The 72,089-nt window shown below is 37.9% G+C and overlaps 2 protein-coding genes across 2 annotated transcripts; both read right to left on the bottom strand.

The window, feature by feature from the left end:
* Positions 1-19,901: 19,901 nt before the first annotated feature.
* On the bottom strand, positions 19,902-20,840 carry LOC142450892 (olfactory receptor 6C2-like). Its single transcript, XM_075552828.1, has one exon. The coding sequence runs from the start codon at positions 20,838-20,840 to the stop codon at positions 19,902-19,904; it is 939 nt and encodes a 312-aa protein (XP_075408943.1).
* Positions 20,841-47,266: 26,426 nt separating this feature from the next.
* On the bottom strand, positions 47,267-48,205 carry LOC142451456 (olfactory receptor 6C2-like). The gene has a single exon (XM_075553248.1). It carries the CDS (start codon positions 48,203-48,205, stop codon positions 47,267-47,269), a length of 939 nt encoding a protein of 312 aa, XP_075409363.1.
* Positions 48,206-72,089: the final 23,884 nt, after the last annotated feature.

Below are 72,089 nucleotides of genomic sequence, written 5' to 3'. Positions count from 1 at the left end.
CAATGTTCCTATGGGAACCATTGAACCCCACTTCATTTCCCTCGACTCTCTTTACTCTGGTTTTCAGAATGGCCTTCATGTAAAATATTCATCTGAAGTGGGATTTCATCCCTAGTTACAGGACCAATCTGTAAGTGGATAGAACACAGGAAATAGTCTCACAGTCACTGAGAATAAAGGAGTCATCATGGAACCTCTGAAGGTGCTCTGTAAAAAAAGAAGAAGAAGAAGAAGAAAAAAGATATTCTGTATAAATATTTAAAGTAGACATTAAGGACAGTACATTGAGTCATTCTCATAAACTATGGTAATGTAATGCCACCCGTGTCTTAGCTGTAGTATTTTCCATGTTTTGCGATCCTAACTCCCTCAAACCCTTACTTACTGTGTAACCTAATCTGTATCCTAGTAACCTTTCCTGTTTGACTGACCTGTGCCAGCGCTCCAGAATCACCATGAAATCCTCTGAGCCATAACTCTTACAGAACCTCCTATTTATGGTTCCTTTACAATCATATGTTGAAACATTCAATTCTGTGTTCCTCCATGCCTCTGCTTTGTCCCTTCTTCAGAACTCCTGTTTCAATAGCCATCTGATGCCTGATATCCCATGAACCCCATGCTTTTCCAATGAAGGGGATGTTCTATGACCTTTCAGAGAAAGCAAGATCCTGCTTTAGACTTCTATAATTCTTTGTTGGGATTTGTAATTTATACCTATTACTGTTTGCAATGCCTTTTGAGGTTACCTGAAAGCCCCCTTACTAACATGAAATCTATATCCTTAAGTAGAAAAAAGCAGGGAGAATTTCATTTGGGAAAAACATCATTGCCAAGATTCCTTTCTTTAAAGGTTCACCTTGCCCTTGGAATTGTGACTACTCCTTGTACATTCAGGACATTTCTCTGTTCTTCAGCATTCTGGACTCTGATACTGTGTCTATTACCCCACATAAAATGATTGTCAGGCATTTTATTTAGCAAAGTTAAGATTGATACCAGGTTCCTTGGTGGTACAAATGGTCCACACTTAATCGCTAACCAAAAGTTTGATGACTTGACCAACCCAGTAAAAATGAATTGTGAAGACTAGAGAATTGGAACATTTGCATCACTGTGCTGGTAAAGAATATTGAAAGAAGACTGGATGGCCAGAAGAAGGAACAACACTGATTTGAAGGAAGCACACCTAGAATGTTATTAGAGTGAATGATAATGAGAGTTCACATCATGTCTTTGGAAAATGTTATCATGTGGGATCCGTCCCTGGAGAAAGACGTCATGCTTGGTAAAGTATGCTGGATTGGTATGTTATGTAGCATGACTGTTTTACTCTATAATCATATCACAAGGCGTGTCGATTTATTAACAACTTAATGTATGTGTTTATCTAAAATTACACATATTTAATTATTTATTCTTTACAAAATAAATATTATATGGTAAATTACATTTGATATAGACTTTTCTTACTTTACACTTAATTACTTCTACTGTGTTCCTCCCCTCACAAAATATTCTTCGAAAACATAATTTTATTTGCTCACTCATTCTCATTACATACAAGGAGAGAAGAAAATTATAAAACAGCATTCTAATATTCAGCTTTTAAGTTTCTCTCATTCTTCCATAATAATTTTTCAGTGAACACCTTTGGATTTAAATCTTTTTTACACTTCTGATTAATTCCACATTGAGAACAAATCAAGAAGAAATATACCTGCAAAAGACTTTTGGTAATTATTGTCAAATTAATCTTTTAGGAAATATGTAGCAATGCATACTTCCATATCTCAATAAATTTGTTTCTTTAAAATCTTCAGGAATTGATTACTTTGAATATTATTTAATATATATATATGTATATATTTACTAAATGGTATTCCCAACTAATATCTAATTGTGTCTTTTAGACTTTTATCATAAATAAGATACATATCATTCTAATAAGTATAGGTCCTTTTCCAAATAAGTCCACCACCATTAACATCAACTCAATGTCCCCGGAGCAAAAACCCTTCCTCCTACGCCCATGGTAACCACAGGTCGTTTGCTTTGTTTTCTTTTGTTAAAGTATTTTTCTTTATATAACATTCCAATCTTATAGGCAAGTTTTTTATACTTACTTTCTGGTGGTTCTTCATAAGGTTTTAAGCAGTTAAACCCAAAGTTCTTCTCTGGGCTTGAGACACACTGGGTGCCAGTAGCAGTCTTTGATTTAAGTTTGGCTTAATTTAACTCTCTTGTGTTCTTCCTGGTATAAATGCCTGTAAATGAAAGGTGAAATGCCAGGTCACTGCAGTCCCAATGCACAGAGAATAACACCACTCTGTTCTTATTCTCACCAGGTCTAAAATTGAGTCTGCTTGCTAACTCATCGATGTAGAAAATGCTTTTACTCCATATTCTGTAGCTCAAAAAATAGACAAAGACCAATGATGATTGTCTCATAGCTCTCAGGAAAAAAATATATTACATTTCAACTGATCGAGATGGCATGTGTTTTTTAGTTTTATCTGCTCAAGTACCCAGGGAACATTTGAATGAATAAACAAAAATGTCCCTGGTGACTGTATCCAACCACTAATGAAATGGAATTAACTTTGGAAATAAATAAATAAAAGGAAGATAAAATGTTATGCCAAACCTTTGGAGAGTTGTGTCCACGGAGACAAGAAATCCAACAATAATAACATCGGTTGTACCACAGGAAAAGTGAGAATATTCACAGTCTGATTCTCATTACCTTTCTTTACAATGCCTATTGGTTTCTTAGTTTGAATTTAGGAGACAACTAGTTTAGGCTGTGCTGGTTGTCTACAGGGCATATTTACATTTCCAGTCAAGGGAATTCTTCTCAGATATCGTAATTAGTCTAAATGTCTTATTTCACTGACAATGAGAATTAATTCATCCTATGACTTTTTTAATCTCTGGATCATATGGTTCATTTACTGGACCTACTAAATTAGAACAAATTAGAATTCATGTATTAGTTAATTACTGTTCTGTCTTGCTCAAAATACACATGGATCTTACGATCCTATAAGACAATATAGGACTTTCTCAGAGGGTTTCCCAGGCTGTGGTCTCCATGAAAACAGATGCTGGGTCTTCTCCCCTGGACAACCAGGGTGGGATTGAACTGCTGACCATTTGTTTAGCAATGCAGTGCTTCAACCACCCAGTCATCAGGGCTACTCAAAGGACCCATTAAACCACAATGTTGAGTAAATTAGGGGATCAGGAGGTAAAGTTTTAGGGCAGCAAATTCAGCAAATGTAAGAAATCTGAAGTAACCTGAGATTAGCACCTTCCCTTAATACTCAATATATTGAAAAAATTAAAAGAAATAAAATTTAGTGCAGACTACACAAAAGCTCCAAAAGTGGCTTGATAAAACAAGATAAATTATAGTAATAAATGTTCTAAGATTGGAAGTAAATTGGAAAATCACAAGAAGAAAAATATGATCAGCATTTTTGAAACTGAATGAACTTAAATGTAACTTCAAGCTTTAAGTTCCAATATTGAAAGAGTCTATGGTAGAAAAAAATGAGCTGTGATGTCCCTGCATTGGACATGATGAGCTGTTCAAGTCCACAAGCTGATCCTCAGGAGAGAGATGTGGCTGCCGCCTTCTCCTGTATAGATTCATGGCCTCCAAACCTTCTCTAAAGTCACAATGAGTCAGTCAGGTGAAAAAATTTGAAAGAAAAATATTTGTATTTTCTCTCTACATTTGGCAGTGTGAGGGTATTTGTCTCTTGCATCCCTGTAGGCATGCTGAATAATTGAACATACTTTTATTGCATCTTTGTATTCTCTAAATTACATTTTAATCTCCAGAGTAAAATGAATAAATAATTCAGATTATTCTAATGGTTTTCTAGTTAAATAGATCATCATCTTAGAAGTATTTGCATTGTTGTATAATCATATTAAAACAAAAAAACAAAAAGAGCATGTATATCCTCTTTAACATAGTTTTGCCAGACACTTCTGATTTGTAGATTCAAATTTTCCTTTAAGTGAAAAAATATTGCATTATTTCTTTTAAAATTAACTTTTACTATTATAGGCCCACTGTTTATTTTTGAAGATGGAGATCATAATTTAGCCACATTTAATTACACAAAATTTCTGAATCTTTTTCTTTTTGAATTTTATTGTTTTTCATTGGATTCCCAACTTATTCAGTTTTATAGATGTCACTGATTTTTTTATCATTTCATTGAGATCTCTTACAGATTCTGTAACATTCCATAGTTAAGTCACATATGCAGTACTATATACTTGCTACCACATTCAGTTTCAAAGTATCCTCTTTCTTCTTGACCTCCTTGATATATGTTCCCATTTGTCCCCTCCTTCCACCTGCTCCAAACCCCATAATATAAATATATATCCATTCATCTACCCTAAAATACTGTTTTTGCTCCCCTTGAGTGGGGTTAACCATCATCATTGCTATCAGCTTCCTCTTCCCCTATTACCTCCTGTCTCTTCTGCACCTTCAGGAAACTTACTCCCATTACTTTCTCTGGGGTGGGGGTTACCTATGCTGGCTTTCATGCATGCAATGATATGAATTTTACCAATGACCATATGCAAGTCTAACAAGGTTAATGCGGTAGAACTGAAGCCATAATGGTAGGGGAGGAAATATTAAAGAACTAGATGTCAGTTATGTGTTTCATCAGTGCTGTGCTAGACCCTGGATATGTCATCCCTTCCTTTTGTTCCTTCTGTGAGGGACTGTCCAGTTATCTTGCAGGTGGGTTTGGGTCTCCACTACATCTACACTTCTTCTCATTGATTCGGTTGCCCCCTTGTTGAACCCATTCATTTACACTCTAAGAAATCAACAAGTGAAGCAAGGACATGGTCCAGAAAGTTCTATTTACTTCAAACAAATGAGGAAACTTCACAGTGAGAAACCAGAATGAATACAAATGTTGCCCTGTTTGCCTTGGTGCACTCTGTCTGACTCTGTATATATTTTCACACTATATTGGCAATTTCAGCCTCTTACAAAGCTCTTTACATGCTATCATTTTGGAGTAGCGATTGTATTTTCAAAATCTGCTTCTTTATAAATTAAAAAATTCAGAGTTTAAATCCTATGTGATTCTTGGATCATATTGGTTGAAAAGGTTTTCAATGGTGAAGTGAGCATATAAGTGAAATGTAAGTGATAAGAATTACAGCGTTATAATAAAATTTGCCACTTAAATAAATTATAAGGTCACATGTATAACCAAGGGAAACAATTCAATGATAAAGACACATAGCATTATGATTTAGGGGATAAATATGTTTCATAAGTGTAATTTTATAAGCAAATAGATTGTACAATTGTAAATCAAAATAAGATTTAACTCTTTGTATTTTATTGTACAATCTGCTTTTTAATGTTGAAGGATTAAAGTAAAATGTGATTGCTTTGTCTGTTTTTAATAGCTAAGAGTATAACCTGTGCCATCAAGTCAATTCTGACTCATAGTGACCCCATTTAGTGTTTGTTTCTATAAATATTTATAAGAGTAGCTCTATAAATATTTTCTTTCTTCCATGGAGCACCTGGTAGGTTTGTGGGTAGTAGTTGAATGCTTACCTTACTACACCACTAAGGCTCCATAAAAATTCTAATTTTAAATGACCACATATTATATATATTTCAATTAAAATAAAAATATAAAATCCATCAGTGTGATTGATTTGAATTATGATTATGTAATTATCTTTTTTTCTTCAAAAATATAGTACAGTACAGTTTCTCAACAGAACTTTCTTAAATAAATAAAGCTATTTTGCATTCTGTGTAAAAAAAAATACCTTATTTTGTCATTTCTCCAAAACTCAAACCCAAACTCTTTGCCATCAAGTTGATTCCAACTCACAGTGATCCTATAGGATAGAGTATAATTGTCCCTGCTATTTCTTAAGCTGTAAATATTTACAGGAGTCTAGTGCCTCATCTTCCTTGTGTGGAGTGACTGGTGGTTTCAAATTTCTGACCTCGTGGTCCAACGAATAGCCTAGAGTTCATTGGAGTCATTTTCCCGTGCAGTGCTATAGTTGATTTGAACATCAGTTGGTTGAGGTTTTAGTGATGCTGCTGATAATTACACAAGTTAGATCCTCAGAAGGGTGAGTTGAGTCAGTGGGGTATTTTATTTTATTTTCACTCAGTTAACTGTATTAAAAAGAATTGATGTTGTCCAAAAGAAATATGAGAAAGAAAATGTGGGGGTATCATTTCAAATCTTCTAGGATAAAGAGTGCTATTTAAAAATCATTGAAGAAAATTGTTTTAATTCTGAGTCTTTTCATAGAAAAGAGGGGCTCTGGTGGCAGACTGGGTTTAGAGTTTGGTAGAAATTCAAACCTGCAAATTCTCTGTGGGGAAACATAAGGTTTTATGTTCCCATAAAGATTTAACTCAGTGTGACAATATATGAAAATGGACAAATGGGAGTGGGATTGGTTCGTTTTCTAAGGTCAGAGATAAAACCCGTATCAATAAGTGATATATATTCTTTGATATTAATTGGGGCCCATATTTCATGTTAGGGTCCAAACAAATTTAGATAAAATTTGTAGGTGTTAAATACTATTTCCAGCCAAGAAGAGGAAGGGATCACTTGAGGAATAATTGTTTCTAAGTTAGGGTCAGAAACATACAAATTATGTCTGGAATATTGGGTCTGGAATTTTGCCAGAAGAAAGAGATAACTGTCATAAAGATAATGCAAAAAATTTGAAATCTACCCAGTACCTGAGATGAGACAATAAGAGCATAAAATAATAATTTATTAGATGAAACATAAAATACATAAAAATTATGACCAGTGAAATTGAGAAGGAATCAAATTACAGCCTCAGAACAATGATGAAGGGAAAAGAAAGCTTTCTTAAATATGTGTATATTTCAGGCAAGTAGATAGCTGATCAAACAAGACATTAACACATACTATTCCGGAAGAAAACTATAGCTTAGACCTATTAGTGAAATGTGGATTTAGGCAATCCATTACTCAATTAAACAACTAATTTATATTGAGTAGATTCCAATTCATAGTGACCATATAGGAAACAGTACAACTGCCCATGTGAATTTCTGAGGCTGTAAGGGTTTATAGGAAACATCTCATCTTTCTCCCATTGAGAAGTTGGTGATATGGAATTGCTGACCTTGTGTTAAGTAGCCCAATGCATAACTCACTCCATCGTTGAAGGCTTTTTGGTATATGCTAAAAATAATTAATAAAATGTAGCTGAAGAAGTATATAATATAGGTAATAGTTTGCCAAGATATGAACATACTGTTCAATCTAACAATTAATAAAGGTAACTTACCCAGACATTCTGTACTGGATGACAAATTGCAATAGGAAGACTATGGCATTGCCTCTCAATAATTTTATCTCAGAACAAGAATATAAATGAAAAATCTAAAAATTAACATGTATGATGTAATTAAGTGATGTAAAACAAGTTTACTGATATCATAAAGAAGTAATCAGTTAGAAATCAATTGGATTCCAATATACCATCAAAGAGAGCTCTGGGGGGGAGGGGCGGGAAGAAAGAAAGAAAACAATTCCATTTACAATAGCCACACAAATGATGAGACACCTAGGAAGAAATGTCATCAAAAAAACAAAAGATGTGTACAAAGAAAACTACAGAACATTAATACACAAAACCGAAAAACATGTATGTAAATGGAAAAATATGCCAGGGTCATGGATAGGAAGATTTAATATTGTGAAAATGTCAATATTACATTAAACAATCTACAGATACAATTCAATTCCAATCTAATCCCAAATTCGTTCTTGAAGGACATGAAAAAAAATAATTACCAACTTCATATGGAGATAGAAGAAACCCAGAATAAGCAAAGAACTTCTCAAAATAAAAACAAAGTATGGGGCCTTGCACTCCTGACCTTAAAACCTACTGTACAACCACAGTAGTGGTGAAAAAACAGCCATGAATTAGTACAATGATAGATAGGAGGTCGTGTAGATTTATACAGTCACGGTGGAAAGCAATCTGGAGATACTTAAAGAAAATGGAAATTGATCTGCCTTATGACCCAGCCATCCCTCTACTGGGCGTATACCCAGAGGAGGTAACAAATAAAACACAACCAGTCATCTGCGCTCCACTGTTTATTGCAGCACAATTCACAATCGCAAAACAGCCTAAGTTTCCATTGATAGATGAGTGTATTAGTAAACACACAATGGAGTACTATGTACCTCTGAAAAGCATGGGTAATCACATGATACACATCGTTTCATGGGAAGAGTTAGAGGAAATCATGTTAAACGAGGTAAGCCAATCTAAAAAGAACAGGTATAACATGAGTCCCCTGAGGTAAGTGTAATCAGCATGGCAGGAATAGAAGAATAGACATTTATCTCATAATACATGTGTGGAAGCATAGGTATTCAGAGGGAGGTCAGGCCAAGCCAGGGAAGTACATGTGAGTCCAACATAGAAAAGGGGAATTGGGGAAAGAGGAGGAAGAATCAGGGTGGGGAGAAACTGAGATGATGTCAGGGGGGGAACAGGGCACTAACTCACCCAGGGGGAGAGTATTGGTTGTGTCCCCACAGAATTTGAATGTGCATACAGACCCCACTATGACGCACCAGACCCGGAGGGCAACATAACATGTGGAAGAATCCATAAAAAGACAGGACTATAGGGATGGCCCCAACCAGAGCCAGCCTGACCCCACCATGGAAGGGTGTGCCACAGAGAATGACTATAGACCTTCTGGTGGGAGAAAGGAACCGAGCTACCATGCCCAGACGGAAGCAGAAGCAAATGAAAGGGTAGGAAAGGAGTGGAGCACACCTTGGCCTACCAAGCCGTGAGGACAATAGCCCCACTCAGAGCAGCCAATGCACAGAGAGGACCATATGGCTGGCCCCACGATGAGACGCAACATCCTGCACTGACCTATAACCCGACATGGACAACACTGGACAGACAGTGTGGGATTTGTGCCTGAACTGACCCCACCACACCAAGGCAAAACACTAAGGGCGTGCGACAGAACAGCAAGGGGAGCAGAACAAGGAAGTCCTGAAAGAGTCCTAAAAATAGTCTTTGGTGCCAGGGCGTGGCACCCCATCAAACCCGACAGGAAAACACTCCTAAAGGTCAATAAACAGATCTTGACTATTTATAGGCTTTTCTTTCTTTCTTTTGGTTTTTGTTTTAGATTTTGTGTGGCATTGGCCTTTTTGTTGTTGTTGTTGCTGTCGTTGTTTAGTTTCTCTGTGTTGCTTTGCTTGGCACTGCCTTGTTTTTAAGATAGGCTGGATAAACAATGTGGAGAAGAAAACAACGGTTCCTGGAGTACATGGGAGAGGGGGAAGTGGGGGAAAGGAAGTGGTGTTAACAAACCCGTGGACAAGGGAACTATGAGTGCTTCAAAACCAGTGGCAAGGAGGGGGTGGGAGGTATGGTAGGGACTCAGCAAGGGCAATGGAACCAAGAGGAATAACTAAAACCCAAAATGAAGGCTGAGCATGATACTGCGACAAGAGGAAAGTAAAAGGAAATAGAGGAAAGAACTAGGAGGCAAAGGGCATATAAAGAGACCTAAATGCAGGCATGCAAATATGTAAATATATTTATATATTATGATGGGGAAATAGACCTATGTGCATATATTTATAGGTTAAGTATTAAAGTAGCAGATGGACATTGGTCCTCTACTCAAGTACTCCCTCAGTGAAAGAACACTTTGTTCTATTCAACTGGCATTCTATGTTGCTCAATTCCTGACACAATCGCTGAAGACAAAGTGAGTGCATATGCAAATGTGGTGAAGAAAGCTGATGGTGCTTGACTATTAAAAGATATAGCATCTGCGGTCTTAAAGGCTTAAAGATAAAGAAGGGGCCATCGAGCTGGAAGCAACAAAGCCCACATGGAAGAAGCACACCAGCCTGTGTGATCACAGCTGTCTATAGGATCAGGTATTAGGCATCAAAGAATATAAAAAAATTCATGTCATTTTGAATGAGGGCGAGGTAGAGGTAGAGACCCAAAGCCCATTTGTAGGTAACTGGACATCCCCTTACAGAAGGGTGACGGGGAGATGTGCCAGTCAGGGTGCAGTGTAGCACTGTTGAAACAAACAACTTTCCTGCAGTTCTTTAATGCTTCCTACCCCCCACCCCCGCCCACTATCATGATCCCAATTCCACCTTACAAATCTGGCTAGATCCGAGGATGTATGCTGGTACAGATAAGAGCTGGAAACACAGGGAATCCAGGCCAGATAAACCCCTCAGCATCAAAAATGAGAGTACTGATAACAGGAGGATAACAGGAAGGTGGTGGGGGAATAAAGGGGGAACTGATCACAGTGATCTACATATAACCCCCCCTGAGGGGTGGAAAACAGAAAAGTGGGTGAAGGGAGACAACAGTCAGTGTAAGACATGAAAAATAATAATTTATAAATTATCAAGGGTTCATAAGGGAGGGTGTGTGGGGGAGGTAGGAGAAAAAATGAGAAGCCGATACCAAGGGCTCAATTAGAAAGAAAATGTTTTGAGAATGATGATGGTAACAAATGTACAAATGTCCTTTACACAATGGATGGTTGAATGGATTGTGATGAGTTGTATGAGCCCCAATAAAAATGTTAAAAAAAAAAAAAAGAAATACTATACGAACCAATAGCAATTCTACTGGGCATATACCCCAAAGAAATAAAAGGCTGAAGATGGACAAACTCATGTTATTCTATATTCGTTGCAGCCTAGTTCTCATAAGCACAAAGCTAGAAACAACCCAAATACTCATCATTAGAAGAATAGGTCAAGAAACTCTCGTACATACAAGGAATGGAATCCTATAGTAGTTACATGATTTTGTGTCAACTTGAAGTGTAGGGGTGGAATTTAAATCTAGCCTGTCAATCAGGTCATAGTCTGATGGTGCCTATTTCTGGGTCTGACCTCCTCATAAGGAGGGTCCTGGAAACCCCCCCTTCTCTCTCTGTCTTCACCTTCCCACTGAGAAGTCATGTTGAGACCTGCGCTAGCTCTGGAGGTGCAGCCCCCGCTATTGGATCCATAAGACTTTGTACCCAACGGCCCGTGATGTTCCTGTATTATATATTAGTATCAGATTTATGGCCTAATATTGGATTTATGGACTGTCTCTGTATTTGGATGGGATGTTTTCCTGATATACAATTACATCTTGATATAAAGTTCTCTCTTACACATATATGAGTGTCACTGGATTTGTTTCTCTAGTCAACCCAGCCTAACTAACACATCATGGTACCTTGGCAGTGTAGTACTAGAAAAACAAACCATGACGATAGAGAGTGGATGCTTGATTGACCTCTGCCTTACAGTAGTTTTTCTTTTTCTTTGGCTACCCAGAGATCAAATTGGACCACATTGTTATCTGTATGGTTTTCTTGAAATATCATGGGAAACTGAACCTTTGATTCCTTTCGTAGGTTGTTATTTTTTGTTATTTCTGTCTGAAATGGATAGAATTAATGGGATAAATGTCTATTTTTAACTCAGGGAGTAAAATGGCTCCTTGAACATCTCTGAGACCATGCTGCCTTGTCAAAATGGCCTACAGAAGGTCCAACCCTGGCTTGATGCCAGTGACAGGCCTAAGGCCATATTACATATGGGATGTTTAGGTAAGGGTGATTGAACTTGACTGTTTTAAGAATTGAGTTTAGGACTTGGCTGTCCTAGGTTTTTACTGATTTCTTCTTTGAATGGGTGTGGTAGGATACCCCTGAAAAGAAGGCTCTGAAAAGGCAGGCCCCACCCAGTACCTTGAATACTCTTGACATCCCCATTTGAAGAGACTGGTGGAGACTGCTGGTGGCGAATGAGGAAATAAAAGACAGCATTTGGCCTTTGAATGTTGAACAGAGGTTTGCTCCTGACACTGGGAAAATCTGGAACCATGAAGCTGAATGCTAAAGAAAGCCTGCAGGCAGCCTGTGGCCCAATAGTTGACCACCTGAGTCCATTCATTCAGTGGAAGTGGGAGAAAAGCAGCAATAGAGGGAGGATTGAGTCTGCCCACTGACACCCGTACATCTGGTTCAAAGAGACTAGAGGACAAGACAAGAGTGGGTTGGCTGGTCTGGCATTTAAAGAGTTGTGCGGAACTTGAGCCTATGGTATGACTGAGCCCAAGAGGGCTGGGGTTGTCGAGAATTTGTGACAGGCTCATGGTCAAAAGGTCAGGCAGCCAATGGGCACCCGGAGGCTAAGCAAGGCGGCCCACATTGAGCTGACCAGAACCTGACCAGATAAAGATCAGATTTTTGAGCCTGAGAATTGGTGTATATTGCTGCTGACTTTATGGATGGCCTGTCTGATTTGATTTTTCTTAAGGATGCAGACTCACAGTTTCAACTTCTTCACATCAAAGAACATGCTTGTCTCCTCAGAGCACTGGGTTGATATAAATGGGGGTATAAACACTGGATACCCTAACTAGTGAGGGAAAAGTCATGAGGTGTCTGGCTTACAAACTTTCATGCATGGGGGAATATTTTAATAGGGTTATGGTGTAGGTGTTCACATAACTGAAATTATTAAATATAGAATATTTTTGTTTTGTTTGCTTATACAGCATTAGGTTTTAATGAGGCTGGGACATTTTGAGTTGTATGCATTTAGTTTTATCCTGTAAGGTACAGACATTATTTTGATATTGTGTTTTTACAATAATTTATGCCTAAAGAGTTGTGTTATAGTGTCAAATTGACAAGGGGTGATCTGTGATAGTTATGTAATTCCAGGTCAACTTGAAGTGTAGGGGCAAAGCTTATGCTGCCAATCAAGTCACAGCCTCCTGGTGGGCATGACCTCCTTATAAGGAAGGCTCTTGAAACCTCCCCTTCCCTCTCTGCCTTCACCTTCCTATTGCAGAAACACGCTGAGACCTGCGCTCGCCCTGAAGATGCAACAACTGCCATTGTATCCACAAGACTTTCCAGCAGCCTTTGATATTCCCACATTCTGCATCATTGAATGTGGCTTTGTAAGTCTGAAGAGGTATTTATATACTATTTCAGACTTATGGACTAGTAGCAGACTTAAGGAATTGATCTGAATTGGCATGGGATGCTTTCTTGATACACAATTACATATTAAGTATATGCATTCACATATATGAGCATGCATCCCTGAACAGCAATAATGGAACTATTAAATGCCTCACTTTACAGACCTGGAAACCATGATGCCCAATGAAATGAGTCAATTACAAAGGTTAAACATTGTATGAATTCACTATTGTAAGGATAAACACCAAGATAAGGTAGACTGCTGCTCTCCGGTCATGTAATCTGGTTTTTCAAGGTATAAGACAGAGTCTGCTTAGTGTCCATGAACCAGGTAGCATACCATTTACATGCACATCTTAAAAAATACTTTGAGAGAGGAGACCTCCCTTCAGCTGTTGTCAGTTTTTTCCAGATGAGGGGAGAGGGAGAAGACCATTTAGTGGCTGCCACACAACATTATTCTAAGGTGACCTCAAATCAACAGATACTCATATAAGAGTGATAAGCAAAAGTTCCTGGAAATTAAAGTCAAGATAGGGTGGGGAGCGGAGGGCAGGGTGGAGGATTTGTGTCTCAGAGAAGGTCATTTCAAACCAGGTAGAGTAACTTCCCACCTAGAAAGAAATCACTTAAGAATAGAACCAAGAGGAGCATACACCTGGTACTATGTTTCTTCATGTTACATCCTTATATATATTGTCATTAGAGACCAGTCCCTGGAGAAGTACATCATGCTTGGTAAAGTAGAGAGGCCTCAAGATGGATTGGCATAGGGGCTGCAACAATGGACTCATATGAACAATTGTGAGGATGGTGCCAGACTGGACAGTGTTTTATACTAATATTCTGAGTCAGAACTACACTTAATGGCACCTAACAACATGTTCCTGATTGGACACATTTGACTTGGTTTCTATTTAGCCCTTGCAGACCCCAACCATATGCTATAAATTAGTGGGGCTTTAGACTGTCCTTTTTGTTAACAGTTTTATTGGCATATGGTTCACAAATCACACAATTAAATAGTTCAATAATATTAAGAAAATTGCACAATCATCACCACAATCAGTTTTAGAACATTTTATTCTTTCTTGGGTTCATTAATATTGGTTCTCCATTTGCCTGCAACCTGCCCTACACCATGCCCAAAGAACCACTAATCCAGTTACGGTCTCTATAGATTGACAGACTCTGTCCTTTGAAGTGCACAGCATCCTTTAGAGGTCACACCAGAAGAATTCAATGTGGAAACCCCACTAAGTGAACCAGACTTTAACTCAAACTCACCTGGCACATGTTTGGGGGAACCAACATATTCCCTTGGATTTAAGGCCGAAAAGCCTGAATGTGAGAATAATCAGATGACTGTTACCCAAGGTTACGGAATTGGTGGTCACTGGATTTTGGTTTGGATCTCTTACTTTGCAGGTGCCCGATAAATGGTGGCCTTGGATTACCATGGATTTACTATTTTACTGCTAATTTTTGCTTTCTTATGACATGTATTTCACTGGTCGGCATGGTTCTCTATTTCTGAAAAAGTTTTATATAAAGATTTCCCCTGTTGTTTATGTGAATAGTATCTAGTCATTTAACAATTTAATCTGTGCAAGTAAACCATTAATGTGTTGCAGTCTGAAGTTGGAGTTATATTTATATAAATTTCTTTTCACAAGAGTGTTTTAAATTCTATAACATTGCCTAAGTTAATGACATTCTCAACATAATTACCTTATGGTCCATGGATATGATTGATAGTGTTCTCTATCATAAAATGACAATAATACCTAGTCATATGAATGGATTTAGGCTTACACTTAATTCTAACCTCAATCGAAGAACAATTAATTCTTATGACATAGCCCTGCTCCATGATCATCCTCATGAAGAAATCACTGAAAATATGGGCGCTATAGAAAAGGGTGGTAAAGAAACTACATGTTGCCCGATCGTCATGAAGAACATCATCTGTGGAATCAAAGGCTTGTCTTAAAACAAACTGTCATTTAAGTGAGGCTTCAACTCAGTCCACATGGAAGAAGTATACCATACCTTGTGATTCAAGAACTGTAAATAATAAAATCCAAATCATAACGAGGCAATGGTTTTAGAGCTTAAATTGTGAACACCCTACTTACAGAAGGCTATGGATGACAGTGGAAGCCTAAAATCCATTTTCAAGGTCCCCAAATGGATGAAGTCTCTGGTGAATCCTTCTTGAATTTAGTCCAGGGGTAGGAATAGTTTTCCTATCAGACTGAGAGTTTGTCAAGTCAATGATGGCAGATGTTAATTAAAATGTAACACTTTTCCATTTGATCTCCCCTTTCCCCTATTTTAAACTTGTTTCAGTTTTTAATATTTTCTGATTTCTGTTCAGTTGAGGTTTTTTTTGTTTTGGCTAGTCATTGTTGTTGGTTTTGTTTCTTGTTTTCTGTTTGCTTTTGTTTGGGTTTGGGTATGATTTTTCTGAATGTAAACCCCAGGATAGGTAGTTCCATAGAGACAGTAACTGAATTGGAAATTGCCTTGGGGCATGGCAGGGAAGAAATGGGGAGTGAACAGCAATGAGTAAGAGAAGAAAATATGCTGAAATTGATTGTGGTGATGCTTGCACAAATATGCTTAAAATGATCGAATCATTAAATAGTATGATAGGTATGCCATAAAGCTATTTTTACAAAAGAAGCAATCCGTTAAATAATCTCAGATTATTATTTAATACATTATAATGTCCAAACAACTATTCCCCCATCATATGGGCAAGGAAAATAAATAAAACAACTGTGAAAATAGATAAAAGTGAATTAATCAAATATAAGGTGTGAACCTTATTTGATTTTGATTCAAATATCTAATTGCAAAGCAATAACAAAAAAAATTGACTAAACCAAGAAATCTTGAGTCTATGTTGCACATGAAAATCTATCCTTCTTTATGGATAGTATTGTTATATGTGATACTAGTGAAATGACTGTATAAGCAGAAATGGTTTTATTAGTTGAATATTACTAGTGATAAATCTGTGGGTGAAATGCCATAAACATATAAATTAAATGCTATGAGACAAAATACTAGCATCCTTATCACTCTGGAGGTGTCAAGAAAAATTGGTTTAAAATGTTGATAGTTATGGAAGTGAGATGATAGGCACACATCTATTTATTCTGTCATGTGCCTTTTTAGTGTATGCTAAACGTGGTTCATTGTAAACTGGTTGAAAAAATTAGTGATGAGTTCATTTTCTAGGAAATTTATCTGGGGTTGAAATTGTGATAGAATCATCGCTCAAAAATGACCTGATGTTTTCATTTCTTTCTCAATTTCTGGCTTCTGTGCTAAAAAATCTGACCTATTCCTCTCATTTTCTATTGATTAAGCTCTCCAGGCAGAATGTCTTCATCTTACATTGTCATAAATGTTCTAACTCAAAAAGTTAGTGAAAACAGATTGGGGAAACTCTTTCATCCAAATGATGTTGTTCAGCAAGGAAGGTGGTGTCATCTGCATATCATGGTTGTTAATAAACCTTCCTCCAGTCTGATGCAGTGTTCTTCTTCATACAGTCCAGAGTCTTGCACTATGTGCTCAGTACACAGATGGAACAAGTATGGGGAAAGGATACCATCCTGAGGCACATTTTTCTTGGTTTTAAGCCAGGCAGTGTTCTCTTTTTCTGTTTGAATGACTGCCTCTTGATCAATGTACAAGTTCTATATGAGCACAATGAGGGGTTCTGGAATTCCCATTATTCTCAGTGTCATGCCTAGTTGATTCTGATCCACACATTTGAGTGCTTTGCATAGTCATTAAAACACATGTAAACGTCTTCCTGTTGTTCTCTGCCTTGGGCCAAGATCCATCTGATGTCAGCAATCATGGCATTTGTTCTAAGACCTCTTCTGAATCTTGCATGAATTTCTGACAGCTCCCTGTTAATGTACTACTGCAAACATTGTCAATAATCTTCAGCAAAAAATCTTCCATTTATTTTCATGGAATATTAATTATATTGTTTGATAATTTTCACATTCTATAGGGCTTTGGAATGGGTACAAAAATAGACAGATAGCTTCCACATAGCTGTCTTCCTTTTTGTTTTAAACATTGATGCGTCGGTGCTTCCAGAGCTTCCCCAGCATGTTGACACATTCACTTGGTATTCGATTGACTCCTGCAAACTTGTTTTCGGGTAATACCTCCACAGTGCAGCATAGACGTCTTCCTTCAGGACCATGGGCTCTTGATCATAGGCTACTTCTTGAAATGGTTGAAGGTCGGCTATTCTTTGTGATATAGTGCCACTATCTTTTTTATAACATAAAATTAACTTAATCAGGAGGTTTACACACACAGCTCTAAACCAGGCTTGGAACTAACACCATCTAGAATGATTAATTGTATTTATGATTGTGGTAGTTACACAATTTCATATCAACTTGATAAATGGGTCATAAGGGTGGAGTCTAGCCTGTTAATTGGGTCACAGTCTGATTGATATCTCCTTGTGGTTATGGCTTTCTTATGAGAATTCTGAGAGTTTTCCTCTCTTCCCCCCTGGAGGTGGACACTCTCTCTGCTACACATTCCTGTTGACAAGCCACATGGAGCCATGCTGATGGCAGCCAGAGCCCTGGAGCTGAAAGAACCACGCGGAAACCCATACCAGGGCTCAGATGCTTCCACCGTCACTGGATCCACCACTGACCTGTGATCTGCATTCGGCATGTGCTGCGTGAGTCTTAAGAGCAATGTATGGACTAGTATCAGACATATGAGCTAATATCAGACTTATGGACTTGACCTGGACTGGGCTGGGGTGTTTTCTCAATATACAATTGCTCTTTGATATAAGGCTCTTTCCTATACTTAATATGAATCTCCCTGGATTTGTTTCTCTAGTCTACCCAGACTAACACAGTGACCGACATTATGTTAATAATGTGCATACACACAAATTAGAGGCATTTAATTTTCAACTTCATCTATTGTTTATTGTATAAATATTTCTCCATTACAGTATTAGTAAGCATTGCATGTCAAATGTGTGGATAATCTGGATAGTGCTATGGAGAAGCAGGTATGTGTATTGCAACAAGCAAATCCTTTCAGAGTCAGTGAGACTGCTTTCAAACCCTTAGTCTGCAAGTCACCAGCAATCATTAACCTCGGTGAACTTCAGCTTCTTTATGCCTAAATATCATTATGAAACTCACTCGCACACTTATTTACCGCTTCAGCCAGATTGTAAATTTTCAACCAATTTTGGCTTCCGGTTTTATAATTTCTTTCAGAAATGAAACAAAAACATTCTAGCAGGATAGTTAATATTAACCATGTATTTCTTTTCTTTATTGTTGACAGATCAATGACAAATGTTGCGTATATATTTTAATATGTACATAATAAGTTTTGTTTGTACTATCAGAAGTGTCAAATAACCATGCTGTAGTGTTGTGTGGATGGTTATCTGTCTGCTGTGCATGTTTGCATAGGTGGTAGTCAGAAAGAATGCTAAGATTTGGTGTACAGATGAGACCACCTCCAAGGCATTGACTGTGGTGAGTAGAAAAAGTATACTTAAATAGAAAATGGCTGTTTGGTAAAAGTGGACAGCAGAAGCTTAATATGTGAAAGTAGTGTGTGGAAAGAAGAATAGACCCAATCTGCTCTTGTTGATAGCATTGGTGGTGGGTAATAAAATGAGATCAGAGAAATATTCCTGCAGAGGATGTCATTTGAACTCAGACTTGTAGGACAAGGGCGGCCTGGCCAGTTGAAAAATAACAGAAATATTGCTACTTAAAGTATGACTAGTGACCGAAATAAAAAGAACAGGGATCAACGGAAGCTTAATATGTTAGAACACACAGTGGAAAATAGTAAATAATACAACAAAAATTCAAGGTAGATTTTTGAGGAACAACATTGGACTCATAACTTGTATTTATTAAATTACTAAGCTCAAAATTTCACAAAGGAAATCATCTTATTGATTAGAATTCTCACACTTTTCTTACTCTCTTATCTGCAAACCCTGTATATTTGACTTGTGGGTTGTTTACTAAACAACTTTCCAGACCTATTCACCTTTTGAGTTTATTGGCATAATTTTGCTTAACTTAAATATTACACATTCAAAATTTAATATTTTAAATTTTTGCATCAGCATCAAATCCATTTTTGCATCAGCATAAAATAATTTATTTTATTTTTTAGTGCATGTGTACTCCTAAGTTCTTTTCCAGGCTTCACCAGTATATTTTTATCTTCTTAATGTAATCCAGGTTTTTGTGGGCAAGAACTTTAAGTCATTTGAATTAGTCTTGTCACTAACATCTGAAAATAGGGTGATTTTAAATCTTTTCTATTAGCAAATGCTTTTGTAAGAATCCTATACCTATATCTTTACATTTAATCCTTTTTTTTAAACAGAGAGTGGGTAGTTTAAATTTTTGCTTGTTATTTCTTATAAGTATTATTGATATTATTTAATATTATTTTACCTTTCATTTGAATAGATTTGTCTTAAAGAAGTGATATGCCCATTGCACCAAAACATTTGGTATATCCTCCAATATTTGAGGGTTGGTAAATCCAAGTCAAAGGCAAAGTCATGCTTAGATTGTCTGAAACAATAAGTTTCTTACTGACTGAGATTATTGTCCCCATGGAGATCTATTTAGAAGAAGAAGCAATACATCTGGTATTGATCATATAAGGCTGACTCTAGGTTTGAAAGAGACAAGACAGGATGAAAATTTAAGTAGATATGCTTAGTTCTCCTGATGTCTTTACATCTCTAATGCTTGGAGAGTAATAGAATTCTTTTGATTATGTCATTAAAGGCTTGTTTGACCTGCTTGTTCCTCAGAGTATAAATAAACGGGTTTAACATGGGGGAAATGGAGGTAGTTAGTACTGAGACTCCCTTATTGATAGCCATTCCATCCTTTGCTGAAGGTTTGATATAGACAAAGATGCAGCTGCCATAGGTGATGGAAACCACAATGATGTGGGAAGAACAAGTAGAAAAAGCCTTTTTCCTTTGTTGAGCAGAAGGGATTCTGAGAATTGTTCTGATGATAGATATGTAGGACAAGACCACACACACAAGAGTCATGATAAAGATGACTACAGAGCAGACAATAACCATCTGCTCTATGAACCACGTGTCAGTGCATGAGATCTTCAGAATTGGATTAGCGTCACAGACAAAGTGGTCAATGACATTAGAATCACAGAATTCCAGATTGAGTCCCAGGGTGAGTGGTGGGAAGATGATCAATAACGTAATGGTCCAGCAGCTTAGGATAAACCTTTTGCAGGCTGTGTGGTTCATGATAGTCATGTAATGAAGGGGTTTGCAGATAGCTACATATCGATCATAGGACATTGTTGCCAGGAGAAAAAATTCGGTTACTCCAAAGAGGTCTGTGAAAAACAATTGGCATACACAAGCATCATAGGTAATCATCCTGTCACCTGTTGACAAACTGTAAAGGAATCTTGGAATGCAGGCAGAGGTGAATGAGATTTCTAAGAAAGAGAAATTTTGGAGAAAAAAGTACATAGCAGTTTTAAGGTGTGAATCCACTAAAGTGAGGAAGATGATGGTCAGATTTCCAATTACACTTAACATGTAGGTGATAAGTAGAAACACAAAAATCAGAATCTGCAGTTGTGGGTCTTCTGTCAGTCCCAGGAGGATGAATGTGGTTAATGCAGACTGGTTTCTCATCCCTGGTTCCTAACTTCTTCCCAATCCATGTGCAGAACTGTGAGATATAAGGTTTGAGAGGAAAGTAAAGATAGTTTTTCAGATGGGTATGGGTTTTAAAAGCTAGACAACATGCATTATATTATGCTTGAGTTGGAAATGATTTTTTTAATTCATATTCTTTAATTCTTTGGTCTTTCATTCAATTGGTTTGAAATCTGGCTTTAAACATCCTTAACCAAAGCAAGACTTACATTTAACATTACAATCCATGTACTCTCTAGCACCTACACTGTCATATATCTGAAACAAAAATACTACAAAATTTGCTAACTCCTGGAATGACTTGCCCTCTGTTTACATTTTTATGTGTGTCATTAAAAAAACAAATTCAAATATTATTGCTGGATTTATGGCCTACTAGTGGTTTGAAATATACAAACTGATATTGAATATTTATAAAGATATTTTTAATGATAATATAATTCAAACTATACCACCATATTAATCTCAATGGTTTAAAATATTAATATACTCTCTGGTTTACTTGTGAATGGATTTATTCACATCACAGACTTCTTCCATATGAGATATAATATAATCAGGGATATTAGAATACACTTTATTTATTAGAATTTTTTACTCAAACACTGAAAATCTTATTAGTTTTATTTATCTAGTTGCTAATGTATGGGGTAATCATGGCCATCAAGATGCTTTAATGTTTGTTTTAGTAATTTAGAAGTCTGTCTAGTTCTGTCACCAAAGCTATAATTGATATACAAAGGAAAATACCCTTGAAAAAATCTTCCTTTAGAGCTTTTCCATAATTTACTCAAATTTTGTGCTTTTAATAACTTTTCACTGATTGCCTATTTTGGCACAGATCACAGAGGGAATTGATACACAATTAGTCTACTAATTAATGAGGGAATATTTTATAAAAGATGTACACAATTTCAGAATATTATCTTCATTGTTTCATTATTTCATTGTTTGTTTTTGACTAGCATACACTCGTCTTCCTAATAGTAAAGTGTTGTGATGTTTGTCAGTGTTGTGACATATAATTCGCATGCCATACAAGTCGATGATTTAAGCATATCGAGTCGTGCAACTATCACTACAGTCAATTTTAGAACACTTTGTTCTTCCTTGTTCCCCTTATTATTAGCTCCCTCTTTCCCCTCAGCTTCCCTTGCCATCACCCTTCAAACCTATTAATCCAATTATTCTCTCTCTAGATTTACCTATTCTGGATTTCATTTCAAGAAAAATATACAACCCCCCTCTCAACAATAATGCATAAAACACAGAAAAACTTCAATCTAAAAGAAAGCAGAAAATAATAAAAGCTGGAACAAATTTTAAGTGGGTCAAATGTGACGACAAAGTGTAAGATGTTAAATTTTCAGCGAACTGCATCAACATTAGTCCATATTCCAGAGCGCGGTGTCTTCTAACAGGGCCATTCACACTCCTGGCTAGTGGTCAAAGGGCATTTTCCAGAGGTTTCATCCACTTGGGGATGCTGCAAATGTTTTGGGGGCTTTCACTGTCATCCATGACCTTCTAAAAATGGTGCTCTGAATTTAAAATCGAATACAGTTCCCTCCTCAGATTTTAGGGTTTTTTTTATTGGATCACATAGGCTGGTGTGTTCCTTATGTGTGTACTAGTGACACCTCTCTTAGATGGCTGTTTTAACACAAGCCTGTAAGACCCTAGACGTTATTCTTTCTGTTAGCAGGCACCATCTGATTTCTTCAGCTCGGTAAATCTTCAATTGAATATCCAACTTCACTTTCTGTGTTTACAATTGGCTGCAATATTCTCTGGGTCCTGAGTTTGATCATACTGAACTATGGATGTTACTACTCCTGAACATACCATTCCACTGAAGCTTCTCTTGGAAATCCTAGTGGTGCTACATTAAATAAAATGTAACCATTTTATTTGACCTTTGGTTTCATTTTGCACTGTCATACCAATGCCTTTGTTCTTCCTGTCTCCTGGACATGTTTGCATAGTATTCCGGCTACACTGCTGGGTTTTGTTGTGTCTTAGGAGCCCTGCTGGTGTAGTGGGGACATGGTGGCTGCGAGCATCCTGGTCAGCAGTTCAAAACCACCAGCAGCCCAACAGGAGAAAGACTGGGCTTCCACTTCCACCAAGAGTGTCAGCCTCGAAAACCCACACAGGGTCGCTATGAGTCAGCATGGATCTAAGTGGCAGTGAGCTTGATTGAGTTTCTGCTCTCTTAGATATATCTTCCCCTCCTCATCTTTAGAACACTGAGTTTTCTCAGACTTCCCTAGTTTTTCTCTTCTACTTCTGTAGAAGCATTTAAAATTTTATGTTAGAAAATTAAGACATACTTTCTTTAATGGTTAGTTATCTGTATATGCAACTTCCAAATGCCTCTCAAATAAATACATTTAAAATAGAATTTCACATTTTTCTGCCACCACTTTTCTGTTTTTCTCATTCCTTGTTTGCTATACAAAACTCCCAAATCATGCTTTATCATCTTATATGAACACCATGGAGTCCCTGAAGGTATAAACAGTTAAGTCCCTTGGCTGCTAACTGGAAGCTTGAGTTCACCCATAAGCACTGGGAAAAAAATCTACCAATCCACCTACAAAAAACCCCAAACAAACAGAAAACCATTGAAGTTATAGCAGAGCAAGGGTTTGCTCTGATATACATGGCGTTGCTTTCGGTCAGAATAAACTTGTCAACCAATTTTCTTTTTATTAACAATAAAGTTCTGGCTGTATCCTTTATTTTAGTCCAATCTTAAAATTCTATTCTCAATGAAAATGGGTTAATTTCATTTCACTGACTCTAGAATAGAGGCCTTTTTTCTTTCCTCATTTGGGTGTGATTACATTGTGGAATGTGGCTGTATACCACAGTCATTGTCTGACATGTAGTGCATGGTAATCATTATTCAGGGACTATCCGCTGAAAATACTTATGATTTCATCATTTTCCCCTTCCCTACTCAATGCTACTTCTTGATTCTGACTTATAGCTGGCTCTTACTGAATACTTTTTAGGATTTTTCTTTAGTCTCTTCAGAAGACTTGCTTGGATCTTCTAATCCTGGTTAGATATGATCCTATGTGTTTGATCACCCCTTGTGCCTGATAGACGGTGTAGAATCAGATGAAATAAGCATTTATATCTTTATTTTCATCGACATGGAACTGGAAGAACTTGACACACAGGTGTAATTCTTAACAAATATTTTCCCTTACATTAAAATCAGCATATATAGTTTCTTAACTGTACTTGATTTCAAAACAGTCCTGAGTTAATATTTTCATATCCTTGATGCTACTTCAGGTGAGTGTGTGTGTGTGTGTGTGTGTGTGTGTGTGTGTGTGTGTGCAGGAATTGAGTTGTTTGGCTCTCATATCAGACTGTAACCTGACTACACAATCAGTGCACGCATATTACTTGCCTTAAGCAAAAAAAATCACCTAATTTATCATTATGTGTTGTAGAAACTTCTCATTTTTGTTCTCCCTGAATGGTGTTGCAATATATTTGTCATTAACAGACCCATATTAAGATGTTTTTAAGTGTTGTTTTTGTTAGGTGCCATCAAGCCATTTTCATCTCATAGCAACTCCTGAGTAGAACTGACCCTTCCTGCCTTGGCTGTGCTGTCTCTGGAAAGGAGCCGTAGAAGTGTACTAATTCAATGGTTCAGTGCTTCACTCCTGGCATGGAGACAGCTGGGTGAACCTAGAGACAGAGAGCACAGCTTGTTTCACATTGCAATCCTGGAAACCTTAGGGAGCAGTTCTACTGGGTTCTACAGGATCATTATGAATCAAAATAGACTCCATGGCAATGGATTTGGTTTGGTTTGGTTTGGTTTGGTTTAATCTTTAAAGAAGTAGATCTCCATTAATTGGATTCAAACCACCAACGTTTCTGTTGGCAGCCCAACACACAAGCATTTGCACCACTAGGCCTCCTCAACCACAATTCCAAATCCACTGCAGTGGACACAATTCCGAGCCCAGGTGTCTCAGTGTTTTGGCACTCAGTTGCCAATCAAAAGCTCAGTGGTTGGAACTCACTAACTACTTCCTGGAGCAAAGTTGTGGGAGTATACTATGTCAAGTTTATCATCTTAGAAACCTCATCCTTCTCTGTCCAACTGGGTCATTTTTGTGAAACAAAGGTTACGGATGCTTAAATTCTGGATTTGGAAGCATAGCTGCTCTGTGGGTATTTCTGTCAATACCAATAAACTATGTTAACATCTTTTCAGTTGCTTTTAAATTTTTGTTCAAGTGCATCAATAAATTGAGAAAAAAAATCCTCTGGAAGCCCAAATTAACTGATTACCTTGAAGGCTTTGTTTAATTGCCTTAAATACAAGGGTAGGTCAGCAAGTTTTGCTACCAGGGTTTTGGTTCAAACATACATGTGCTTATTCCAAATAAAGTGTATCTGTGCTCGGTCATGGCTGTAAGAAAGTTCTCTCAGTAATACACTTGTCTTGGTCTCATTAGGTTAGCGTGTTTTGTTTTTGTTTTTTGGTGTTGTTGTTTTAAAGGTCTAGTCAACAAAGTAGGTTTGGAGAGGAATCTGTTTGGTCAGTTAAATTCGAGGTAGAAAGGTTAACTTAAAAGGTATTGACTACTTTTGGGGGAAGGGGGGAGAATTCCAAAGGTGTAATACAGATTTTTTTAAAGAATGCAAAATTGTCATGGAAGTGAATTTGAAGAACTTAAGGCAATTGAAAAGTATAATAATTGGCCATAAAGTTGAGCCAAGGAATTTTTTCCTCTTTCATGACAATGCACTTGCTCACTCTTCAAGGGTCCTATAAGAGTTTCATAGGTAAACCTTATCCTTCTACCATATAGCCTTGTTCATGCTCCTTCAGATTCCTTTTTGTTCCCCAAATGCAAAGACCATGATCTGAGTTCCTGAAGGATTTCAAACTGACATTGTGCTATCCTATGTGTTAAAGAGTGGAGCATTATTCTGGAAAGTCTTTAAAGAGATAGAAATACCATCTTCAAAAATATATAGTGGAGGATATGTCAACAAACAGAATCTTCATGGTCTGTTTGTTGTTTTTTTTTTGTTTAATAAAGGGCATTATTTTTAGACCAACCACGTATACTCTTCCTGAAGAAATAACAGAATGGTCTCTATCCTCTACACTCTCATTTTCCCCCAGTGAATTCCATAGAATTTCAATAATTTAGAATTTGCATAGTGTGGGAAAAAGAACTGATATTATTTATGCTTTAGGAAAAAAGCTGCCAACGTTGCAAGACTGTGAGAAGCAAACTGACAATAATGGATGAGGTCAATAATTAGCAATAAATTAACTAATTAATAATTAAATAGCTTGTAATAATAGACATATAGGAAATTATTACATTTAGAGTTAACTTACTTCTTTGATTTTTAAATTGACTCATTTGGTATTGGTGCCTTAAACAAACCTCTAAATTCTGAGCCATGCCCTTGCTCCTAAATAGCTCTTTAAAAATCAGCTGACACTGTCCTATAATTTATTGATTTGTATGAATTTGTTTTTAGAGAATCAAATAATTGAGTGCAAATATCCAAATTAGTCACCAAATGATTTGAGTCTGATTTTAGAAGTTTTTCATTTAAGTAATCTTTAGATGATGTACTTTTGCTAGCACATAAACTTAATCTCATGACTGCCTTAATTCACAAGCTCTTGCCTCTTTTAAAAATTTTAAACTACAATTTAATGAACTATTCACAATTCTTTATTTTGATAAAGTCTATTTAAAATTATTTATTTGAGAAAATTATCATCCGAGTCTATTATAAGGAAAAGAAAGGGAATCACACACAGTACTTACTCTTTAATAGTCCATAATGGTTTCAGTTGATAAATTAATCCTGAGAATCCTGAGAATTTAGATGGTAAAGAGTGTGTTTGCACAGGTTTGATTGTGGACTTCTGGGAAGTCTTACTCATAGCCCATGCTCATCTCCTCGGTATCCTGAAATGTACTGATTTATTTGATATTTTCCTTCCCAACATGTGGTCATATCTCTCTTAATAAAACATTTGTCTGATTCTTAAAATAATCTTGGGCTTAAGGTTCCAGGGGATAGTGAAAATTCTTTCTCATTTCAAAAGAGAAGGTATTCAACCTTTCTCGATGAAGCTGAAATTTTTACAATTACATTTGTTATATTTGCCAAACCTGAAACCTCGTGCATTAGGAGAGTCCTTGGTGACCTATGTCCCAAGTCCTTAATGAATCAGTGTAATGAGCACCTACTTGGTGAAACTGTTACGTATGCAGCGGTGGGTACAGTGTCCTTTGAGAGAGTAAGATGCCAAAATAATATGCAACAAAGACAATGTTCCAACACTGAAAATCTAATTATAATGAGCAAGCCTCCTTTTCTCTTTTCTTCTTTTTGTTCCATAATCTCTCTGACAGACAACAGAATGCAATAACTCTTTTTCTCCTTTTGTGACATTACTATTACTTTATGTAATTGTTTTTTATTATAAAGATGTTTTAATTAAGATAATAAAATAAGTAACACTGTAATAGCAGTAACAGTATAATTTAAAAGGAATAGCACTTAATTTTCAGGTACACTTCTTATTTATGTGGAAATACATACATATTTGGCATATTCACAAAATGAAGGTCATATTTAAATGATTTTTTAAAATGAATGGGTCAATAAAAAACATAACAATCTTTATATCTCAATAATTATGTAAATGAAAGTGTGTCATCATTTCAGGAAACGGAAACATTTATTTTGGGGGTGGATTTCTTCTGACTTTGAAGATAACCTTAACAATTGAAAATGTGCTTGTGAATTTTTTCACTTTTATAAAAATCTGACAACCTCGAAGTACTTAAGGACACCTGGTGATGGGGTGGGTTATGCGTTGGGCTGCTTACTAACCATATAAAAGTCAGCAGCTTTAAACGATCAGATGCTCGATGAGAAAAATATGACTGTCTACTTCTTAAAGAGTTACAGCCTCAGAAACTCTCTATTGGGTTTCTATGCGTTGGAACTGAATCAACAGCAGTGGGTGAAGTGAACTTACAAGTGGTTATGTTATGATATAGTTTTAGTTATAGATTTCTATTGTTCCCTTTCAAAGTTTATATTTCCAGAGTGAGAAGAAAATTCATTCTAATGCAAGTATCTGATTACTTAGACTAAAATTAGAATCTCAGATTAATGTTTGAAAAAGTTAAACTTCATAGAATCAAGACTAATGTATGTGATATTCTTATAACCATACATAGTATATATTATTGTTTATATATATAACTTTTAACACTTTGTTATATAAACATCTAAAATTTTTAAGTGTTAACTGTTTCTTCACTTGATCTTAGCCAAAAGTCCGAGAAGCGATGTATTAACTGTTTCTTAATTAGGTTATGCAATTACCTTGATATAAAATCACATTACATTTCAGAGAAAAATGTATCTTTCTTAATAGATTCATCTTTATTTTTAAAATGTATTTTCTAATCTTTATACTTCCATATGAATTGATACTATATTACCCTTCAACTAATTTTTAATAAAGTTAAAATTTTCATACAGATTTAATATTGCTAATCTAATTTTTTAATTCAAAAATTTGAGATTAAATTCACATAGTATGCAATGAAACATTATAAAGTAGGAAATTCGGTGGTATTGAGCACATTCATAAAAGAATATGAATGCAATGGTATGTTTTACATTACTCCATAAAATTCTTTTTCATAGCCAGGCATCATCTGGTCTCTTCATACTTTGCTACAGCACCCATGCTTTCAGTCATCTCCTCTAAAGGGAGAGTATCAAGAGGGCATGTAAAAAGAACTAATTGTTTTTAGATTGGGGCTAGATTTATGTGAACCCCAAAATCTATTCATATGTCTTTGGTTTATATATGCTTCTGATTCACTTTAGAAATACTATTATCATTTTATGATAGAGAACACTATCACTCATCCCACTGGGGCATAAGGTAATTCTATTGAGAATGTCATTAATTTAACCAATGGTCTATACTTTAAAATACCCTTGAGTAAAGGAAATTATACCAGGTATACAAGAAAAGAAAACTACAGACCACCTTCAGAATGCAGGCATGAATTGTTGGCGTACACGGACTCAGCACTATTTATACAAACAAAGGAGGTTGGTGATAGGGCAAAACTTTCAGTAGCACTCATTCACAACAGCAGAATCATGCCTACCAGACTAACACATGTCTTAAAAAATCAAGGAAAGCATTAAAATAGTAAACATATGGTAATCCTAGGCCACCACGTATTCAGCACCCTCAAAGCAAGAGCTCTAAACCAAAATACAATGACTACCAATTCCATAACCTTGGGGTCGCAGTCATCTGCTTCTTCTTACACTAACACATTCAAGATTTAAGTCCAAGGGACTATGTTGGTTCCTTAAATGTGTGATAGTCAAGTTTGTGGTAAAGCTCAGGTCAGTTAGTAGGGTTTCCACATTGAAACCCTATGTGTGACCTACGAAGAATGTCTTGTACCTCAAAATAACAGCTTAAGTCCCAGAAGTCTATTGAATCCAGTCTGGGTCACCAAGGACTGGGTAGTTACTACCATAGGTCAAATGGGTCCAATTAGGAAAATCTTACCAAGTGCATCCTCCCCTTGTATAAGTATGGTTAAGGATTTTCCCTCTGATATGAGGTTAGTCCTCCCAGTTTACCTATCAACAGAAATATAATCATCTTCTCCAAGACATACATGTACTCCTACTATCACGATCCCCACCCTCATCTTGATTTCAATATCTAGTAAGTTCACTTATATCTCTGTAGGGCTGTCTGTTGATTTGGAGTGACATGAACAAAATGCTTTATGCCATCAGTTTCATGATCTCCCCCTTCCCCATCTTTAAGAAAAAAACTAATCCCAGCTAAGGTGAGGTCTTAAGTTTGTCCCAATTTTCTCATCTCTGATTCGTATAGCTCTGGGTTGACATTTAGGTCTCTAATACATCTTGAGTACATTTTTGTAAACAGGATTAAGTATGGATCCGGTTTCATTCTGCTGTATAAGGAAATCCAACTTTTCTAGTATCATTTGTTGAAAGGGTGTCTCTGTTCCATTTAATGCTTTTAGTTCTTTACTGAAAATCAGTTCCCTATAGGTGGATCTTTAATTTATGGATTGTCTATCCTGTTCTATTGGTCTACATATCTATCATTGTACTAATACAAGATTGTCTTGACAACTGTGGTTGTACACTAGGTTTTGAGGTCTATAGTGAAAGGCTTACTACTTTGTTCTTGAAGTTCTTTGCTTAATTTGGACTTCTCCCTTCTCCATATGAAATTGGTCATTAGTTTTGCCATGAATTGGGATTGGATTGGAATTGCATTGTATTTATAGATTGTTTTAGGTAAAACTAACATTTTAACAATATTGTCTTCTTATCCATGAACACAGAATATTCTTTCATTTGTGTAGATGTCTTTTGGTTTTATATAATAATATTCTGTAGCTTTCTGTGTACTAGTCTTTTGTTTCTTTGGTTAGGTTTCTTCCCAGGTATTTCATCTTTTGTGTGACTTTTCTAAATGGTATTATTTTCTTCATTTTTTTGTATTTATATTCACTGGCATAAAGGAATCTGATTGATTTCTCTTTGTTAATCGTATGTCCTGTTACTTTTCCAAACCCTCAATTGTTTTTAACAGTCATCTTGTGGAGTTCGTGGTGTTCTTTCTATATAAAACCTTATTGTCTAAAACTGCCCAATTTCTAAATTTTATTCCTTGATTTCTTTTAGTTGTGTAATGCTTCTGGGTAAGACTTCCAGCTCAATGTTGAATAAGAAGGATGCTCAAGAAGAGGCACCTTTGTTTGATTTCCATTTTCAGGGGAAATATTTTCAAGTTTTCCCCATGTTGTATGATGCTGGTCATTGATTTGTTTTATATAATCTTTAGTACACTTAGAAATTTACCTTCTATTCCTATTTTATTGAGTAGTTTTATTAAAAATAGGTGTTGAATATTTTCAGTCACTATTTCTGTCTTTCTTAATATACTCTTCTGGTTCCTGGTCTTTATCTTGTTTATGTGGTGGATTACGTGAATTGTTTTTATATATTGAACAATCCTAGCATATCTGGTGTAAATCCCAGTTGGTCATGATGAATTTTTTTATATGTTGTTGGATTCTATTGGCCAGAATTTTGTGGAGAATATTTGTGTCTATATTCATTAGAGATATTGGCCTGCAGTTTTCTGTCTTATTTGGGTCTTGGCCTGATTTTGATATCAGTGTTATGCTTGCTTCATAGAATAAATTGAGGAGTTTGCTGGCTCTTGCTATATTCTGGAATAGTCTGTATAAAATTAGTGACAGCTATTCCCTGAATATTTGCAAGAATTCCCCTTTGAAGCCCTCTAGTCCTAGACTTTTCTGGATTGAGTGTTTGCTGATTACCTCCACTATTTATTCTTTTGTTATGGGTCTGTTCAAGTTTTCTACATACGTCTGCATTAGTTTGGGCAGATTGTGTATTTCTTGGTATTGGTATATTTCTTCTAGATTCTCAAACTTGTCAGAGAATAGTATTTTGTAGTCTTTCGTTTTTATTTTAAATTTTCTTTTGGATCTGTTGTGATGTCAACCTTCTCATCTCTAATTCTAGATATTTTTGTCTTCTCTTTCTTTTACTTTGTAATCTTGCCAGAAGTTTAAACAAACAAACAAAAACTCCTTGTTTTGTTTCCATTTTTTCTGGTTTTGAAGTATTTTATTTGCATTCTAATATTTATGATTTATTTTCTTCTGCTGTTGGAGGGTTTCTATTGTTACCCTTCCTCTAGTTGTTGGAGGTGTATTAAGGTGTTGACTTTGGGGTTTTCCTCTGTTTTCATGTGTGCATTGATTGATACCACCAGTTGTCTGTCAATTTCTCACACTGCTGTGTTTTATGTGACGCTGGCAGCTCTCTCACCGGTATTTCAAATGCCAGCAGGGTCACCCAAAGTGAACAGGTTTCATTGGAGCTTCTAAACTGAAAGCAGACAGTGAAGAAGCACTGAGCTTCCCACTTCAGAGGAAGGAGCAGCTGAAACCCTTATACATGGCTTAGAAATAGTGTCAGATATTGAAGGCCAAATATATGAAAAAGAACATTGTCGAAGATAGTGCTGGAGGATAGGAGCATTGGGTCAGAAGGCCCCTGAAAAATGACCGAGGAACTGATTTCTCATAGTGGAAATAAGCATGGTGATGTGTTTCAGTTAAAGCCTATGGGAGTGGAGCTCTCGGAATTTTCATTTGCTGATGGGGTACACCTCAAGGTAAGGAGAAACAGCTTTTTGTTTTCTGCCGGTTTTCCCAGATGTGAAGCACAGGAGGAGTCGATGCATAATGATAACAACTGATACAAGGAGATTCAGGGGTGGGAGGTGGCTGATAGGGAGAGAAAGGAAATTTGGGGAGTAAATAATGAATGCAGGAGGGGAGGGAGCACTAGAATGGATTGTGATTGCACCACTCATTTTAAAGGCGATTTAACCATGGAAGGGGTGGTGCTCTAAAATTGATGTGGTTATTATTGTGCATTTCTCCTTAATATGACTGAACGATTAAACTATTGACTTGTATTATAAGAAAATCATGTGCCAATGAAACTGTCGGGGGAAAAATCTACTAATGATCAGAACTTGAAATGTGTAAAATATTAATCTTGGCCATAACTCAAAATCAGAAAAAAGAGTTATAAATTTCTATTAATAATGGGAATGTACAATGTACAAAAATAGGAAAATTGAAAGTCATCAATTTTAAGTGGAATTTATAAATATTAATATCCTAGATATTATTGATGTGAAATGGATTTCTATAAGTATTTGGAGCCCATAATCAGTCAGTTTATGCTGGGAATTATGAATTAAAGAGGAATGACAATCCATTCGCAATAATAAAGGACATTTTAAGATCTATTTTGAAGTACAATGCTGTTTGTGACATCCACATATAAAGAAATATAAAGAAATTCAATCAGTATGACTATTATTCAAGTGTATGCATCCACCACTAAAGTTAACAATAAATAAATTAAAGAATTTTAACAAGATTTCAGTCTGAAATTGATAAGAAATGCAATCAAGATGTATTTTTAACTTTAATGATTGGAATCCAAAAGTTGGAAACTAAGAGGAAGGAACAGTAATTAGAAAATATGACCTTTGTGATATAAATTAAGTTGGATATCAAGACTGAATTTTGCAAGACCAATGACTTCTTCATAGAAATAATGCTTCTTAAAGAACCCATATTTGGATTTCTCCAGCCGGAATCCATAGAAATAAAACTGACTATGTCTTTGGGAAGAGATGACGGAGAAGCTGAAGATCAGCAGCTAAAGCCAGGCCAGGGGTCAAATGTGGAACAAACCATCAATGCTCATGTATATTCAGTGTGGACTGAAGGGAGCCAAAATATAACCTTGAGTACATTGAACCTGATTTTTGAGAACATTTCGAGAATAGATTTGACTCATTAAACACTAATGACAGAAGACTTGCTGCACTATGAGAAGACATCAAAGACGTATTAGAGGAAAGCAAAAGATCATTGGACTGGCAGGAAAAAAGAAAGGAAAAAAATCAACATGGCTGTCAGCGCCTTTTCCATGCAGGGCCTGGAAAGGTGATATGGCTGTGGCTTCATTTGCCTCACTCTGTCTGCCACTTTCGATTTTCAGATTGTTGACTCTAATCTTGTTGTGCATATGAGCCTGTGCTTATATTTGATCTTTGGCTTTCAGTGTCCTGGACAGAAATAAAACTGGACTTTTAGGCATATCATGGAAATGTGCCAGAATTAGTGAATGGAAGAGTCCTTATGTTGCAATATGTTGTATAGTAAAGGTATTCACCAGAAAACAATGGTCATCATATTTCAACATGGAAAAGGACTTATCTACAGAAAATAATGGAAATAAGGCTTAATCTTTTTATCTCTGAACATTATGTGAGATATATGCCCAGCTATTGTTCTCCATTTCTATGGTATTGGACCAGTGTTCTATATATATGTATATATATATATGATGTGACTATCTAGTACTCAAAGAGTTTAATATGTCTAAAATAACCAATCTCAGTATTGTCACTACAATATTCCATTCTGCAAGTGTCATTCCATTCTGTTGTATATTCATTTTTAGTGAAAAATCTTTAAGACAAATAGTAAAAAAAAACTATTTTTTTAAAGTCAGTCAGTTATACTAAATTCCTTTCACTGTGATTTTTAAATGATACATCTTTGTAGAGTCATGAAACCTTCTTTTGATTAGCTTTTTTATTGGAGAAAACATAGTTCAACATGTGTTGGTAATGGTTACATTCATGTTTAATAATGATGACCTGCTTTTCTACTGGTGACACCATTTTGGATGCACATGAACCAGAGTACCTTGACTCTTAGAAAAAGCTACTGTATTATTGTTTTAAAAAATATCTAAAGTAAGATTAGGTATGTTTAAAGATGTGCATAAATGAGAGGTGACTTCAGAATATTAGTAGAATGCTCATATTTAAGAGAAGTTTAGACTAACTGACCAGTAGAGTAGCTTCTGGAATCTGTGGCTAAGTATAGATAAATGTTTCAAGTACAAATTTGACCAAATTGCTATTGGTCTCTTAAAAAGACTCCATTTTTAGAACAAAAAACAAACAAACAAATTATAACAATGATAAAATAATGATCCTATATGTGTTTTTCATTCTTTTGACCTCTTCAAAAATGAAAGAATCTTAATTCCCTCAAATCCAATCTGCGTCTTTATTTTCTTTTTTAAATGCATCACTTTAAATCTAAAGCACAAAACAAAATGGATGTCATAAGATACTCTGAATATTGCTCTTGATGGTAGCGTAGCTAAGTTAAATGAAAGAATTGATTAATAAAAGAAAATTTCAAGGGGAAGCTGGATAGACAAAATAAAGTATTTTAATGACTGAGTTAGAGAAGGGAAAAGGAAGGACACACTCAGCACACCTCAAACATAAAGAACTGAAAGGGGAAAAATCAAGCCTTTCACATTGGGCTGCTGACTGCCAGGTGAGCCGTCCAAAGGTCACAGCGGCTCTGCAGGAGAAAAACGTAGCTTTCTATTCTCATAAAGAGTTAGTCTCAGAAATGCACAGGGGACAGATATCTCTTGCCCTATAATGTCACTAGTAGTTGCAATCAACTGAATGACAGTGAGGTTTTGATGAGCAAAATAGTGAATGATGAAGGAAACATCAAAGAAGATGGAAGGAATACACAGACTAACTACATCAAAAGTAACTAGTAGACACTCAACCATTTCAAGAGGTAGGATATGATCAAGAGCCAATGGTAGTGAAGGAAGAAATCCAAGTGACCATGAAAGCATTAATGAAAAAAATGATTTCAGGAATTTAAAGAATACTAATGGAAATGTTTCAATAAGCTGATAAAGCCCTAGAAGCAATCATATGTCTAGAGTAGGAAATTTTGAAGAAAAGTACATGGCCATCTGACTGGAAGAGATAGCTGACCTAAAAGAATGAGGAAATTACCAAACAATATCTTTAATATCACATACAAGTAAAATTTTGCTGAAGATTATTTTAGCAGTGGTCGTAGCAGCATATTGACAGAAAGCTGAAAGAAATTCAAGTGAGATTCAGAAGAGGATATAACTGCTGACATCAGCTAGATCTTGACTCAAAGCAGGGACTACCTGAAAAATATTTACTGGTGTTTTCTTGATTATGCAAAGATATTCTACTGTATAGATCATAACCAACTATGGATATAATTCAGAAGAATGGGAATTTCAGAACACTTCACTGTGCTTATGTAGAACCTGTATATAGATCGAGGCAGTCAGTTAAACAGAACAAGGGAATGCTTCATGGTTTAAAACCAGGAAAGGTGTATTCAATATATATGTTGAGTAAATAATCTAAGACGCAAGACTATATGAAGAAAAAAGCTGCGGATGGTAGGAAGTGTATTAATAATCTTCATAAGATTCTATTGTATTAATTCATTTTGTTGTTGATCTTGGTGATAGTTGTTCTTGTTGTTAATTGCAATCAGTTCAGTTTAAACTCATAGTGATCCTATTTACAATAGAATGAAACACTGACTGACCAAGCCCAATGGTCTCAAAATAAAACTTCATTTGTAAATGATACATCCTTTCTTGCTGTAAGTGAGGAGGACTTGAAGCACTTGCTCATGTAGATCAAGGATTGCAGCCTTCAGTACACGTTATGACTCAAGGTAAAAAAACCAAAATCCTCACAACTAGGCCAATAGGTGGCAACGTGATAAATGGAGATAAGTCTAGGGGTGTTAGTGATTTTATTTTGCTCAGATTCACAATAATGCTCATGAAGTTAGCAGTCAGGAGATAAAAGGATGCACTGCATTAGGTAAATCTTGTGCACAAGATTGAATTGTTGAAGAGCAAAGATGTCACTCAGAGAACTAAGGTGCACCTGACCCAAGCCATGGTATTGTTAGTTACCTCATATGAATGCCCAATGTGAACACTGAATAAGGAATATCTATGAAGAATCGATGTGTTTGAATTATGGTGCTGGCCAAGAAAATTGAAAGTACTGTAGACTGCTAAAAGAACAAACAAATCTATCTTGGAAGATGTACAGTCAGAATGTGCCTTAGAATCCCAGCTTCTCGGGTATTTTGGACTGGTTATCATGAGACACAAGTCCATTGAAAAGGACATAATGCTGGTTGGCCTTCTGGGAAAATGGAACCCAGATAGAATCACCCACCCGGTGCTGCTATTGCTACACTGGAAAATCAAGAGGTAAGGAGGCCAATATTAGGAGGCTGGGTGCGAGAAATAGAATCCCAGTGTCCTAGGGTTTGTAATGCAGAACGCCCCGTATGATTTTCACCCAGGGAGCATTTGGGAGGCTTGCTGCAATGCTCTAACATCCCCCCGACTGCCCACAGGCTTTCCACATCTCTTAACCAGGTCTAGAGGGACAGTGTCAGCTACCCCTTTCTGCACCCAAGATCTGAGACCCACCAGAGGGCTGTAATTTCCCCAGACCGCTGTCCAAGGGTGGTAATAATCCCAGGCCTCTGAAAAACAGCCATGAGACCTCACTCCATTGTTCCCCTTGTGCATTCTCTGGCTTTGCACTTCCCTGCCCTGTCCAGGGACAGTGGAACGGTAATGGTCACCCATTTTACCCTTCTCCCAAACTCCACACCCTACCTGAAAGCATGGGTAATGAAAGATAATTAGACACAAATTCACTGCAATCAGAGAGCAGTGGCATCTGCCTATTATAAACCCTGGGCTATTTATGCATTGTGGATGCCCAAAGCACAGCCTATGGAACATGCAGGAGCGGACCCAGAGTGAGCCAATAGGGAAGCCATGTAAGTACAGACCCAGTGAACCCCAAACCCACTTGGACAATCTAATGCCCCTTTCTCGGGGGAGAGCATGAACAGTCCCCTTACCAGGACACCCTGCAAGCCCTTGATAAAAAAATAATAATAATGAACAACTTTTAAAATGCAGTCACTCCAAGGCTGTGTTCCTTTTTGTTACTTTGAATCTAAGCCACCACATACCTGGTTCATTAACAAAGTTTAACATAACAAATCAGGGGAAATCACCAGATTTTACCAGGTTGGGCTTGACAACGAGTCTTTGAAAGGCTGTTCAAAGATTACACAATAGTAAGTCACGAAAACATGCCTTCCACATAAAATATCAACCTGCTGAGTAAGATATTGCATACGCCATCCCCCTAGGCTACTAAGGTAGGTGACAAGAATAGACCCCAGCCCCCATGCCCACTTAGCCACCTCCACAATATGAAAAGAGCAAACCCCATCCCCTCTGCCCTCAAGAAGAAGAATAAAGTGGGTGGGCTTGCATAACTTGGCTTTAAAACTTACTATGCAGTTACTGTTGTCAAAACAGCATGGTATAATGATAGAAACACGGGCCAATGGATACGAACAGAAAATCCAGAAATGAAAACATTTTACAGACAACTTATCATTGATAAGGACCCAAATAATATGCAATGGGAAGCAGGTGCCCTTTTCAACAAATGGTTCTGCGCTGGAAACAAATGGATATCAACTTACAGATGAATGAAGCAAGACTCTTACCTCACCTCATACAAAAGTAAAGATTCAAGGTGGATCACAGACCTTGAGGTAAAACTCAAAACCATCAGGATAATCAATGAAAAATTTCAAATAAAGCTAAGCACCTTAGGACAGGGAATACTTGGGCGATCAGAAATAAGGAAAGATACACACTTAGAAAAAGATAAAGTAGAACGATGATTCTGGGCAGGGGGAATGGGAAGGGCACAGATTGGGAGAGGAGGAGGCAGGGGGAGGGGATCTAAAATTGACAGTGAGAAGGGTGTAGCATTCCTGGTCATATTGGATCAATTGAAATGTATCTGAGAGGTGAGCAATGGGTAAACATGAGAGTGGGGCAGGAGGAAGAAAGAACAAGAAAGTAAAAATTATATATATGTAAAAATATAGATTGTATATATGCCAATTTATAAATATATAGATAGTAAAGACAGGTGTATTTGTGTGTGTGTGTGTGTGTGTGTGTGTGTGTGTGTGTAACAAGACAAGGAAACAAATGGACTTTGGGCCTCTACTTAAGCCTTACATCGTACAAGAATGGTTTGTTCTCATAATGAGGCATAATGAGGCACTGCATGATACTCACCTTCCCAACAGGATCACTGAAGGCAAAATGGGTATATAAGCAAATGTGGTGAAGAAAGCTGATGGTGCCTCTCTATTAAAAGATATAGTGTCTTGGGTCTTAAAGTCTTGAAGTTAAACAAGCAATCATCTAGTAGGGAAGCACCGAAGCCCTCATGGATGAAGCACACCAGCCTGTATGATTATGAGGTGTCAACGGGAATAAATATCAGAAGTTCAAATGCAAGCAAATTGATGTGAAGGAGCATGGACAAAATGGAAACTCAAAACCCACCTGTAAGATAATTGGACAATCCCTCACAGAAGGGCCACATGGACAGGATGATATATCCAGGGTGAGGTACAACACTGATGAAACACATAACTATCCTCCAGTTCTGTAATATTTTCTCCCCTTACTATTATGGGCTTAGTTTTACCTCCTTAATCTTGTTAAACCTGTGTATGTTCATTTATATAATTAAGATAGTTCAGTGCATGAAAGCTAAGCTAAGATAGATAACTCTTCAGAAACAGTAATGGGAGTAACGATTCCCTTGAGAGTACAAGAAGAGATGGGGAAGAGGGAGAAGGGGAGAGCTGAGAGCAATGACGACTGCATAACCCCACTTGAAGGAACAAATAACAGAATTGTAGGTGAACAGATAGATTGGATGGAGTAAGATACAGCAAGAAAAAATAAGTACATAAATATATATTTATATGTGTGTACACACACATATATTCCTGGGGTAGGGGAGATTGGGGAGATTGTGGGGGAGGGGGACAAAGGGGAATACAAGGAGAGAGAAAATGTTTCGAAAAACTGATGATGGCAACAATTGTTCAATTATGCTGGATCTAATTGAATTATGGATTGTTATAATATCTATAAGAGCTACCAATAAAAAGAGAAAAGCGCATAATGTTTAGTCATGTAGAAGAGTAGTAGAAGAGAATAAGAGAGCAAGGCCCTTGGCAAGATGGATCAACACAGTGGCTGCACCGATGCGCTCAGTGCAACGATTCTAAGCATGGTGCTGGACTGATCTGTACTTCATTGTGTTGTATGCAGTTTGGAACCAACTCGAAACAACTAACAACATCTCTTTTGAGAATTGTTTATACACACAATGATGTAGGTGCACGGTATCAACCTTTTGCATGTGGTTATCAGTTCTTCTCATACCATTTGTTAAAGTGACAACTCTTTCCCTATTGAATGATCTTGGCACCCTTGTTAAAAATCAATTGATTGTAGATGCTGGATTTATTTTTGAACTGGCAAATGAAGACATTTAATTAGAAGAACTGGAGTCATGGGTTAGAACTGAGGCCTGAAAAGACTTGTATTTGTGTGCATGGTTAAAATTTAACCTAATCTTTTTTTTTCTCTTTTGACCTATTCTTTTTTTAAATAAATCATTTTATTGGGGGGTTACATATATTATAACAATCCATTCATTCATTATGTCAAGCAGAAATGTACAATTGTTGCCATCAACAATTTCTAAACATTATCTTTTTCTTGAGCCCTTTGATATCAGCTCCTGTTTTTCCCCTCCCTCACCCACCCTGCTACCCCAAGAACCCTTAATATATTACATATTGTTATTATTATTTATACATATTTCACACTGCCCATTCTATTTCTTACCTACTATCCTGGTATTCATTCCCCTTGAGGGAGAGTATCCTCCTGTCACTGCTATCCATTCCCCTTTTCTCCTCTTTCTCCCCCCTACCTTCCCTACCCTCCTGGAATCGTTACTCCCATTACTTATTCTGAGGGAGATTGTCTTTCCCGAATTCTGTGTATTGAAAGGTCTCATCTGTACTCCTTTATGTACGTTGGTTGGTATTTGCAAGGTAGGTCTGAGATCATAATAGTGGGGGCGGCGGGATAGGGGAGGATTAAAGAAGTAGAGTTTTGTGTATTTTGTTGGTGCTAAACTGCCAACTGGAACTCCTAATTATCCACGGATGGGCTCTGGGTCTCCACCTTGGCCCCTCTCCATCATCTTGATGAGGTTGTTTATTTTTTAACTTCTGATTCTTGTTCCTGTTGACATCTCATGATCACACAGGCTGGTGGACTTCTTCTATGTGAGCTTTGTTGCTTCCCTGATAGATGACCACTTGTTTGGCTTCAAACTTTTCAGACCCCAGACATCTTTTAATAGCTGGCTATTTTTCAATGGCTGGCCACCATCTGCTTTCTTCACCACATTTGTTTATGCACACAGTTTGTCTTCAGTGATGGTGTCGGGGAGGTGGACATCACCAAGTGCCACATTATTAGAACAAAGTGTTCTTGTGTTGAGGGAATACTTAAGTAGAGGTCCCGAGTCCATCCAATGCCTCAATGTATTGCTATATAACTATATGTACATACACCAATACCCCTATTTTTATACATTAATATATTTACATATGTATACCTCTTTGTTTATACCTCTATAAATAGTCTTGCTTCTTAGTTCTTTCCTCTATTTCCTCTTGCCTTCCTCCTGTCCCACTATTACGTTCACCCCTCATTTGCTTCTCAGTAATTTCTCATGGCTAGATTATGGCTGCTCCACCAATGCAAGGAACTAGTTGCTCCCCTGTCCAGGACCTTGTTTGCTCAACACCCCCCTCTTCCTGCCTCCCCCCACCCACCCCCCGCCGCCCCAGAACCATCAGTCCCATTGCTTTCTCCGTGGGCTTGCTTGTCTCGATAGACCAAGCAGATACAATGAAGACAAAACCCCAACAGATAAACAGCCAACAACAGCAGCAGTCCTATTCTTAGTTTATTCTAGTTTATATGATTTTCGTTCTTCTGCATTGAGGTCTTTCCTATGTATAATTTTGTTGTATTTGTTGGACTTTTCATGAAATCTGGAGAGGTAAGACTATAGAGAAAGTAACTAGATACATCATTTGCTAAGGTTATATGCAGGGGAGGCAGGGGGAAATGGAGACTAACAGCAATCAACACAAGAATGAAGAAAAGGTTCAACAATTGATTGAGGTGATGATTGTACAACTCCTTTCAATATCATTTAGTAATTGAATAGTAAGTTATGTGAATTATATGTTAATAAACTTATACAGAAGAATACATAAAGTATGAGAATAACTCAAAAATGAATGGAGAAAACTGTCAAAAAATTCCTATGAGACAAAAAAAAGTTTCTGAAGATGACTGAAGCTGAATGATGGGGTCATATCCCTTATTCTATCTTGTTTGGTATTATATATGATCTATTGATGAATTATTGTAAAAAATAAGCAGTTGGTTAAGTTTCTATTAAATTGGTCTGCTTCTGATATTGGGATAGGATCATTGTTGCTCATGAATGGCCTTATTTTTCCCTTCTATTTATCAATAAATGGCTACTTCTACTGAGAACTTCTGCTCTTTATGTGTCCTTGAATTAGTGTGCTAGAGCAGAATGTCCATAAAAATGCATAAAAGTTCTGCTTCTAACTTGGTAGATGAGTAATATCAACTTGAAGAAACTTTTCATCCAAGCCACAATCTTTAATTTACACTTATCTCTAATGAAGTCAATATTTGCACCTCTCTAACTCTTGTGGTCATATCACAACATTCAGAATTCACATACAAGATAGTAAGTAAATAATTAATATCAATTATCAAACAGTTTTGTTTAGATTATTGACATTATTGATATCATTTATATATGAGATAGAACTGCACGAAGGGATCTCAGACCAGTGAAGAAAATGATTTCACATATATATGGGTTGTGTTAGAGCAGTCATATATAATGGCATTACTGAAGTTCAGACACTTAGAATTTGAAATCTACATTGTTTATCTCGATGGAGTAGGCAAAGAAATTCCTATAGGGAGAAAGAAGCAAAAATTAAAACTTAACCAAATTTGACCAATGGAGTATTCCATAGTATGTATATGTATGCATATGTAACAGTTTATCTATATGTAACAATGCTCACAAGATAGATTGGCACAATGGGCTCTCATATATAGCGACAATTGTGAGGATGATGCAAAACTGAGCAGTTTGTTCTATTGAGCATACAGTAGCTATGAGTCAGGTCTTACTCCTCACAATGGATGGCACCTAACAACATACATTTATCTCTCTCTGTGTGTATGTGCGTGTGTGTGAAATCTCCTAGATTTAAGCTTGTGAATCAGTAATATAGGGTATGACAGAACCAGAGAATCAGAAAAAAAATATTTTTAAGTGCCAACAAATAGGTTCCAACCCATAGAAACTCTGTGCACAATAGAAGCAAACACTGTCTTCCTGTGCCAGCCTCACCATTACTCTGTGTGAGCCCATCATTACAGTCGCCATGTCAATTCATCTTCTTGAGAGCTTTCCTCTTTTTCACTGCCCCTCCATGTTACCAAGCACGATAGCCTTCTGCAGAGACTAGTCCATCCTGATAATTTGATCAAAGTAAACAAGATGAAGTTTGCTCTAAGCAACATTCTGGCTGTTCTTCTTCCAAGACAGACCTGTTTATTCTCTTGACAGCCCGTGATACTTTCACTCTTCAGCACATCAATCAAATGCATTCATTCTTCTTCAGTCTTTATTAGTCAATGCACAACTTTCCCATGCATATAATGCTTAAGTCAAGTATACCATAGTCCTAAAAGTAACATATTTGTTTTTCAACACATATTTACCTAATGCAATGTGTCTTTTGATGTCGTGACTGCTGCTTCCATGAGCACTGATTGTGGATCTAAGCAAGACAAAATCCTTGACAACTTCAAATCTTTTCTGTTTATCATGAAGTTATTTGTTGGTCCACTTGTGAGGAGTTTGGTTTCTGTTACATTGAGTTGTAATCCATAATAAAGGCTGCAATCCTTGAGCTTCATCAGCAAGTGCTTCAAGTTCTCCTCAATTTGAGCAAAGGCGTGCCATCTGCATATCAGAAGTTGTTAAAAAGTTTTCCTCTAATTCCAATACTGCACTCTAATTCATGTAATCCATTCTTTCTGATTGTGTGCTCAGCATACAGATTGGATAAAAATGGTGAGCGGATATAACCCTGACACACAGCTTTCCAGATTCTAAACCTTGGAGTCTTCCCTTGCTCTGTTTGCATGACTACCTCTTGATCCAGCGAATGGTTCTCCATGGGTATTTTGAATTTCCAATTATTCTCAAGACTAACCAGACTTTGTAATATCCACGCAGTTGAAGACCTTTGTGTTGTCAATGAGACACAAGTAAGCCTCTTTTTGGTATTCTCTGTTTTGAGCCAATGTCCATCTGATGTCAGCAATAGTGTCCTTTATTCCATACCTTCTGAATGTGGCCTCAATGAACCTGGATGAGAAAAATTTTACTTGTATGTGATATCAGTGATATTCTGTAATTTGTCCATTCTGTGGGGTCACTTTTCTTTGGAATGAGTACAAATATGAATCTCTTCCAATTAGCCAAGTAGCTTTCTTCCAAATTCTTGACATAGATGAGTGAATGCTTCCAGTACTTTTTGAAATATTTCAATGGGTATTCCATCAATACCTGGAGTCTTGTTTTTGACTAATTTTTTCAGTGCAGTTTGGACCTCTTCTTTTGCTACCATTGGTCCTTGATCATATGCTACTTCTTAAAATGTCTGAATATCAACTACTGCTTTTCACGGTGTATTCTTTTCAATTGATAATCTCTTCCACAGTTGGCCCCTGTCTCGTTTTGGCTGCTAATATTGAGCTTAGCCATCATCTCTTCCCACAAATGTAGTCCATTTGATTTCTGTGTATTGCATCTAGAACTGTTCATTTGTTTACTTACCCTTTGTGTTATTGACAAAAGATATTTCGTCTGAATGAGGCATTGGTCTTTCAAAATTCTATCATGTGATCCTGGGCTTTGTTTCTATCACTTACATCATATTTTCTGATTCTATTCCTTCCTCTTTCCAACTTTCACATTCCAGTTACTATAATTATCAATGTATGTGGTAGTTCCACAATCTATTCTCAATTTACGTATTAAAAGTAAAGGGGTGGAGTTTGAGTATTAAAAGTGAAGGGGTAGAGTTCAATCTGTCAATCAGGTCTCAGCTTGATGACCTCATTTGCAGCTGCTAAGGAGATAAATAACTTGCTGGAGACAGACTCACTCCCTGGGAGACACTGCAGCTGACAAGACACATGGAACTACACTAGTGCCCTGAGCTGGAGAAGCCACGTGGAGACTCCTGCCATTGCTGAGATGCTTACAAAACCCCTCCGTCCACAAGACTTCCCACCCTCTGGCCTGTGATCTTCCTGCATTTGGCATCATTGCATGTGTTTTATGAGTCTGAAGAGGACTTTATAGATTGGCATTGGACATATGGGCTAATATCAGATTTATGGACTTGATCTGGACTGGGCTAAGATGTTTTCTCAATATTCAACTGCTCTTGTATATAAAGCTATTTCTTATACATATATAAGTGTCTATGAATTGTGTTTCTCTAGTATGCCCAGATTAACACAATGTATATTTATTACATTTTATCACTTTCAGATTAAAGATATTGGTGTAGTTTTTCAATTTCTGCATCAATAGATTTAGTGCTTGGCCCATAAATTTGAATAATAGTTGGGTTGATTGAAGTTCCTTGTATGCATACAGACATTATCGCATCATAGGATTGTACTTTAAGATGGCTCTAGAACCCCTCCCCCTTTAAACTCTGACTGCAATGCCATTCCTCTTTGTGTCCTTCCCCGCACGTGAACCGTATCATCTTCTGATTTAAAATGGCCAATTCCAGTCCTTTTCAGTTCACTGATGCCTAGAATATTGATCTTTTTGTGTTCCATTTCATTTTTAATGACCTCTAATTTTCCCAGGGTCATACTTTGTACATTTCTGGTTGTGATTATGAGTTGATGTTTGCTACTGCTCCTTCTCATTTTGTGTTATGCCCCATCAGCAGTGACAGCTCCTGAAGCCTTTCCTCCTACATAGTTGACTCCACACATACCATTAGCGTTGGCTCCACGTTGAGAAGGCGGTGCTTCCTCAGTCCTATTTTGATGCCTTCTTCCCTGGGGCGCCTGTGACAGTAGTGTAAGGTAACCTGCCCAGATGCTGTAGTAGGGCTGAAATTTGGCCACAGGCATTTTTTGTTTGTGATATGTAGCTTGTACTGGAGGAGTACTCTCACAAGCTGCATATTATTTTGTGAATTTTTGCCAGATTTTCCAGTAATTTAGTGAAATCTCAGCTAGAGGCTGTGGCAAAAGAAAAGTGACAATTGACCGATGACTGGAACAGACTTTCTCAATGAGCCTTAAGGTCTGAGATTTCACAGAAAGTGTTTCTTGTTTCTCTTCTCTTGCGTTCACTTCTTTTTACATTTCTGATTGCTCTGCATTTCTATTGATTGATCATTTGGCTTTTAAAATTTTCATATCAATAATATTATGGTACATTATCTAAATCTAGTAATTAATTTAATTTGTTATGGAGATTACATTAATGTAAATGTGTTAAAATAAATTGCATGTAATTTTTATCTTTGTATATTGTTTATGATGTATAAATCTTGTCATTTAACTGCTAGTGGGCATTTCATGAAACGGTCACTGAAGTCATCTTAATACCTCTCTGGAGAACCAAGGACACGTATCGAACAAGAAAGTCCTTTAAAATTCAATGAACTGCTTTCAAAATCTTGTTCACGTTTTAAAATTTCTTTTTATATATTATAATTATAAAAATAATGTGTAGTATATTCTGGTTTATTTGCGTTGTAAATTGGCTGTGCAATCTTGGATAGCTTTCTCTTGCATGCAGAAATAAAAACATCATAATAGTTCAAATGAATGATGCTTTTCTTTACTATTTTAATCATAGATCAATGAAAAATATTACCTTTGTTTGTATTTTTATCTTCACATTATAATTGTTAGTATGCATTTCTATAAATATTAAATTACCATTGCAAAGGATAAATACATAAAAGTTTTTTGAGCCAAACAAAATTATTAAATTTAACAATTTTTGATGTATTCGTTTCTTTTAACTACCACTTTCCAGAGAATCCATTTGCTCTCCTGTCAAGTGCCTGTTATCTGGTTATGTTGTCAAAAACCATAAATGGCTAAGGGGATGTTCTCACTGTAATCAACCAAGACTGTGGAAGGTATACATCCAAATGAATAAAGAAAACAAATAAACAAAATAATTCATTCCCATTGAGCTAATTCTGACCCAAAGCGACCCTATAAGACAGAGTAGAAGTACCTTTGTGCGTTTCTGAGACTGTAATTGTTAATGGGAGTAGAAAGCCCAATCTTTTTCCTACTGAGTGGCTGGTGGTTTTGATCTGCTGACCTTGCAGTTAGAGGCCCAAAGAGCACTGATTATGCCACCAGGGCTCCTTATACATCAAAAGGAAGTGGGTTTTAACAGATACAGCCATCTAAAATGGTCTCCGGAATTATTTTTTCATGATAAAAATATATATAAAAGGTTAATCCCACCAAAAATTAAAGTGTTGCCTCATTATCTGAAGTTTCTTAGGCAACCAAGAAGCTTTCACTTAAGTATGCAAAATCTAAAGATAGAGTCTTGGTGTTAATTCTTATTGGCATATCCAACCACAAGATAGAATGGCAAATTAAGAAAATTTATGCTTTGCTACCTACATTTCATTATATATCTAATGCTTTGAGAGTAAAAAAATTCTTTTGATTAAATTATTAAAGGCTTGCTTGACTTGTTTGTTCCTCAGGGTATAAATAAATGGATTTAACATGGGAGAAATGGATGTAGTTAGTATTGTTACCCCTTTATTAATGCTCATTTCATCTTTTGCTGAAGGTTTAACGTAGACAAAGATGCAGCTGCCATAGGTGATGGAAGCCACAATGATGTGGGAAGAACAAGTAGAAAAAGCCTTTTTCCTTTGTTGAGCAGAAGGGATTCTGAGAATTGTTTTGATGATATATGTGTAGGACAAAATCACACATATGAAAGTGATAACAAAGATCACTACAGAGCAAGTAAGAACCATTTGTTCTATGAACCATGTGCCTGTGGAAGAGATTTTTAGAAGAGAATTGACATCACAAATAAAGTGGTCAATGACATTCGAGTCATAGAAATCCAGATCCAGTCCCAGGATGAGAGGTGGGAATATAAGCAACAAAGTGATCATCCAGCAGCCTAAGACAAGCCTTTGGCAGACCCCGTGGTTCATGATGGTCATGTAGTGCAGGGGTTTGCAGATGGCCACATACCGATCATAGGACATAGTGGTTAGGAGGAAAATACCTGTTATTCCAAAAAGGTCTATAAAAAATAATTCACTTACACAAGCATCATAGGTAATGGTCCTGTCACCTGTTGATATACTGTATAGGAATCTTGGAATGCAGGCAGAAGTGAATGAGATTTCTAAGAAGGAGAAATTTTGGAGAAAAAAGTACATGGCGGTTTTAAGGTGGGAATCCACTAATATGAGGATGATGATGGTCAGATTTCCAGTTATGCTCAACATGTAGGTGACAAGTAGAAACATGAAAATCAGAATCTGCAGTTGTGGGTCTTCTGTCAGTCCCAGGAGGATGAATGTGGTTATGGCCGTATGGTTTCTCATCCCTGGATTCTGACTTCTCTTAATCTGTGTGTAAAATTGAGAGGCATGATGGGGATAAATTTTCTGATGTAGGTTGGTTTTAAAGGTCAGGCAATATATTTTACATGTATTTGCTTGAGTTCATCAGGAATACTTAAAAAGATTCATGTTCTCAGCTCTTTTGATAAGTCATTCAATTGGTTTGGAATCTGATTTTAACATACTTAACAACAACATAGGAAAAGAAACACATTTTAATTAGAATCCATATACCATATAACATGCACACTGTCATATATCTGAAGCACAATATTACAAAAATTAGTAATTTACTATTAATCCTTCTATTTTTATATAACACTAAAAAATAGATGCAAATATCACTAAGTGGACTCATGGCCTTTTAGTTGGCTTGTGGTCAGGAGACACCAGTCCTTGGAGAAGGACATCATGATGGGTAAAGTCGAGGGGCAACAACAAAGAGAAGGCTTGGACAAGGTGGATGGGCCCAGTGGCTCCCACAAAAGACTCAAACATGAGAACATGGTGAGGACGGCACAGAACTGGGCAGTGTCTCCTTCTTTGGTGGATAGGGTCAAGGTGAATCGGGGCTAACTGGGCATCCAACCTCCACAACAAATTGGCCTGACTGGTGAGTGGAAAACAAATCAAGACAATGAGTTGTCTTAAGGCTCGTTCAAATGATAATGCGATCCAATCTATACCAGGATCTTTTTCTCCATGATTTTTATTGTGGTTTATGCTTTGGAATGGATTTATCCATAGCATATACTTCTTTCTCTTAGAATAATGAGTTGATGAATGTTAAGATATTTTTATGTGTAAGAATATTTTCCTAATCACAATGTGAAATCCTAACTAGATTCATTTATTTGAAACTTTTAAGCTGGAAAAAATGTTAGTTTATGAGTGTGTTTATGAACAACAAACTGCTTCAAAAACCTTGTAGCAACTTAACATTCTGATTTACTGCTATTGGCAAGGCTATAAATAGCACACAAAAGATAGTTCACTTATAAGAAATCATCTTCTAAATCTTTCCAGTGATTTTCTCAAATTTTATGCCTTCAGTAGATGTTCACTGATTATATTGGCAGAGATGATAGATTAAATTGATAGTTGATAGTTAATTAATAGTTAATTCAGTAATTAGGCAATATTTTGTAAAAGATTCGTGCAACAGAATTATACCATTCTTGATATTTTATTATTTTATTTCAGTTTTCTTTCTTTTTAAAAGTATCACTTTTGTTATAATCAGCTCTGTAAGTATTGAATTAAGTTCCCAAGTTCACTCGCTGTGTTTGTTTCAATTATTTGCAGTAAATTTCTCTATTTTCCACTTTCATTTTATTCAACTATTTATCATATGGCATATGAACATACCTGTCCACTGAGAATATTATTGGCAAGTGTAGTGATGGTGTCTTTAAAGTTAACTAAAATGTAGCATTTTTATGTAGCAACACCAAATCACTCACCTTCTTTCTCAATACTCTGAACATGCTGTTTGTATGATAGTCACATGATGTCCCCTTTTTGTTTTTTGTTGTGCCTTTCCTCTTCTTTAAAGTTATTTTCCCCCTTTCATCTCTGTAACATTGAATTTCCCAGACACCTATAGTTCCTCTTTTCTGATTCTCTATTATTTTTTCATATGTGTTCTAAGAAATCTCCTGGCTTCCATTTAGCATTTTATTTTCAATAATTCACAATTAAGACACAATCTTTCAGGCTTACATGGCTGCCTGTGGAGGCTTCAAATTTCTTTCAAATTATTTTATTGAAAATGAAAATCCACATCCTCTATCACTCTTAACTCCTTTTCTGACTCCTTGTTTGCTACACGAAAACAACCCCCCCACACACACACACACACATTTACAGTCTTATATTAGCAATAGAGACTGCACGGTTGGTACAAATGACTAGCCCCTTGATGCTAACTAAAGGTCGGGCATTTTAACATACCCATAAACTCCTAGAAAGCAATAGTCTAGTAATCTTTTCCCCCAAATCTTCCCTGAAAATCCAGTGAAGCCCACTTCTACTCGTACACACATGGGCTTTCTTTGACTCAGAATAGATTTAGCAGCAGCTTTTACTATTAGTATAACCCAGAGCGCTGACTGTTTTCTTTCTTTTGAGTCCCATCGTGGCATTCTACTCAAACTGAAGAAACTTCATTTCATTTTGCTTTTTCTCTCGAAATTGATCATCACATTTCTTTCCTTCTTTTTGCAAATTGGTAGTGATTGTATTATGGAGTGTGGCTCTAGACCACATTGTGCTGTGTAACAAGGATTGTGGCCTATTTAGTTGTGGTAATTACATAATCTGGTGTCAGTTTGGGATTTGAAAGGATTAAAAGTGAAGGGGTGAAATTTAGTCTGTCAATTGAGTCATAGCCAACGAGGACTCTGAATGGGCATGGCCTTCTGCAGAGGATTCTGGGAAATCCAGTATTTTCTTCCTTGGAGGCAAGAGACACTACTCTCTCTCTGCTCATTCCCAGGAGACATTGCTGCTTACAAGACACATAGAACCATGCAAGTGCCCTGAGCTGGAGAAGCCACATGGACCTGCACTGATGCAACCAGACCTCTGAAGCCAGAGAAGCCACAGAGAGACCCCTGTGAGTGCTGAGATGCTTACAACGCTACTGGATCCAAAGACTTTCTACTCACTGGCCTGTGATCATCCTTCATTCAGCGTCATTGCATGCATTTTGTGAATTTGAAGAGGACTTTACAGATTGGTATTGGACATATGGCCTTGGACTGGACTGGGTTGGGATGCTTTCTTAATGTACAATTACACTCTTTATACAACTCTCTCATACATATGTGAGTGTTTATGGATTTGTTTCTCCAGTCTACCTGGGCTAACACAGTAATCATTTCACATGGACTACCTGCTGGAAACATTTCGTATCTAATCTTTTTTTTAACACTCCCTACTTCTTTCTGCTTCTGATTCTACTTTCAGTTTTCCTGTGAAGGTTTTACAGAGGAATGTCTTTCAGTTCTAATTTGGTACCTCCCTAGGTGTTTGTCACACTTTATACATAATAAAAGATGTAAGAATGGTTGAAATCTTATTTAAGTCATAGATATAACTGGGGGACCCTGAGATGTAATTCCTGATTCCCCCTGCCCTCGTTAAACTTATATAGATTCTTAGATGTACTTGATCTTAAAACTGCTCTGAGAGTTCTTAGTTGTACCATATTCTAGACCCCAATTTAGGTGATGTGTTTGTATGTGCTGGTATGTGGATATGATGTTGTTTAGCTTTAAATTACACTATAACCTAACTACCAATTCAGATTTAATCCCACTATTTGTATAAAGGCATATTTTAAATCTGACGTCACTGTGCTTTACAGAAGAATTCGTTGTCATTTTTCCAGGAAGCCTGCTTCATAATGCTCGTCATAGCACAGCGATATTAAAATAAGAGGATGTCCTGGTTCTTCGTTGCTGCCAAGTCCTTTTGACTCATAACATACTCAAAGGCCTCAAACGACAGAGAAGAACTGCTCGCTTCATGGTGTTTTCTTGGCGGTGATCTGGGAGCCCCGTGGCTAGAAGAGTGACTGCTACCCTAAAGGTATTTGATGGAATGTCCTAGCTGCTCTTGAGGAGAGAGGTGTGGCCGTCTGCTGCTGTAAAGATTACAGGCAAGCAGACTTCTGGAGTGGTTCCAGGGTGTCCCGTAGGATTGCTAAGATTCAGAAGAGACCCGATGGCAATAGAGTTAATATGGCTTGATTGAGCCTTTAAGGACACTAATCTCTGGGTTTTCTCCCATGCAGCCACTAAATGGGGGCATACCCTCAAGCTTCCAGGCTGCAGCGCAGCACGGATACTCTGCAGCACGAGGTCTGCGCAGCTAAAGTTCTAAGACCAGGCTTACTGCAGCACAGTCGATTCTGAGCCCTGGCATCTCAGGGTTACTCACGCAGTTGACAACCCGAAAGGAGGTGGTTCTAAGCCACTGGTTTCCCCTTCGGCTGGCGTGGGGAGGGGGGAGTTATTACAGAATACTTCCATCAAGGTTATAGTTTTGGAAACTATATGAGGAAGTTCTGCTCTATAGGGTCTTTATGATTAAATGAAAGTTAAGAACTTTTTGAATTTTTTGATAAAGAACCCTTACTTCTCTGTGATTGTTTCTCAGTCAATACCAGTTAACTATGCTAACATATCAGAGACACTATCATTTTTGTTGTCGAATTCATCAATAAATTGAGAAAAACATAATCCTCATTGATACCAAAATTGATTGGCTACCTTATATTTTTCATTTGTTTCCCTAAATATACATGGGAATCAACACATTTTGTTACTAGGGTTCTAGTCTAGATCTACTTGTGTTTATTCCAAACAACATGTCTTTGCAATCAGTTCATGAATGCAGGCAAGGTTCCCTTTGTCCACTTGACTTAATCTCAGTCCCAATCCAAACCCACTACCATAAAGTTAATTCTAACTCATGGGACCCTGTAGGATGGGGTAAAACTTTCCCTGTGGATTTTAAGACTCTAACACTCTTTGGTAGTGGAAAGCCTCATTTTTCCCCCATGAAGGGGCTGGTGGTTTCAAACTGCTAACCCTTTGGTTAGCAACCCAACAATTGTGCCATCAAGACTCCTTCTTAATTAAAGTTTTTGTTTTGTTTTGCTTTTTTTAAGGTCCAATAGAAACATTCACTTTCAAGGGATATTTTGGGTCAGATTGAGAAGTCAACTCAGAAAGTATCCTTGATTTTTTTTTTTTTAATTCCGAAGACATAATCTTGATAGCTTTTTTAAATGACAGAGGCTTATCAGAGGTTTATAGGGAAGAACTTTGCAGAAAATTTAGAAGTGCAGAAAAATTAAACCTAGATTCCCTCCCATACCCCCCGTAAACAATATATTGGCTCACTCACAGTAATTTCACTGAGAAACCTAACTGCTTCAACCTATAGCACTGATCTGGCATCTCAGATTTTTTTTGTTCTCCACATTCAAAAAAACATGAAAAGGAACATGATTTGACATCCCTCAAGGATGTCCAAACTGCCGTTCGGGAGGGAGTAGTGTAAATGTAAGAGTACAGCATTCGTCTGGGTTGGAGAGAGAGAAACTTCATTCCTAGCAGTCTGTGAACCTTGATGGAGGAAATATCCAGAAACGATATCTTGACATTTTGATTGTTTTGTTTAATAAAGAATCCTAGGCTTTTGTAGCATCTACGCGCTGTGCGCTCATCCTTCCTAGTGAATTTCAAAAAATGTGCATTCTCCATTGAGGACTGAGAAATGACATTGTTTACCATTGTCACTGTGATATGGTGGATTAATTCAATGACTAAAAATACATTAAACAATTAAGTACTTTAATTAAAATATCAATACCCTTGATATACAGAGAAAATTTGCTTTGTTCCTTTATCAAGAATCAGCTAGAATGGGGGCCATTACAACTCTGGAGACTGCTGCTAAATATTTTTAAAAGTCGGTTGACTCTGTATTAAGACTAACTGATTTCTATTTTTTTTCTCTTTCAAAAAACAATGAACGTTTTTAAAATGCAGAGATTCAAATTAATCATTAGATAATGTTCAATGTAAGGTTGATTCTAGAAATTATTTATTTTTAGATGCTATATATTTGTAATTCATAACTTCAGCCTTAAATAAATGTTGTTAATTAATTCAAAGCCACAAATTCTTGCCACCTTTTCTTCATTTTTAACTACAATTTATTTAGCTACTCATAACTCTTTATTTTTGGTAAGTCAGATCAAAGCTCTTTCTTAAAGAAAGTCATCATCTAGGGCTCCTGAATAGAAAGGAGTGGGAATCGTAGACAAGTACTTACTCTTTCAATAGTCCATAATGGTTTTAGTTGATTAATTGGCCCCGAAGTTCCTCAGAGTTTGATAGATGGAAAAGGATATCTGTGGGGAGGCTTGGCTGTGCACTTCAGCCACATTTGCTTGTAGATTCACAGTCACCTGGTAGGCAAGATGGGGTGATATTTGTTGATTTGATACTTTCATTTCCAACTTATGCTCAACTTGTCTGACTTTGAAGATATATGACTGTTCAAGGATTTGGGGATATCAGGAGCTGTCTGGTTTCAAAAAGAGATGCTAGTCAACTATTCTGGATGCATTATGGACATTTCACAACACTAAGCTTTGTTTGCTATGCACAAACAAGAGTCCTTGGTGTCCCTATGCCCTAATGTCCTCAAGGAATTTCTTAATGAGCACTTGACAAAAGTGTAAAATATGTAGCAGTGGGGACATCTTCCTTAGAGATATGAAATGTGCACATGTGTGAAGAAAAACAAGCTAACCTACCCTTTTTCTTTTTTCCTTCTGTTCAGTAACATGTATTGTAGCCACCAATATAATAACATTTTTATTTTGGTAACTTTTTAAAAATCATTTTATTGGGGGCTCATACAATTCCTATCACAATCCATACATACATCCATTGTGTCAAGAACATACGTACCTTTGTTGCCATCATCATTCACAAAACATTTGCCTTCAACTTGAACCCTTAATATCGGCTCCTCATTTTCCCCTGGTTCCCCACTCCCCTCTCCCTCATGAACACTTCATAATTCATAAATTATTATTATTATGTCATATGTTACACTCACATCTCTGCCCACCCTCTGCTCTGCTGTCCGTCCCCCAGGGAGGAGGCTATACATAGATTCTTGAAATAGGTTCACCCTTTACACCCCACATTCCCTCCACCCTCCAGTTATTGCCACTCTCACCACTAGTCCTGGAGGGGTCATCTGTCCTGTATTCCCTGTGTTTTTAGTTGCTATCTGTACCAATGTACATACTCTGGTCTAGCCAGATTTGTAATATAGAATTGGGATCATTATAGTGGGGGAGGGGGAGAAGGGAGCATTTAAGAACTAGAGGAAAGTTATATGTTTCATTGTTGCTACCCTGCACCCTGACTGGCTCATCTCCTCCCACAACTCTTCATTAAGCGGGTGTCCAGTTGTCTACCGATGGGATTTGAGTCTCCACTCTGCATTCACCCTCATTTCAATGATAGGATTTTTGTTCTTTGATGCTTGGTAACTGATTCCCTTGACAGCTCATGGTCATACAGGCTGGTGTGCTTAACTGGTCCCTTCTACACTTCGTGGTCAGAGAGGCTGGTGTGGTTCTTCCATGTGGGCTTTGATGCTTCTCAGCTATAAGCCTTTATGACCCCAGATGATCTATCTTTTGATAGCCAGGCACCATCAGCATTCTTCACCACATTTGCTTATGCACACATTTTTCTTCAGCAATCATGTGGGGAAGCTGCCATGTTGAGGTCACTCTTGATTTCTTATAGTAGTGTTTTATAATTTTCCTCATACAAATCTTTCCGTTTTTTATTCAGGTATGACCCTAGGTTTTCAATTTCTGTGTGGCTATTATAAAGGGTACTTTTTAATTATCTATAATGTGATCTTGTCTGATGTGTAGAGCAATCCAATAGACTTCTGTTTGTTGTTTTTGCATCCTTTCACTCTGCCATGTTCCTCTATTGCTTTCAACACTCCACTCTACCTATATGGGATCAAATTTGCAACATTAACACACAAAAAATATATAGGAACCTTAAAATACAATCAATTTATTATGTTAATGGGAGGGATAACTCAGAACAGAAGGTTTAGAAAGGTTTCATAATTCAAAATATTATCACTGAAGTTCACAGGTAGAAATTGTTGAAGCAGTGTACGTTTTACTATATATATTCTCAACAACAACAACAAAAATATTTTCTAAAGCTAGATGGCAGCATAGTCAGTCACTTATAATGTCCTTTTATCAACAAAGACCCAAGAAAATAAGTTAATCAGATATAGATGGGAACCTTGAGCATCAAAGGCAAGATAAAAGAATAGACTGAGACTGTAGGAAGATGGCAGACCAGGAGACCTGCATACTCTGAGAGCTCTTCTGAACAAAGCGGATTTGGTGTCCAGGTAGCCGAGTGTTAGGAGTCTGGTGAGTGAAATATACCCCCGGGACAGCAATCCACCACCACCACATGCATTTGTACTGAGCAGGGGCCTCTGCGATACAGGACCTGATTCACGGACATCTCGGGTCACCTGGCTGCTGCCATCGTAGCCATGACTAACTGTAGCCCCACTCCATACCCAGACTGGGACGCTGAGCCCAGATCCGTTTGCCTGCCCTGCTGAGCCACACGCAGCAGTCACGCAATCCCCCAAAGCAACTGCCCACTCCGGGACCCCACTAAGAGCGAAGATTCTCTTTCCAGAAGTTCCCCTCTCCCCAGGTGGCAGTGATCTGCCCTTGGGCTCCCGTCCCTCCAGCCATATATCCAAGATCACCGTGGCAGGCCACCGTGGGCTAGCTCCCGCCCCCATCAGCCTAACTCCTGCTCCACACCCGGACAGGGAAGCTGCGCTGCCTACACTGCCCGCCAGCGCTAGCCTGCAGCCAGAACCCATCCCACTCCTACCCCGGACACTACATTTCCACCACTTCGGGCTGGCCTGTGCCACCACAGAGCCCTGTGTCCAAAGCCCAGGGCAAGGCCGTGGAGCCCCCCTTCCAGCGCCGAGAGTGGGCACCCCTGCCTACTAGGAGCGCGAGCAACAGGGCTTTGCATTCCTGTGGGAGCGGAGTTGCCTTCCCGGTGCAATGCAGGGATTCCAGCAGCCAGCGGCTCCGAGCTCTGAGCCTGCTGTGACACATTCCTTCCTGGGAGGAGGACAAGCACCATTGGCCGCTGTTTCCAGCCAGAGCCGCCACCGTCCAATCCGACTCAAACAAGTCACTGAGGAGCCTGTGCAGCTCACAAGGCCGGCGGCATAAGTGATAAATGCACCCCCGCCTGCAAGGAAGCCTAGGACATGGCTTTGTGGGTCCCGCCGGAGGCGTTTGTGTGCCCCAACTGGCTCTCACCATCGCAGTGCCCTGGGGGGCTGCTCCCACCTGAGTAGCCTCTTCCCACAGGCTTAGCTCTACAGCCTGGAGGGATTTGGGAGGGCTTGCTGATCTGAAGAGCATTTTCCCCCCACATAGCCCGCCTCTGGAGCCCAGATCATCACCACATTCCATGGCAGCGATGCCTCACCTATCTCCGCCTTCTATTAGGCATCACTAGAACTTGGAGGAAAAAGTGGGGAAAATTATAGATAGATATAGATATAGCTATAGAATCTAGATATACACATCTTTTATCTTGTGTTGGGCTTTCTCTAGTCTTTCTTTTATTTTCTGTGTTGTCTTTTCTCTCTTCTTTCTTCCTCCTTTTCCATTATTGCTAGTACTTCACTTCTGCCCATTTTCTATAGGTTTTGCTTCTATTTTTTTCTCCCATTCATTCCACTTCTACTATTATGACTTCTTTTCTCTCCTCCTTTATAGCTTCTCCTTCTTCCTCTCTCTCCATTTTTTCTTTTTCCTCCCAAAATTTTGTTTTAAATGATTTTTTAATTTTTAACCTTTTAAATTCTTTATTATTACTAAATCAAAAAAGGGTCGCTAAGGGAACCCTGAAAAACAAGGTCAAAGCAGCCTGAGGACACTAAATGAGGGGCCAGCCCCACTCCATTGCTGAAACATATCACCACTGTGGGTCAGTAAGCCTTCGTGGTACTCTGCCTACACAGCAGTCTGGCCCAACCCTATAGTAGGTCATAGGCAGTCGCCTGAAAGAATTCTTAACAGTAAGATAGATAAGGTTACCCTGGCCTCCAAGAGGCATGGGGCCTATGAAAGGATCGAGGAAAAATCAACTACATCACTCCCAACAAAAAAAACAGAGACATGAAACATAATAGTGTAGGGAACTGCATGTCCCCCTACCCTGGATTTAAGCCATGTACGACCTTTATGAATTCACTCTCAGTTTCCTGCCATACAAACTGCCCTGAGGTTTCACTGCCCTTTGTTCCTTTCCCGCCAGAGGGTGGCTGCCTTGACCCTTGCTAGGATTGGTGCTCTTTCACTAGCAGCTGCTATGCTCATTGGTCAATACATGACTGATGGCATCTCCACCCCCAGGCACCAGGTATGCTTCATTAGCATACTTACCTGTTTGCCTTATTTGGAGATGCACGACTATTGGCTACCTCAGTTGTACCTTTCTTTACATGTGATGTAATGGTGCCCGCCCTTCGCTGGCTATTTAAACCTCTGCTCTCAGCTCAATAAATGAGGCTTGATCAGATTCCTGTCTTGCCTCCATTTCTCGCACCCTTGCCCATCTTCATTCCCAGTCCCTCTTTCAGGTATCCACATTGTCGATGTCCCGCGGGACGGGACATAGTAGCACAGCTAACGTCTCTCATAAAAGAAACAAATACAGAACTGCCACAGAAGGAAATCTTTAGAAGTTTGCTCACAGTAATACAGGAACTGAAGGAAGCAACCCAGAATAAGGATTCAATGATAGAGGAGATGAAGTCCACAATAGAAGGGATGAAGTCCACAATAGAGGGGATGAAATCCACTCACCAAAGGGAACTGCAGGAGCTAACAGAGAAAGTAGCAGAAGCCACACAAGGTCACAGAATTTGCAATTAGGCTGGAGGGGGCAGAGAACCATATCAGTGATCTAAGAAATCAAGAAAGATAGATAGGAATTTAAGAAAACACACACACGAAAACAAGATAGCCGGAGATCAATGACAGATGCTATGAAGAAGAAGAATATTCGAATAGCCAGACTTCTGGAACATGACACAACACACAAGTCAACAGCCAAGATAGCAAAGGAATGTCTGGAAGAAAACTTTCCCATCCTAACAAGGGAGAACCAGGCACTCATACAGGAAGCAGAAAGGATGCCAGCTAGACTAAATACCAAGAAGAACACGCCAAGACATATAATAGCAAAAATATTCAACTTAGAGGAAAAAGAAAAAATTATATGAGCAGCAAGAGAAAGGAAGACAGTCACTTACAAAGAAGTGCAGATAAGAATATGCTCAGACTTATTAGCAGATCCTATGAAGAGGAGGAGAGAATGGAGAAACATCTTCCGAAAGATGAAAGAAAAAATGCCTCCCCCAGAATCCTGTACTCTGCCAGATTATACGTTAAAATAGATGGTGAGATAAGGGTCTTCCAGGACAAGGAAAGACTCAAAGAATATACTGCAAATTACCGATGCTGTGGAAGATACTAGCTGACTCACTATGACCAGAGGATCAACCTCCACCAAGAACAAACAGGAGACCACCATATAGACCATCTCCATCTAGAAGCCAACATGCCAGCAACAATTACCAGGACAACAGGTTCTCAGATGGAAAAGAGGACAAGATAGAAACTCTACACTCAAACACAGCACACTAATATGAAGTGAGATAGGTAAAGACACAAAACACAAAGCAGGGTATGACAACTATGAATCCACGGATAGTAATAATAACTGTGAAGTCCAATGGACTCAATTCGTACCTTTAAAGAAAAAGGCTTGAGGACTGGCTCAGATAACATAATCCATCAATCTGTTGCCTGCAAGAGACCCATCTTAAATGCACAGACAAGAATATGCTAAGATAAAGGGTTGGGAGAAAGTTTACCAATTGAATGGTAACTCCAAAAAGGCAGGGTGGCTATCTTAATCTCTGACAAAATGGACCTCAAGATCCAAACGATAAAAAGGGACAAAGAGGGACACTCCATAATGCTCAACGGTTCAGTAAACCAGGAAACACTTAGCGTATTGAATATTTGTGCACCTAAAATTGGTGCGGTGAATTTTGTCAAACAAACTATAAAAAATATGAAGAAAGAAATCACTTAACCAACAATCATAGTAAGTGACTTTAACACTCCACTATCAGGGAAAGACAGAACACAAGGGGAAAAGCTTAGCAAAGAGGCCAGAGAGCTAAATAATGTAATTAGGTAATAAGACCTGATAGACATCTATAGTTTTCCATCCAAAAGCAAAGGGTTTCACATTCTTTTCAAATCCACATGAATCTTTTTCAAGAATAGACTACATGCTGGAACACAAGTCCAGCCTGAGTAAATTCAAATGCATAGATATTATCCAGATAGCTTTCTCAAATCACCATGCCATAAAGCTTGAGGTTAATAAGAGGATTCCAGAAAAGCAAGGGCAACAAATTGGAGAATAAATAATGATCTCCTGCAATATGAATGGGTACAGGCCCAGATCAGAGAGGATATTAGGAAGCTTCTAGAAACTAATTAAAATGAGAATACAATGTATCAAAATTTATGGGACACTGCAAAGGCAGTTATCAGACATAGCTTACTATCATTAAATGCATACATGAAAAAAGAAGAAAGGAGTATGATGGATACATTAACACCAAACTTCCAACAACTAGAACAGAGTCAGCAGAACAACCCCTCCAGTAGCAAGAGAAAAGAAATAATGAAAATCAGGACAGACTTAAACCAGTGGGAAGACAAAAGAACAATGCAAAAGATAAATGCAATTAAAAGTTGATTATATGAAAGAACTAACAAAATTGACAGTCCTCTGGCAAAGCTTACCAAAGATAGAAAGGAGCAAACATCAATAGCCAGGATGAGGGATGAATCAGGGGCAATAACAACAGACCCCAGTGAGATTAAAATGATAATCACAAAGTACTATGAAGGTTGTATTCCAATGAATTCAGAAACCTGGAAGACATGGATAAATATTTGGAAAAGCTGTCTATCCCTAGATTATCTCAGAAATAAATTAAGAATCTCAACAAACCCATAGTGAATGAAGAAATAGAAAGGGTCATCAAAAACCTACCAACAAAAAAGGCCCTAAGGCCAGATGGTTTCACAGCAGAATTCTACCAAGCTTTCAGGGAAGAGTTGACACCAATCCTCCACAAAGTATTCCATAACAGAGAAGAGGACGGCAAATTCCCAAACTCATTTTACAAAGCCAGCATTACTTTGATACCCAGAGAGGGCAAAGACCCCACAGGTATAGAGAATTACAGATCAATATTTCTAATGAACATAGATTCAATTATCCTTAACAAAATATTGGCAAATAATACAAAAGTATATAAAACATATCATCCACAACAACCATGTAGGATTCATCCCAGGAATGCAGGGTTGGTTTAACATCCGAAAATCCATAAATATTATACATCACATCGAGAAGAAAAAGGATAAAAACCATATGATAATATCCATAGATGCAGAAAAAGCATTTAACAGCATCCAGCACCCATTCCTAATCAAGACACTCATGAAGATAGGATTGGAACATATGTTCCTCAAGCGTATAAAAGCTATCTATGAAAGACTAATGGCCAACATCATAGTCAATGGAGAAAAGACAAGAACAATTCCACTGAAAAAGGGTTCAAAACAAGGATGCCTCCTGTCCCCACTTCTATTCAATATCATTGTGGAGGTCTGGCTAACAACATAAGACAACGGAAGGACATCAAAGGGATCCAAATGGGAGAGGAGGAGGTGAAACTATCGCTATTTGCAGACGACATGATCCTGTACAATGAGAACCCCAAAACCTCCGTAGCTGGAGTACTTATAGCGATAGAGGAATATGGAAAAGTGGCGAGATACAAGATCAATAAACAGAAATCGGTAGGTTTTCTATACACATCGGACAGGGCCATGGAAGAGGGGATTAAGAAGGAAGTACCCTTCAGAGTAGCTAAGAACAATCTGAAATACCTAGGAATATATTTAACAAAAAATACGAAAGACCTATATAAGGAAAACTATAAAACCCTACTACAGGAAACCAAAAGCGACCTCCACAAATGGAAGAACATCCCCTGATCATGGATTGGAAGGCTCAACGTAGTAAAGATGATGGTCCTACGTAAAGCACTTTACAAGTTCAATGCTATACCAATTCAAATACCATCAACATTCTTCAAAGAATTGGAAAATCTGACTAACAATTTCATATGGAGAGGGAAGAAACTCAGAATTAGCAGAGAACTCCTCAAGAAGGACACAGTTGGAGGACTCACCCTACCCGATTTTAATGCCTATTACACAACTACAGTGGTCAAAACAGACACTCAGACCAGTGGAAAAGAATAGAAAGCCCAAGAGTAAAATAATCAGCATATAGACAACTGATCTTCGACAAGGGTCCCAAAAACATCAAGGGAAACGGATGCCCTTTTTCACAAGTGGTGCTGTAAACAATGGATATCCACATGTAGAAAGATGAAATAAGACATTACCTCACCCCATGCACAAGAATAAGCTCAAGGTGGATCACAGACCTAGAACTTAAACCCCAAACATCAGGACCACCAAGGAGGGAATTGGGACTAACCTCAGAGCACTAGCCCAGGGAGCACATAGGCTCACTGCAATAGGGAAAGGTACACACACAGGCGAACTGGAAGTCGACAAATGGGATTTAATAAGAATAAAGCACCTGTGCACCTCGAAAGACTTCACCAAGAGGGTGACAAGACAACCCACAGACTGGGAGAGGATTTCTAGTAATGACACACTGGACAAAGGGTTCATTACTAAAATCTACACCATCCTGACCTGTAAAAAGAGGAAAACAGTTAACCCCCTAAGGAAGTGGGCAAAAGAACTGAAAAGACTTTCGCTAGGGAGGAGACCCATAGGGACATTAAGCATATGAGAAAGTGTTCCCAATCATTAGCCATAAGAGAAATGCAAATCAAAACAACCATGAGATACCACCTAACACCCCTGAGGCTAGCCCAAATCAGCAAATTAGAGAGCAACAAGTGTTGGAGGGACTGTGGTGAGTAGGAACCCTCCTCCACTGCTGGTGGTCGTGTAGATTTGTACAGCCACTGTGGAAAGCAATCTGGTGATACTTAAAGAAAATTGAAATTGATCTACCCTATGACCCAGCCATTCTACCTGGCACATACCAGGTGGAAGCAGCAAATAAAACATGACCAGTCATATGCGCTCCAATGTTTATTGCGGCACAATTCACGATCGCAAAGACTTAGAAACAGCCTATGTTTCCATCAATAGATGAGTGGATTAGTAAATTTTGGGACATATACACAATGGAGTACTATGCAGCACTGAAAAGCACAGACGAACACATGAAACACGTTGGTTCATGGGAAGAACTGGAAAGAATTATGGTAAACGAGGTAAGCCAAACTCAAAAGGACAGGTATAACATAAGTCCCCTAAAGTAAGTATAATCAGCATGGAGGAATAGAAGAATAAACATCTATATTGTAATAAACGGGTGGAAGCATAGATAGTTGGAGGGAGGGCAGGCTACACCTAGGGAGGTACATGAGAACCCAGCATAAAGAAGGGGAAGTGGGGCAGGGGGAGGGAGAAGCAGGGTGGGGAGAAACAGAGTGGATGGCATGGGGGGAACAGGGCACTAACCCATCCGGGGGACAGTATTGGTTGTGTCCCCACAGCATTGGAACATACATACGGACCCCACCATGACATGCCAAACCACCATGACATGCCAAACAGGACAACGTAAAGCACGGAGAAATACACAAAGAGACGGGACCATACGCTGGCCCCAACCAGAATTAGCCCGACCCCTACCATCAAAGGGAGTACCACAGAAAATGAAAACAGATCGTCTGGTGTGGGAAAGGAACTGACCTGCCACACCACACCCAGAAGGAAGCTGAAGCAAAGGAAGGAGGAAGAATGGAGCGGAGCACCCCTGAGTCCACCAAGCTCAGGGGAAGATAGCCTGGCTCAAAGGGCCCAATGTACAGAGAGGACCATTTAGCCGGCCCCACGACAAGATGCGACATTCTGCACTTACCCATGGCCCTACACAGGACAGCACATGAGACACAGTGGGGGATGTGTGACTGAGCTGCCCCCGCCACACTGAGGCAAAACACCAGGGCCATGCAATGAAGCGGTGGGGGAAGCAGAGCAAGGAGGTCCTGAGGGAGTATAAAGGATGGACTTTGGGGCCAGGATGTGGCACCCCATCAGACTCGTCTGGAAAACACTCCTAAAGGTCAACAAACAGACCTCGAACTACTAACAGGTTTTTTTGCTGTATTTTTGTTTTGTTTTCTTCTTTTTTCTCTTTAAATTTTGTATGTCAGTGACTTTTTTGTTTGGTAGCATGTTGGTGTTGCTGCTGTCAACACCATGTTCTTATGTGCCACTTTGGTGCTGTCAAAGCCATCTGAATTTTTATGCACATATTACTATATCTGCAGGTCCACCTAGATAAGATAGGCTCGACAAACAATGTGAGAAGAATATAATGGGACCAACGGTCCCACAGGGACAATGAGTATGGGAGAGGTAGGGGAAGGGAGGAGGTGTTGGCCAACCCAGGGACAAGGGAGCAATGAGTAGTTCAAAACCAGTGGAGGGAGGGGATGGGAGAACTGGTAGGGATTGACCAAGGGCAAGGTAACTGGGAGGAATTACTGAAACCAGAATGAAGGCTGAACATGGCTGTAGGACAGGAGGAAAGCATAAGGAAATAGAGGAAAGTAGTAGGAGGCAAGGGGCATACATAGAAGCCTAAATACAGACATGTGCATATATAAATATATTTATTATTATGGGGGAAATAGACCTATGTGCATATATTTATATGTTCAGTAGTAGGGTAGCAGGTGGACATTGGGCCTCCTCGCGCACACTCCCTCAATACATTATCACCTTTCTCAGCTAAACAGTCATTTCATGATACCCACTTTCCCTACATGATCGCTGAAGACAGACGTGTGCATAAGCAAACATGATGAAGAAAGTTGATGGTGCCCGGCTATCAAAAAGATATAGTATCTGGGGTCTTAAAGGTTTGAAGGCAAACAAGCGGCCATCTAGCTCAGAAACAACAAAGCCCGCAGGGAAGAAGCACACAAGCCTAAGGAAACATGAGGTGTTGAAGGGATCATGTAGCAGACACCAAAAGAAAAAAAAACATCATCTGTGATCACCTTCCACACATAACCTCTGAAGGTGAATGTGTGCATAACGAAGTGTGGTGAAGAGGCTATTATTATCACCTTTCTCAGCTAAACAGTCATTTCATGATACCCACCATCCCTACATGATCGCTGAAGACAGACGTGTGCATAAGCAAACATGATGAAGAAAGCTGATGGTGCCCAGCTATTGAGAGATATAGCATCTGGGGACTTAAAGGCTTGAAAGTAAACAAGCGACCATCTAGCTCAGAAGCAACAAAGACCACATGGAAGCAGCACACCAACATGTGTGATCATGAAGGGCCGAGGGGATCAGGTTTCAAGCAACAAAGGCGGGGGGGGAATCATATCATAGTGAATGAGGGGAGTGCTTGATGGGGACCCAATGCCCATCTGTAGACAATTGGACAGCCCTTGCAGAGGGGTAGTGGGGAGGAGATGAGTCAATCAGGGTTCAGTGTAGCAATAATGAAACTCACAACCTTCCTCTAGTTCTTAAACGCTTCCTCTCCCCTAACTATCATGATAACAATTCTACCTTGAAAACCTGGTTAGACCAGAGGATGCACAGTGGTACAGTTGGGATCTGGAATCACAGGGAATCTAGGACAGATAAAGCCCTCCGGACCAATGGTGAGAGTGGCGAAACTGGGACGGAAACGGGGTTAGAAAGGGGGGACCAATCTCGGGAACCTGCATATAACCTCCTCTCTGCGGGATGAGCAACAGAAATTAGATGAAGGGAGACGCTGGGCAGTGTAAGATAAAATAAAATCATGATTTTTATAAATATCAAATCACATAAGCAAGCAGGGAAAGATATTTCCAGCAAGAGGCTAAACAAATTAAAAATCAAGACAAAACAGAAAATTTCAGAGGAAGAAATGTTCATGGAACTACCTAAAAAAATGAAAATATCATTTATAGTGCTATCGAAGAGATTAAGAAGACGACAACAAAAAACATGTGAAACACAAAAAAATATCAAGGAAAAGAAAGAATAATAAAACACTTTAGGAAAATAACACAAAAGAAGCAAAATGGTAAATTTAAAACATAATTTTAAATAATATGAAAAGAGCTACTATAGCTACAAAAGATTAACTTAAAATTTCAGAAACAAGCAAAATAATGGGAGGACAAGGTGGAAAAATTGAATCAATGGAACACAGATATTGCAAAATAAAGGAGTGGTGATGGGCCACGTTGACTAGAGAAACAAATGCAGAGACAACTCATATATGCATGAGCACTTTATATCAAGAAGTAATCATACATGGAGAAAACATCCCAACTCAGTCCACCTCAAGTCCATGAACCTGATTGTAGTCCCTAAGTCCCTCTGCACACTCATGCAACCACATGCAATGATGCAGACTGCAGGAAGATCACAAGCCGGTGGGAACAAAGTCGTGTGGGTCCAAGGATAAAGTTCATCACAGGGCTCTGGTCAGTGTCGGCCAGCAGAAGGTGAAAGCACAGGGAGATGATAGGGAGTTCCCAGGGCCCTCCTTATGAGAAGGCCACATCCACGTGTGTTTCACATCCATAAGGAGGCACCAGCAGGCTGTGACCTGATGAACAGCTTGAATTCCACCCCGACACTTTTACACATCTTCAAGTTACAGAAGTAGAATTGAAACAAGGAAGGATGAATTGGCGAGGTGAGTTTATAGCCAAAGCTCTCAAAACTAAACAACAGAAAAATCAGAAAAACAAAAAGAATCTGACGAACGCTTAGGAATTATGTGGGAAACCACCAAGAGGAATAATTTATGTGATAGGGATTCCAGGGACAGGAAAAGAGCAAAAAGTACATAGAAAAAGAGTTGTTGAAAGAAAACGTCCCCACCGCCAACATTATACGGTAATTTAATACTATTCTGACACCCAGATTATTTTCTAGCCCTGTATGTTTGTAACTTGCTTGTTCCTTCATAGTCCATTAAGTATGTGAGTGCAATTTCAAATGGTCTGTCATCCCTAAAGATATTGTGGTGTTGTTATGGAATTAATTTGGTGATTGTATATTGATGCACTTACCTTGAATCTATTTGTATTTTTTTTTCATATATCTGGACAAGGGGTAAAGGTGCAATTCCGGTCACTGGTTTGGTATTTCTTGACTGCTAACCACAAGCCTCCAGGTGGTTTTGATACTGGGTGGGACAGTGCACCTTCATTGCTGTCATTCTGAGTAGCTGAACTGGGTGGGTGTGGTATACCATGTCTTGTACACAGTAGTGCTAAGTGACCTATCATACTCAGTGGGCAGCATGGATATAGCCCTGTTTTCTGACTAATTGAGGGGATATGAGAGAAAGAGAAGGAAAATGGATTGTGGGTAGAAAAAGTTAAGAAATAAGAACAAAGAGGAACAAGGAAAGCAAAACCAAAGAAGGATACCGTCCTTGCACAAGTGCTAGCTATCATTCATGGTTGTGGTGGGGGCGGGGGGGGTTCTAGTTACCATGAAGGAGGCAGGGAGTGATCCTGTGAAGCACAAAAAAAAGCAAGAAAGGAAACGAAATAAATCAGAAGAGATGAGGAGAACTATGAACAAAGATTTAAAGAGGAAAAAAGCAAAAACTAAGTACAGTGCTGGTACCGGCATTTGCCACCAACCATGGTTGCAAGGGGAACAAAAAAAAATAGGAGGAGAGAAAGGAAAAATAAAAAGAGGGGTTAAAAATGTAGAACTAAGGAAAAATAAAATGTGGCACAGTGCTGGCACAAATACTGTCTGTCAAACAGGACTGTGGTGGAACACAGCATTCACTCCATGAGACACACTTCTGACATTGTAGGGCAGTGGTTCTCAACCTTCCTAAGGCTGTGACCCTTTAATACAGTTCCTCATGTTGTGGTGACACCCAACCACAAAATTATTTTCGTTGTTACTCCAATAGTGTAATTTTGCTACTGTTATGAATTGTCACGTAAATATCTGATAGGCAGGATGTATTTTCATAGTCACAAATTGAACATAACTAACACATAGAGATTAATCACAAAAACAATATATAATCATACATTGTGAAATATTTATTTCTAATTACAAATAAATGAACATGGTATAGCATGGGTAACAGTCTTTTTTTAATCATTTTATTGGGGACTCGTACAACTCTTATCACAATCCATACATGCATCCATTGTGTCAAGCACGTTTGTACATTTGTTTTCATTATCATTCTCAAAACATGTGCTTTCTACTTGAGCCCTTGGTATCAGCTCTGCATTTTTTCTCCTCCCTCCCCACTCCCCTCTCCCCCATTAACTCTTGATAATTTATAAATTATTATTTTGTCATATCTTACACCATCTGACGTCTCCCTTCACCCACTTCTCCACTGTCTGTCCCCCATGGAGGAGGTTATTTGTAGATCCTTGTAATCTGTTCCCCCTTTCTCCCTCACATTCCCTCCACCCACCCGGTATCACCACTCTCACCACTGGTGAGGGGTTCATCTCTCCTGGATTCCCTGTGTTTTCAGGTCATCTGTCATCTGTCCTGGATTCCCTGTTTCCAATTCCTATCTATACCAGTGTGCATCTTCTGATCCAGCTGGATTTGTAAGGTAGAATTGGGATCATGATAGTCGGGGGTGGAGGGCAGCATTCAAGAACTAGAGGAAATTTGTTATGTTTCATCATTGCTACATTGCACACTGAATATCTATCTATTGGTCTGAATATCTATCATACCAATACCACACTGTTTTGACCACTGTGGCTATATAGTATGTGCGAAAGTCGGGTAAAGCAAGCCATCCAACTTTGTCCTTCTTCTTAAGGAGTTCTCTGCTAATTCTTGATTTCTTTCCTCTCCATATGAAGTTGGTAATCTGTTTTTCCAACTCTTTGAAGAGAGATGCTGGAATTTGGATTGGGATACCATTGAACTTATATAGTGCCTTGGGTACAATTGACATCTTTACAATATTGAGTCTACCAATCCAAGAGCATGGGATGTCCTTCCTTTTGTTGAGGTCAACCTTGGTTTCTTTTAATAGTGGTTTGTAGTTTTTCTCGTACAGATCTTTTGTTTTTTGAGTAAGGTATATCCCTAGATACTTCTATTTATATTTGGCTGTTGTGAAGGGTACCGTCTTTTTGATGCCCTCTTCTGTGCCCTTGTCCAATGTGTACAGTACTGCGATAGACTTCTGTTTGTTGATCTTGTAACCTGCTACTCTGCCATATTCCTCTATTGCAACAAGTATTCCTCTAGTGGAACTTTACTATTTTCCATATATATATATATATATATATATATATATATATATATATATATATATATATATATATATATATATATATATTATGTGAATAATGATAGATTCACTTCTATCTTCCCCAGATGAATATTTTTGATGTTCTTTCTTTGCCTTATATTGTTAGCTAGGACCTCCAGTATGATGTTAATTAGGAGTAGGGACAAGGAACATGCTTGTCTAGTTCCCTTTTTCAGAAAAATTGATCTAATCTTTTCTCCATTGACTACCACATTGGCTGTTGGTTTTTCATATATAGCTTGTATTATATTGAGGAATTTTCCTTTCATTCCTATATTTTTGGGTGTCTTAAACATGAATTGGTGTTGGATATTGTCGAATGCTTTTTCTGCATCTATCAATATTATCATGTGATTCTTATACTTTTCATTTAAATGTGATGAATAATACTAATGGTCTTTTGTAAGTTGAACCATCCCGAACCATCCCTGCATCCCTGGTATGAAGCCCAATTGGTCATAGTGAATTATTTGTTTTATATACTTTTGGATTCTGTTGCCTAGTATTTTGTTAAGGATTTTTGCATGGCTACTCATTAGGGAAATTTGTCTGTAGTTCTCAATTCTTGTAGGATCCTTGCCAGGTTTAGGTATCAGAGTTATACTAGTTTCATAGAAGGGATTTGCGAGTTTGCCATCTTTTTCTGTGTTCTGGAAGAGTTTGTATAGGATTGGTGTCAGTTCTTCCCTGAATGCTTGATAGAATTCTCCTGTAAAACCATCTGGTCCAGGTGATTTTTTGGTTGGTAATCCCTTAATAACCTTGTCTATTTCTTCTATTGATATGGGTCTTTTGAGGTTCTTATTGGCCATTAGGGATAATCTGGGGAGGGAAAGTTTTTCCAAAAATTTGTCCATATCTCCCAAGTTTTTGAATTCATTGCAGTTCAGTCCTTCATAGTATTGTGTAATTATCCTTTTGATTTTACTCTGATACATTGTAAAATCCCCTCTTTCATCCGTCATCCTTGATATTGAAATGTGTTCCTTCCTTTCTTTGGTCAAATTCATGAGAGGTTTGTCAATTAAAATTATTCTTTCGAAGAACCAACTTTTAGCAGCATTGATTTTTTCCATAGTTTTATTATTTTCTCTCTCCTGGATATCAGATCTAATTTTTATTCTTTCTTTTCTTTTGCTGTTAGTTGGATGTTCTTGTTGACTCTGCTCTAATTGCTGTAAATTTTGTGTCATTGTATCAGTCATAAGCCTCTCCTCCTTCCTTATGTTTGTATGTATTTCTATGAGACTTCCTCTGATGACTACGTTTGCTGTGTCACATAAATTTTAGTATGTCGTGTTTTCGTTCTCGTGGGTTTCTAGAAATTTCCTCATTTCATATCTGATCTGAGCCAGTATGCACTCCTTTTGCAATAGAGAGTTATTTGTCGATTTTTTATCTTCCTATTGTTGATTTCCAATCTTATGGCACAGTGCTCAGAGAGAGAGGTCTGTATAATATCAATATGCTTAAGTATATGTAGGTTTGATTTATACCCTAGCATGTGGTCTATTTTTGTATATGTGCCATGTGAGCTTGTAAAGAATGTGAATTTTTTTAATTTGGGCAGAGAGCTCTGTAGGTATCTATCAGGTCAAATTTTCTAATTGTAGTGTTTATATATTTAGGCTCCTTGTTGAGTTTCTTTCCAAGTGATCTTTCCCAGAGGGTGGTGTATTGAAGTCACCTACTATAACTGTTGAGGCTGTGATTTCTTTTTTCGTCTTTTGGAGTGTTTGACATATTCCGCTGAACACTTCTTCGGTGTAAATGTTTAGAATACTTAGTGATTCTTTGTGTACTGTTCCCTTGAGCATTATATAGTGTCCCTCCTTATCTCTTCTTACGGTTTTCACTCTGAGGTCAATATTATCCGAGATTAGGATTGCAATCCCTGCTGGTTTTGAATTGCTGTTTGCTTGGTATGTTTTTCTCCAACCTATTTTTGTCTGTAATGTTGAGATGTCTCCTGTAGGCAGCATATGGATGGGGTTGTTTTCTAAGCCAATCTGTTAGTCTCTGTATCTTAAGGCTTGAATTCAATCCATTGGTATTCAACGTTATTACATCTGTCTGTGGACTCTGTAATGCCATTTTATCCATCTTATGTTGGATGTTTTCCTCCCTCCATTTATTTTCTGTGATTTGTGAATATGTGTGTTTGTGGTTCATTCTTGCCTTCTTTTCATTGTTGAGCCAGTGTTATCTTGGGAGCTGTTTTCCCTTTGGTGGTCTCTGGTGGGAGTTTTTTCTGTGTGGCGGTCTCTTTTATTTGCTTGGTGAGTGTTGTTCTTCTGCCCATACTGGGTTGGCAAGGATCTTTTATAATGCTGGGTTCCATTTTAGTATATTCTTTGATACTTTCCTTTTCCGGGAAGACTTTCACTTCTCCATCAATTTTGATAAATAATTTAGCTGGATAAAGTATTCTTGGGTTTGCATTATTTTCCAGCAATTTTTGGAATATGCTGCTCCACTGTCTCCTCTTCTTCATAGTGTCTGCTGATAGGTCTGAGCATATTCTTATCTGCTTGCCTTTATATGTGGTTGCAAGTTTTTTCCTAACTGCTCTAATAATTTTTTTTTCCGCACAGATGGATAGTTTAACAACTATATGTCTCAGGGAATTATTCTTGGGATTTAGTCTAGTTGGCATTCTTTTG

The sequence above is a fragment of the Tenrec ecaudatus genome, chromosome 6 (genome assembly GCF_050624435.1).
Source record: "Tenrec ecaudatus isolate mTenEca1 chromosome 6, mTenEca1.hap1, whole genome shotgun sequence".
Taxonomy (NCBI): Eukaryota; Metazoa; Chordata; class Mammalia; order Afrosoricida; family Tenrecidae; genus Tenrec; species Tenrec ecaudatus.
This window is presented reverse-complemented; position numbering and strand designations above follow the sequence as displayed.

Excerpts from the sequence above, each read along its gene's own strand:
- LOC142450892 (XM_075552828.1), bottom strand. The coding sequence starts at position 20,840 with ATGAGAAACCAGTCTGCATTAACCACATTCATCCTCCTGGGACTGACA.
- LOC142451456 (XM_075553248.1), bottom strand. The coding sequence starts at position 48,205 with ATGAGAAACCATACGGCCATAACCACATTCATCCTCCTGGGACTGACA.